This window comes from Oncorhynchus kisutch, linkage group LG13 (genome assembly GCF_002021735.2).
Source record: "Oncorhynchus kisutch isolate 150728-3 linkage group LG13, Okis_V2, whole genome shotgun sequence".
In the NCBI taxonomy this organism is placed as follows: domain Eukaryota; kingdom Metazoa; phylum Chordata; class Actinopteri; order Salmoniformes; family Salmonidae; genus Oncorhynchus; species Oncorhynchus kisutch.
In genome coordinates, this window is record NC_034186.2 from 19,237,109 (window position 1) to 19,298,056 (window position 60,948).

Sequence of the window (60,948 nt, forward strand, 5' to 3'; positions counted from 1 at the left end):
AAAGAGAAATTACAGTTCAACATTACTTTAAGACATGAAGGTCAGTCAATCTGGAAAATGTCAAGAACATTGAACGTTTCTTCAAGTGCAGTCGCAAAAACCATCAAGTGCTATGATGAAACTGGCTCTCATGAGGATCACCAAAGGAAAGGAAGACTCAGAGTTCTCTGCTGCAGAGGATAAGTTCATTAGAGTTAACTGCACCTCAGATTTCAGCCCAAATAAATGCTTCAGAGTTCAAGTAACAGACACATCTCAACATCAACTGTTCAGAGGAGACTGTGTGAATCAGGCCTTCATGGTCAAATTGCTGCAAAGAAACCACTACTTAAGGACATCAATAAGAAGAAGACACTTGCTTGGGCCAAGAAACACAAGAAATGGACATTAGACCGGTGGAAATCTGTCAAATTATGAGATTTCTGGTTCCAACCGCCGTGTCTTTGTGAGACACAGAGTTGTTGAACGGATGATCTCCGCATATGTGGTTCCCCCCATGAAGCATGGAGGAGAAGGTGTGATGGTGCTTTGCTGGTGACACAGTCTGTGATTCAAAGCACACTCAACCAGCATTCTGTAGTGATTCGCCATCCCATCTGGTTTGTGCTTAGTGGAACTATCATTTGTTTTTCAACAGGAATGACCAAAAACAAGTGCTCATCATATGTGGGAACTCCTTCAAGACTGTTGGAAAAGTATTTCTCATGAAGCTGGTTGAGAGAATGCCACGAGTGTGCAAAGCTGTCATCAAGGCTACTTTGAAGGATTTTAAATATAAAATATATTATTAACACTTTTTTGGTTACTTCATGATTCCATATGTGTTATTTCATAGTTTTTTTGTTGTTGAATTTTACCCCTTTTTCTCCCCAATTTCGTGGTTTTATTATCTTGTCTCATCGCTACAATTCCGGTACGGGCTCGGGAGAGACGAAGGTTGAAAGTCATGCGTCCTCCGATACACAACCCAACCAATCCGCACTGCTTCTTTACACAGCGCGCATCCAACCCAGAAGCCAGCCGCACCAATGTGTCGGGGGAAACACCGTGCACCTGGCAACCTTGGTTAGCACGCACTGCGCCCGGCCCGCCACAGGAGTCAAAGGTGCGCGATGAGACAAGGACATCCCTACCTGCCAAACCCTCCCTAACCCGGACGACGCTAGGCCAATTGCGCGTCGCCCCACGGACCTCCCGGTCGCGGCCGGTTACGACAGAGCCTGGGCGCAAACCCTCTCTGATGGCACAGCTGGCGCTGCAGTACAGCGCCCTTAACCACTGCGCCACCCGGGAGGCTGGTATGTCCTAACTTTTGACGTACTGTGAAACTTCATTGGCAGTTTACAAGGTCAACAATATTTCGGCATCACACAACAGAACACTTGAACTGGAACAACACTGAGTAATGGTTGTAAAAAAAATAGATGTGCAAACCACCAAAATATTTGGGGGCTCTAGCTGGGCTTGGTGTGGGCTAGTCTGTGCGGGGCTTGGTGTGGGATTTCCCCTGCTGGGCTTGGTGTGGGCTAGCCCATGTTGGGCTTGGTGTGGGCTAGCCCCTGTTGGGCTTGGTGTGGGCTAGTCCATGTTGGGCTTGGTGTGGGCTAGCCCCTGTTGGGCTTGGTGTGGGCTAGCCCCTGTTGGGCTTGGTGTGGGCTAGCCCCTGTTGGGCTTGGTGTGGGCTAGCCCCTGTTGGGCTTGCTGTGGGCTGGCCCGTGTTGGGCAGGTGTGGGTTAGCTTGTGTTGGGCCGTTGTAGGCTAACCTGTGTTGGGCTGGTGTGGGCTAGCCTGTGTTGGTCTGGTGTGGGCTAGCCTGTGTTGGTCTGGTGGGGGCTAGCCTGTGTTGGTCTGGTGTGGGCTAGCCTGTGTTGGTCTGGTGTGGGCTAGCCTGTGTTGGTCTGGTGTGGGCTAGCCTGTGTTGGTCTGGTGTGGGCTAGCCTGTGCTGGTCTGGTGTGGGCTAGCCTGTGTTGGTCTGGTGTGGGCTAGCCTGTGTTGGTCTGGTGTGGGCTAGCCTGTGTTGGTTTGGTGTGGGCTTGCTGTTGTCTAGCCAGTGCTGGGCTGGTTTGTGCTTGATGTGGGCCTACCCATGCCCACCTTTCCCACTGAATACCCACATGGGGCTGCTACACTCTGTTTATCATATATGCATAGTCACTAACTATACATTCATGTACATACTACCTCAATTGGGCTGACCAACCAGTGCTCCAGCACACTGGCTAACCTGGCTACCTGCACTGTGTCCTGCCACCCACCAACCCCTCTTTGACGCTACTGCTACTCTCTGTTCATCATATATGCATAGTCACATTAACCATATCTACATGCACTTACTACCTCAATCATCCTGACTAACCGGTGTCTGTATGTAGCCTCGCTACTTTTATAGCCTCGCTACTGTATATAGCCTGTCTTTTTACCTTTGTTTTATTTCTTTACTTACCTATTGTTCACCTAACACCTTTTTTGGGTTATTGGTTAGACACTGTAAGTAAGCATTTCACTGTAGGGCCTACCTACACCTGTTGTATTCAGCGCACGTGACAAATACACTTTGATGTGGACGAACTGGGAATCAGACATGAGATCTGGCCTTCCAAGTGGAGCAGTGGTCTAAGGCACTGCATCGCAGTTACAAGCTGTGCCACTAGAGATCCTGGTTTGAGTCCAGGCTCTGTCGCAGCCGGCCGCGACCGGCAGACCCATGGGGCGGCGCACAATTGACCCAGCATCATCCGGGTTAGGGAAGGGTTTGGCCGGCAGGGATGTCCTTGTCCCTTCGCTCTCTAGCAACTTCTGTTGTGGGCCGGGCGCATGCACACTGACATGTTCGCCAGGTGTATGGTGTTTCCTCTGACACATTGCTGTGGCTGGCTTCTGGGTTAAGTGGACATTGTGTCAAGAAGCAGTGTGGCTTGGTTGGGTTGTGTTTCAGAGGACTCATGGCTCTCGACCATCTCTTTCCGGAGTCCGTACGGGAGTTGCAGCGATGAGACAAGACTTTAACAACCAATTGGGGAGAAATATTGGTAAAGTAAAATGTAAAAAAGACATGAGATCTGATTATGTCACAGTGAAAGCTTTTTCCTCATATGTATATCATTCCAGTAAGAAAAATGAAGGAATGGCACATTGGATAAGGGTCATGCATAGATGGGATACAGCTTTTGCATTTTAGTTAACCCTAACCCTTTCCCTAAACTAATCCTCCTAACCTGCTTCCTTAAATTTTCCTAACCTGATATGTAAGTTCTCCTAACCTGCTTTTTTGTTTTTGTACTTTTACCTGTATTTCTCCCCAATCAGTCTTGTCCCATTGCCACAACTCCCGTACGGACTCAGGAGAGGCGAAGGTTGAGAGCCGAAACACAACCCTGTCAAGCCCGACTGCTTCTTGACCCAGAAGCCAGCCATACCAATATGTTGGAGAAAACACTGTCCAGCTGGTGACTGAAGTCAGCTTGTAGACACCCAGCCCACCACAAGGAGGCGCTAGAGCATGATGTTACAAGGAAATCCCAGCTGGCCAAACTCTCCCATAACCTGGACATCGCTGGGCCAATTGTGCACAGCCTAATGGGTCTCCCGGTCACAGCCAGCTGTGACAACACCTGGGATCAAACCCAGGTCTGTAGGGACACCTCAAGCACCCACAATACAGTGCCTTACACCGCTGCGCCACTCAGGAGGCCCTCAAAAAGTACATTTTTGCTGTATCCCTTCTATACAAAACTTTGCAAAAGTCCTGCACTTTTAAATTGGCTGTGATCCAATGGGAATTTGCACATATTTACAGGGTCACCATTAGGTAAAAGGTATGACTTAATTTTTTTTCTGTTATTTAAATATATATATATATATATATAGTAATTGGTGACATTCTATTTCAAACCTAGACTTTCAAATCTCATATTCTCCAACATGGAGACAATTTGAGAAACATAGAATGACCAGGTGAATCCAGGTGAAAGCTATGATCCCTTATTGATGCCACTTCAATCATTATAGATGAAGGGGGTGAAACAGGTTAAAGAAGGATTTTTAAGCCTTGAGATAATTGAGACATGGATTGTGTGTGTGTGCCATTCAGAGGGTGAATGGGCAAGACAAAAGATTAAAGTGCTTTGGAACGGGGTATGATAGTAGGTGCCAAGCACATCGGTTTGTGTCAAGAACTGCAACGCTGCTGGGTTTTTCACACTCAACAGTGTTTATCAAGAATGGTCCACCACCCAATGGACATCCAGCCAACGTGACATAATTGTGGAAGCATTGGAGACAACATGGGACAGCATCCTTGTGGGACGCTTTCTACACCTTATAGAGTCCATGCCCTGACGAATTCAGGCTGTTCTGAGGGCAAAAGTGGGGGGTGCAACTCAATATTAGGAAGGTGTTCTTAATGTTTTGTACACTCAGTGTATAATATTTAAGCTTTTCTTTGTCTGCTGTTGTTCTAGCTCTGTAATAGTCATGTAGTTGCAGTGGCGTGTATTCATAGATTCCAAGGGAATCCGGACTTCCCCAAATATTTGACCAATAAAAATGTGAAAATAATGTATCTTTCTTCTCTCTCTGTGTTTTCAATGGAGAAATCATTCTAGCGAAACAGCACCCCTTTGTCTCAGTATGTGTAGCCCATGTATCTGATGCTGTCTGGACCAAAAGAGTATTATATGTTTTGGCTTCAGACCAAATCTAAACTTGTCTGTTTCTGTTCTGCTTGTGTTGATGTTGTGCAGAAGCTAGCTTGCTAAATCATCCCTTTCCTAAGCCATGGATGGATTTTTGGTTTTGACTTAATTTTCTGTACATGCCAATGATTATGATGGTGATTCTGATCTAACCATAAATGCATGTGTTGTGCCACTGGCCTGAGACAATTGAAGTTCAATATGTAGCCTAGCAGGATCACGTTAACTAGCTACTTAGCTGGTTCATTGCCAATGACAGGTTGTTAGGCTAGCAAGCATTTTAGCTAGGTGGCCTATGGCAACAAAAACGTGTATTGTATCATATTGCCACAGAGGTTTTGCCAACATGAAAGAGAGGAGGATGGCATTGGCCTTACCCTACTTGTAGACTATAGTTGTTGGAGTCAAACATTTTTGTTTTACTCTCCCCCATGCACACACGCAGACTGAAATCCATCCCATGGACAGCCACATGATATTTAGCAATTGATTGGACTAAATATTTTTGGGAATCTTTAAGTTTGTTTTTAGTTTACTACACTAAGCATATATAGTCTTGGTGATTTCATGTTTAAATGTTTAAGTTGGAATAGTGATGGAATAGTGATGGAATAGTGGAGGCAGTGCCCCTGTTGTCTTTGTGCTGACGCCTTGTAACTCCGTGGTTCAAATCAGAAGTTGTTTAGTAAACTGTTGAAAACATTAACTTCCTTGACAATGCTGAAGGTGATATAGCTGTTTGTTACATGCAATATTTGCTTTGTGGACTGACGTGAATCTCCTCTTGAAACAGACTGAAATCTGGGTCCATGACATCTCGTACTCTCAGAAAACCTACATAATCTTGTTGCTCTCTGGTTTTGTGATGAACCAAAGGTATATGTAGTTTAATTTATTTTGCCACTGTGTGATGGTTGTCTTTTTGTTATATCATGGTGGCGTATGAATGAATGGGTTATAGAGCAGACAACACAATTATCACAACATAGGTTGTTAAATAGCTTTTTTACTGTCTTGGCTTGGCTTCCTCTGTGATTTTACCCACTCATCACTACTGTGTTGTTACTGACACCTGTATCAGAATCCCACGGTTCTTCCTTTTTTAAGTTTGTAGGACTTATAGTTTTGTGTCGCTTAGAAAATGCCACCAGAGGGCATCAGAGTTGAACAGATTTAATATAAGACAGTAACGAGGAGTGATAGCACAAACTGCCACTCAGGCTTTTAATGCGTGCCACTCCTCCGTTAGGCTCCAAGATGGCGTAGCAGTAAGTCGTCCTGTCCTGTCGTGTCCCTGTATTTATCGTTTCTTTTTCGTTTTTTTACATATTTTTACATATTTTCTCCACATATCTCTTTGAAAACATTTTGCTAAACCTAAGCTTCCAAATACTCTCCTGCAACCCGACTCACCCAATGTAGCTATTTTTCCTAAATTCCTAAAGTATTTATATTTACTTCGGGACCCCTCAACTGAAGCTAGCCAGCTAACCAGCGGGTATGCTAGCGGTCTTCAGCTAACCGGTCATCAGCTAACCTGTAGTTCGGAAAGCTCTCGCCTGTTCGTACAACGCGACTCTAACCAGAGCATAACGGACCTATTTATTTTTCATCCCCGGATTCATCCCCGGATTCCCACCGCAAACGGAACATCTTTCAGCTGGATTTTTCAGCAACTAGCTATCTAGCTAAACCGCAACCCCGGGTTACTCCTGGCTAGCGTTTCCACCCACTTAGCTTGAAGCTAGCCCGGCCGTAGCACCTGTGCTACCACCGTAGCACCTGTGCTACCACCGTAGCATACTCCTGAGCTACAATACCCGGGCCCACGACCGGTCTATCGATGTCATCGCATGAAGAGGAATAAACAGACTCACCCCATCGCGACGTCCCCCAAAGGCTAACTCTCTAGCCCTCACTATCTCCCTGCTTGCTAATTCGGCCTGCTAACTGCTAGCTTGTCCAGCTCCGGTCCGCTAACTGCTACCTTGTCTAGCCCGGGCCTACAAACTGTTAGCTTGTTAGCACAGGCCTGCTAACCGCCTGAATCGCCGCGTCCCAAACGCTTACCGGACACATATTTACTTTCTATCTCTTTTGACTTTTAATTTGTTTATACCTTCCGGAAACCTGCCTCACCCAATGTGATACGGAATCGCTATTATTTTTTTATTTTTAGAACACACTCCAGAAGCTAACCAGCTAACTAGCTACAAGCTATTTAGTCATTGTTAGTTTTTTTAAACCTGGATAACACTCGCCAGTCCAGCTTCCCTGCCCCATCCACCGCTGCCCCCTGGACACTGATCTCTTGGCTACATAGCTGATGCACGCTGGACTGTCCATTAATCACGGTACTCCATTCTGCTTGTTTGTTTTATCTGTTGGCCCCGTTGCCTAGTCTACGCCATTTTACCTGCTGTTGTTGTGCTAGCTGATTAGCTGTTGTCTCACCTACTGTTTTAGCTAGCTTTCCCAATTCAACACCTGTGATTACTGCATGCCTCGCTGTATGTTTCTCTCAAATGTCAATATGCCTTGTATACTGTTGTTCAGGTTAGTTATCATTGTTTTAGTTCACAATGGAGCCCCTAGTTCCACTCTTCATGCCCCTGATAACTCCTTTGTCCCACCTCCCACACATGCGGTGACCTCACCCATTACTACCAGCATGTCCAGAGATACAACCTCTCTCATCATCACCCAGTGCCTGGGCTTACCTCCGCTGTACCCGCACCCCACCATACCCCTGTCTGCGCATTATGCCCTGAATATATTCTACCATGCCCAGAAACCTGCTCCTCTTATTCTCTGTCCCCAACGCTCTAGGCGACCAGTTTTGATAGCCTTTAGCCGCACCCTCATACTACTCCTTCTCTGTTCCGCGGGTGATGTGGAGGTAAACCCAGGCCCTGCATGTCCCCAGGCACCCTCATTTGTTGACTTCTGTGATCGAAAAAGCCTTGGTTTCATGCATGTCAACATCAGAAGCCTCCTCCCTAAGTTTGTTTTACTCACTGCTTTAGCACACTCTGCTAACCCTGATGTCCTTGCTGTGTCTGAATCCTGGCTCAGGAAGGCCACCAAAAATTCAGAGATTTCCATACCCAACTATAACATCTTCCGTCAAGATAGAACTGCCAAAGGGGGAGGAGTTGCAGTTTACTGCAGAGATAGCCTGCAAAGTAATGTCATACTTTCCAGGTCCATACCCAAACAGTTCGAACTACTAATTTTGAAAATTACTCTCTCCAGAAATAAGTCTCTCACGGTTGCCGCCTGCTACCGACCCCCCTCAGCTCCCAGCTGTGCCCTGGACACCATTTGTGAATTGATCGCCCCCCATCTAGCTTCAGAGTTTGTTCTGTTAGGTGACCTAAACTGGGATATGCTTAACACCCCGGCAGTCCTACAATCTAAGCTAGATGCCCTCAATCTCACACAAATCATCAAGGAACCCACCAGGTACAACCCTAACTCTGTAAACAAGGGCACCCTCATAGACGTCATCCTGACCAACTGGCCCTCCAAATACACCTCCGCTGTCTTCAACCAGGATCTCAGCGATCACTGCCTCATTGCCTGTATCCGCTACGGAGCCGCAGTCAAACGACCACCCCTCATCACTGTCAAACGCTCCCTAAAACACTTCTGTGAGCAGGCCTTTCTAATCGACCTGGCCCGGGTATCCTGGAAGGACATTGACCTCATCCCGTCAGTTGAGGATGCCTGGTCATTCTTTAAAAGTAACTTCCTCACCATTTTAGATAAGCATGCTCCGTTCAAAAAATGCAGAACTAAGAACAGATACAGCCCTTGGTTCACCCCAGACCTGACTGCCCTCGACCAGCACAAAAACATCCTGTGGCGGACTGCAATAGCATCGAATAGTCCCCGTGATATGCAACTGTTCAGGGAAGTCCGGAACCAATACACGCAGTCAGTCAGGAAAGCTAAGGCCAGCTTCTTCAGGCAGAAGTTTGCATCCTGTAGCTCCAACTCCAAAAAGTTCTGGGACACCGTGAAGTCCATGGAGAACAAGAGCACCTCCTCCCAGCTGCCCACTGCACTGAGGCTAGGTAACACGGTCACCACTGATAAATCCATGATTATCGAAAACTTCAATAAGCATTTCTCAACGGCTGGCCATGCCTTCCGCCTGGCTACTTCAACCTCGGCCAACAGATCCGCCCCCCCCGCAGCTCCTCGCCCAAGCCTCTCCAGGTTCTCCTTTAACCAAATCCAGATAGCAGATGTTCTGAAAGAGCTGCAAAACCTGGACCCGTACAAATCAGCTGGGCTTGACAATCTGGACCCTCTATTTCTGAAACTATCTGCCACCATTGTCGCAACCCCTATTACCAGCCTGTTCAACCTCTCTTTCATATCGTCTGAGATCCCCAAGGATTGGAAAGCTGCCGCAATCATCCCCCTCTTCAAAGGGGGAGACACCCTGGACCCAAACTGTTACAGACCTATATCCATCCTGCCCTGCCTATCTAAGGTCTTCGAAAGCCAAGTCAACAAACAGGTCACTGACCATCTCGAATCCCACCGTACCTTCTCCGCTGTGCAATCTGGTTTCCGAGCCGGTCATGGGTGCACCTCAGCCACACTCAAGGTACTCAACGATATCATAACCGCCATCGATAAAAGACAGTACTGTGCAGCCGTCTTCATCGACCTTGCCAAGGCTTTCGACTCTGTCAATCACCATATTCTTATCGGCAGACTCAGGAGCCTCGGTTTTTCGGATGACTGCCTTGCCTGGTTCACCAATTACTTTGCAGACAGAGTTCAGTGCGTCAAATCGGAGGGCATGCTGTCTGGTCCTCTGGCAGTCTCTATGGGGGTGCCACAGGGTTCAATTCTCGGGCAGACTCTTTTCTCTGTGTATATCAATGATGTTGCTCTTGCTGCGGGCGATTCCCTGATCCACCTCTACGCAGACGACACCATTCTATATACTTTCGGCCCGTCTTTGGACACTGTGCTATCTAACCTCCAAACAAGCTTCAATGCTATACAACACTCCTTCCGTGGCCTCCAACTGCTCTTAAACGCTAGTAAAACCAAATGCATGCTTTTCAACCGGTCGCTGCCTGCACCCGCATGCCCGACTAGCATCACCACCCTGGATGGTTCCGACCTAGAATATGTGGACGTCTATAAGTACCTAGGTGTCTGGCTAGACTGCAAACTCTCCTTCCAGACTCATATCAAACATCTCCAATCGAAAATCAAATCAAGAGTCGGCTTTCTATTCCGCAACAAAGCCTCCTTCACTCACGCCGCCAAGCTTACCCTAGTAAAACTGACTATCCTACCGATCCTCGACTTCGGCGATGTCATCTACAAAATGGCTTCCAACACTCTACTCAGCAAACTGGATGCAGTTTATCACAGTGCCATCCGTTTTGTCACTAAAGCACCTTATACCACCCACCACTGCGACTTGTATGCTCTAGTCGGCTGGCCCTCGCTACATATTCGTCGCCAGACCCACTGGCTCCAGGTCATCTACAAGTCCATGCTAGGTAAAGCTCCGCCTTATCTCAGCTCACTGGTCACGATGGCAACACCCATCCGTAGCACGCGCTCCAGCAGGTGTATCTCACTGATCATCCCTAAAGCCAACACCTCATTCGGCCGCCTTTCGTTCCAGTACTCTGCTGCCAGTGACTGGAACGAATTGCAAAAATCGCTGAAGTTGGAGACTTATCTCCCTCACCAACTTCAAACATCAGCTATCTGAGCAGCTAACCGATCGCTGCAGCTGTACATAGTCTATTGGTAAATAGCCCACCCTTCTTCACCTACCTCATCCCCATACTGTTTTTATTTATTTACTTTTCTGCTCTTTTGCACACCAATATCTCTACCTGTACATGACCATCTGATCATTCATCACTCCAGTGCTAATCTGCAAAATTGTAATTATTTGCCTACCTCCTCATGCCTTTTGCACACATTGTATATAGACTCCCCCTTTGTTTTCTACTGTGTTATTGACTTGTTAATTGTTTACTCCATGTGTAACTCTTTGTTGTCTGCTCACACTGCTATGCTTTATCTTGGCCAGGTCGCAGTTGCAAATGAGAACTTGTTCTCAACTAGCCTACCTGGTTAAATAAAGGTTAAATAAAAAATAAAAAAATAAAAAAGGTTTCAATTTATTGGCGATACTGATATAATTTAGGCCTATTAAGTTAGGGTTATTATAAGCTACATATCGCACACTGCTGCTCTCTCATTTAGCTGTTTGCACATTATGTATTTAATCCAAAATAGGCAGGATAAACTTGTTCAATTCCAACATATCATTCATTTGTTTTTGCGAACATGTGTCTAGGCTATTCATTACGGAAACCGTTTACCGTTTAAGAACCAAATGGAAGCAAAACAAGAGTTTCTATTGGACAATTCATGTAGGTCCCTCCCCATTTCATTATCTTTACTTCCATTTAAGAGAGGTTTTGCAAATGAATCAGCGTAATGAATACAACCCAGTAAACAGCCAATGAAAATGAGCTCTTGCAACAGATTCATAGTGCGGATCCCAGCCTATGGAATAAAAATTTGAGTTCCTTCCTTCTAAACTTCGCCTTGGTATTATGCTTCATACTGTCAAAAACGAGTATAATTTAAGAATGCTCAATCTAATCAGAGCCCAATCAATCCTCCATGACAACAGATAAACAACATAGTAGGCTAATTAGTCCTTAGTTTTGTGGTTATGCTCAGGTAAAATCATTTGGCTAATCTAGATTTCCATATTTCCAAGTCCAACTTTTGAAGATCAATGGGTATTAAATTAATTGGAATGACAAAAAATCTGACAGACTGTTGTTTTTTAATATAGCCTGATCGTATTAGAAGAAGACTAAAATTAATATGACCAATTTTAACATCTATTGCAGGATGAACCAATGTTAAAGTTTAAATAGCTGGCCATAAATGGATGTTGCATTTTCATTTATGGGTTGGTTATGTAGGCTTCTTCTAACCCATTGCTTTCTGTAGTAGCTATGTAAATAATCTTTAACATGGGTTCCTACTGCAATATATGTTCAATTTGTAATATTAATTTTAGTCTTCTTCTAATGCCTCTTAAGCAGGTTGACGTTTATGGGGATGAGTCTTGAGTGATTTCCACTAGATGGGCCAGTTGTAAAGTCAAAATTGTATATGTTGTGAACATTTATGAAAACAAAAATAAAATTTTTGGCCTTACATTAAGGTTAGCGCGGTGGTTAAGATTATTTAAGGTTAGGGTTAGGCATTAAGGTTAGCAGTGTGGTTAAATTTAGGTTTAAAAATCAGATTTTATGACTTTGTGGCTGTGCCAGCTACTAAACTGCGCCTCTTAAGGGGAAAGTAATCTAAAAGTAACAAAGTAATTAGATTGTTACTGAGATTGGGTAATCCAAAAGTTACGTTACTGATTACAATTAGAAAGTAACCTACCCAACCCTGTGGATTTTGTAGGCCCTAGGCCTAGATGTACACTGAACAAAAATATAAACTCAACATGTAAAGTGTTGGTCCCATGTTTTCTGAGTTGAAATAAAAGATCCCAGAAATGTTCCATATGCTCAAAAAGCTTATTTCTCTTTCATTTTGTGCACAAATTTGTTTATATCCCTGTTAGTGAGCATTTCTCCCTTGCCAAGATAATCCGTTCACCTGACATGTGCGGCATACCAAGAAGCTGATTAAAAAGCATGGTCATTACACAGGTGCCCCTTGTGCTAGGGACAACAAACGGCCACTCTAAAATGTGCAGTTTTGTCACACAACACAATGACACAATTGGAAGGCGGCCTGCAGGAATGTCCACCAGAGATGTTGCCAGAGAATGTAATGTTAATTTCTCTACCATAAGCAGTACGCCCAACCGGCCTCACAGCCGCATACCACGTGTAACCACGCCAGCCCAGTACCTCCACATCCAGCTTCTTCAGCTGCAGGATCGTCTGAGACCAGCCACCCGGACAGCTGATGAAACTGTGGGTTTGCACAACCAAATAATATCTGCACAAACTGTCAGAAACCATCTCCAGGAAGCTCATGGCTCTCGACCTTTGCCTCTCCCGATTCCGTACGGGAGTTGCAGCGATAAGACAATAACTACTAATAATTAGATACCACTAAAAAATAAATAAATCAAAGTAAGAAAAGCTATTCAAGAATGTACTACTTTTTTATGCACTTAACAATACTGTATCCAGGAAAACAATACTGTACTGGTTTCTAAAATCCATGATTTTGTATAATGCTTAATTACACCAACAGAAAATACCTTTACCATTACAAATGTAGCCACCACATAATTTGGGATGCTTTTAAGGCATACTTTAGGGGAATGATAATCTCATACTCGGCAAAAGTTAAATCTGAGTTAGAAGTTCAAATTAAACAACCCATAAACAAATCTGTACAAGGTAATGAAGACACTAACATTTCTGAACTTAAATAGTAATATGATCTTGTACTTTTGAAGAGTGCCAACAACTACAGCTTAAACTAAAATAAAGCATGCTATGATGTAATGGCAAATAAACCTGGCAAACACCTCGCAGCCCTCACAAAATGAATACACGCCAAACTAGTTATCATTTTAAAAGATACGGATACAAATGCTTTAATTAGAAACAACGATGCTATTAATACATTTTTTAAAGCTTCTATGAAAATCTATAAAAACAAATAAAGAATAGTTGGACTGATACTACAGCCTTCTTAGACTCAATAACCCTGAAGAAACTATAATTAGATACAAATGTATCACAAAAAATAGAAAATGTATATTAGACACTGTTAAAACAGTCGCATGGAGAAAAGCACCAGGGATGGACAGCTTTCCCATAGAATTGTATTTTATATTCTGGGACAAAGGGGCCTTTTCCATTAAAAACGTTGGAAGCATTCAACTTTCCAGCTGAAATAATACATTTAAAAAGATATTATATAAATATCCTAAAGCAAAAATATTCAGAAATAATACTTATCTGTTAAAAAGCTTTAGAAAGGGACACGAGGCAGTGATGTCTCCTGTTTGCACTAGCAATTGAACCACTTGCAGAAAGATTTAGACCAGACCCAAACTTAAGAGGTATCAGTATTGGTAAAAATGAATATAACCAAAACGTATTTGCCGACAATCTTCTGATATACCTGACTAAAATAACAAAGTCAATGCACCCCTTGTAAAAAACATTATGAATTGAATACTCTAACATCTCAAGGGTATAAAATAAACACGGGAAAAACTGAAGAAAAAATAAATAACTTATAATCTATCAAAAAAATTGAGGATTAGCCCCTTTTTTTCAATTTTCGCCTAAAATGACATACCCAAATCTAACTGCCTGTATCTCAGGCCCTGAATCAAGGATATGCATATTCTAGTTCATGAAATTTCGACCTGAAAGCTGAATCAGAGCAATGTTGAGGGAAAAATATACTCCTTCTGGGCATGCTATGAAGTCCAAAAGTTATGGTCAGTTAGAAAGCTGGCTGTCAGAAGATTTACAATGTAAGTTTACTTTTAATCCATCTGCATATTCAAGACATGGCATATTGAGGTGTGGTGAGATACACAATGGGTTGGACAATTCTGTTTTTGTCACTTATACGGAAGAAGCCTCTTCAAAAAACAATTATATATATATATAACAAATACACAAACGTACATCTTAGCAACACCTCAGAGGAGGGTGGACAGGGCAGACCATGGAGATGGACAGACAGACAGAGGGAAGCATGTCCATTATACAGGGGGAATAAAGTGGATAGGGGTGAAAGGAGGGTCAGGGTGGCTGGCCAGAAAAAGGGTTTGTCTGTGTGTGTGTGTGTTTTGTGTGTGACACATTGCTCTCAGTAAGCAGTAGCTAGCTACTGTGACACAGGGTGGGACACTTACAGGATAGTGGTTCTGGGGTTGACCAGAGTCTCTGCTAGGTAACAGTGAATTCTTCAGCTGTAGGGTTGAGAGGGAGGGAAGGAAGGAAGGAAGGAAGGAAGGAAGGAAGGAAGGAAGGAAGGAAGGAAGGAAGGAAGGAAGGAAGGAAGGAAGGAAGGAAGGAAGGAAGGAAGGAAGGAAGGAAGGAAGGAAGGAAGGAAGGAAGGAAGGAAGGAAGGAAGAGAGCTGACTGAAGTTGAAGGTGCTGAGGGGACAGTGGTTGAAAGGAAACAGAGCTACAGGAGGAATCAGGCAGAGGTATACCCAGGACTGGTCTACAGGAGGGTTCAGGCAGAGGTATACCCAAGACTGGTCTACAGGAGGGTTCAGGCAGAGGTATACCCAGGACTGGTCTACAGGAGGGTTCAGGCAGAGGTATACCCAAGACTGGTCTACAGGAGGGTTCAGGCAGAGGTATACCCAGGACTGGTCTACAGGAGGGTTCAGGCAGAGGTATACCCAGGACTGGTCTACAGGAGGGTTCAGGCAGAGGTATACCCAGGACTGGTCTACAGGAGGGTTCAGGCAGAGGTATACCCAGGACTGGTCTACAGGAGGGTTCAGGCAGAGGTATACCCAAGACTGGTCTACAGGAGGGTTCAGGCAGAGGTATACCCAGGACTGGTCTACAGGAGGGTTCAGGCAGAGGTATACCCAGGACTGGTCTACAGGAGGGTTCAGGCAGAGGTATACCCAAGACTGGTCTACAGGAGGGCCAAGGCGGAGGTATACCCAAGACTGGTCTACAGGAGGGTTCAGGCAGAGGTATACCCAGGACTGGTCTACAGGAGGGTTCAGGCAGAGGTATACCCAGGACTGGTCTACAGGAGGGTTCAGGCAGAGGTATACCCAAGACTGGTCTACAGGAGGGTTCAGGCAGAGGTATACCCAAGACTGGTCTACAGGAGGGTTCAGGCAGAGGTATACCCAAGACTGGTCTACAGGAGGGCCAAGGCGGAGGTATACCCAGGACTGGTCTACAGGAGGGTTCAGGCAGAGGTATACCCAGGACTGGTCTACAGGAGGGTTCAGGCAGAGGTATACCCAGGACTGGTCTACAGGAGGGTTCAGGCAGAGGTATACCCAAGACTGGTCTACAGGAGGGCCAAGGCGGAGGTATACCCAAGACTGGTCTACAGGAGGGTTCAGGCAGAGGTATACACAAGACTGGTCTACAGGAGGGTTCAGGCAGAGGTATACCCAGGACTGGTCTAAAGGGGAATTGGCAGAGGAATGAAAGGGTTAGGTCAGTCACGCAAGAAATCATACAAACAGAAATCTTGCCTCAGCAGGTTATACCTGCATAAACCCACACACAACCCTGAGGCTTAAACCAGCGTTACGAGCCACAACATGCTACTGAAACATGCAGGATGGCTTTTTTTGATGGCTTTTGAAATCCCACTTTTGGATTTCATGTTAGCTAAACCAGAGCATGAAAATCAAAAACACACCTGTTTGTTCTTTAAGTGCAAGTGATGGGCCTAGGTTGTGTTCACTAGAAATAAAAAGGAAGAAAACCAATTGAAATGTGGCATGATTACCGTAACTTGTTTTCATTGCAAAACTATTTCCATTGCATGCACTAATGAATACAACCCAGGGTTTCAAGGTTCTTGTCAGCAGCTCAGGGTCAACATAAACACAACTAGCAGTCAAAACAGAATGTTGCTGTGAAACAGTCTTAGCTGGTTGGTCAGATATGGCTAGTTCAGTAAAGATATATCTCCACACACACACACTACCAGTCAAAAGTTTGAACACACCTACTCGTTCAAGGGTTTTCTTTATTTTCTACATTGTAGAATGATAGTGAAGACATCAAAACTATGAAATAACACATATGCTTCAAGGTGGGAACCACATACATGGAGATCTTCTGTTCACAAAGACAGTGGTTGGAACCAAAAATCTGAAATTTGGACTCAGACCAAAAGGACAGTTTTCCATTGCTCGTGTTTCTTGGCCCAAGCAAATCTCTTCTTCCTATTGGTGTCCTTTAGTAGTGGTTTATTTGCAGAAATTCGACCATGAAAGCCTGATTCACGCAGTCTCCTCTGAACAGTTGATGTTGAGATGTGTCTTACTTGAACTCTGTGAAGCATTAATTTGGGCTACAATCTGAGGTGCAGTTAACTCTAATGAACTTATCCTCTGCAGCAGAGATAACTCTGGGTCTTCCTTCCCCGTGGCGGTCCTCATGAGAGCCAGTTTCATCATAGCGCTTGATGGTATTTGCGACTGCACTGGAAGAAACCTTCAAAGTTCTTGACATTTTCCGTATTGACTGACCTTTGTGGTTTAAAGTAATGCTGGACTGTCATTTCTCTTTGCTATTTTGAAGTGTTCTTGCCATAATATGGACTTGGTCTTTTACCAAATAGGGCTATCTTCTGTATACCACCCCTACCTTGTCACAACAAAACTGATTGGCTCAAACGCATTAAGGAAAGAAATTCCACAAATTTACTTTTAACAAGGTACACCTGTTAATTGAAATGCATTCCAGGTGACTACCTCATGAAGCTGGTTGAGAGAATGCAGAGTGTGCAAAGCTGTAATCAAGGCAAAGGGTGGCTACTTAGAAGAATCTCAAATATATTTTGATTTGTTTAACCGTTTTTTGGTTACTACATGATTCCATGTGTGTTATTTCATAGTTTTGATGTCTTCACTAGTATTCTACAATGTAGAAAATAGTACAAATACAAACCCTTGAACGAGTAGGTGTCCAAACTTTTGACTGGTTCTGTGAGTGTAATATATATAAATATATATATACATACACACACACACAGTGGGGCAAAAAAGTATTTAGTCAGTCACCAATTGTGCAAGTTCTCCCACTTAAAAAGATGAGAGGCCTGTAATTTTCATCATAGGTACACTTCAACTATGACCAACAAAATGAGAAAAAAAATCCAGAAAATCACATTGTAGGATTATTAATGAATTTATTTGCAAATTATGGTGGAAAATAAGTATTTGGTCAATAACAAAAGTGCACAAAGCGAGATCCATACAGAAATGGCTTGTTGAGATTGGGATGTAAGAAATTGACTGGCCTGCACAGAGTCCTGACCTCAACCCCATCAAACACCTTTGGGATGAATTGGAACGTTGACTGCGAGCCAGGTCTAATCGCCCAACATCAGTGCCCGACCTCACTAATGCTCTGGTGATTGATTGGAAGCATGTCCCAGCAGAAATGTTCCAACGTCTAATGGAAAGCCTTCCCAGAAAAGTGGAGGCTGTTATAGCAGCCAGCAAAGACAGGACCAACACCATATTAATGCCCATGATTTTGGAATGAGATGTTAGACGAGCGGGTGTCCACATACATCTGGTCATGTGTGGGGGTGGGGTCTTGGACCAGGTAACACACTACAAAAGATGATCTACAGTACCATGCAAACATTTTAGGCAGGTGTGAAAAAAATGCTGTAAAGTAAGAATGCTTTCAAAAATAGACATTAATAGTTTATATTTATCAATTAACAAAATGCAAAGTGAGTGAAAGGAAGAAAAATCTACATCAAACCAATATTTGGTGTGACCACCCTTTGCCTACAAAACAGCATAATTTCTTCTAGATACACTTGCAGTTAGTTTTTGAAGGAACTCGGCAGGTAAATTGGCCCAAACATCTTGGAGAACTAACCACAGTTCTTCTGTGGATTTAGGCAGCCTCATGTGCTCCTCTCTCTTCGTGTAATCCCAGACAGACAGACTCGGTGATGTTGAGATCAGGGCTCTGTGGGGGCCGTACTATCACTTCCAGGACTCCTTTTATACTGAAGATAATTCATAATGACATTCGCTGTGTGTTTGGGGTCGTTGTCATGCTGCAGAATACATTTTGGGCCAATCAGATGCCTCCCTGATGGTATTGCATGACGGATACGTACCTACCTGTACTTCTCAGAATTGAGGAGACCATTAATTCTGACCAAATCCCCAACTCCATTTGCAGAAATGCAGCCCCAAACTTGCAAAGAACCTCCACCATGCTTCAGTTGCCTGCAGACACTCATTCATGTACCGCTATCAGCCCTTCGGCGAACAAACTACCTTCTGCTACAGCCAAATATTTCACATTTTGACATCAGTCCAGAGCACCTTCTGCCATTTTGCTGCACCCCAGTTCCTCTGTTTTCGTGCAGTTGAGTCGCTTGGCCTTGTTTCCACATCGGAGGTATGGCTTTGGGGTGCAAGACTTCTCTGGACAGTAGACGTGTATAACAGGGTCCCACTATTTTCTGCCAATTCTGAGCTGATGGTACTGCTGGACATCTTCCGATTGTGAAGGGAAGCTTGATGTGGATTTCATCTGCTGCAGTAAGTCTACGGTCCTCAATGTTGGCCGTTTCCTTGTGCTTCTTCAAAAGAGCTTGGACATCTGGAAACCCCTGTCTGTCTTGACATGTCTCCCTGGGAGAGACCTTGTTGATGTAGTATAACTACCTTGTGTCTTGTTGCTGTGCTCAGTCTTGCCATGGTATATGACTTTTGACAGTAAACGGTCTTCGGCAAACTCACCTTGTTAGCTGAGTTTGGCTGTTCCTCATCCAGTTTTATTCCTCCTACACAGCTGTTTCAGTTAATGATTGTGTTTCAACCTACATATTGAATTGATGATCATTAGCACCTGTTTGGTATAATTGTTCCATCTTACACATATGCCTACAAATCCCTGACTTTGTGCAAGTGTACCTACAAGAATTGATGCTGTTTTGAAGGCAAAGGTTGGTCACACCAAATATGGATTTGATTGAGATTTCTGTTCATTCACTTTGCATTTAGTTCATTGATAAATATATATTAACATGTCTATTTTTTAAAGCATTCTTACTTTCCAACATTTTTACACACCTGCCTAAAACTTTTGCACAGTACTGTATATTAAAAAGGTGATGATCTTACTTTCAGTGCAGCTTTAAAGCAGATTGTGTGAGAGATGGGGTGTATGAAGGCTCAGATGTGTATTATATTACACTCACTCCTGCTAGAGACTTCTGGATGTTTTCCCTGGCCCGGGCTATGTCCTGCAGGATGCTGTTGGCTCCCACCAGCTCCTATAGGGTAAAGTACAGGGACCAGGTCAAACACTGATGTACACACACACGAGAGGTGGAGACGTGTGAGGAAGAGACGATTCTCACACACAAACACACACAGAGAGAGAAACTACCTACTTGTGCTGGGTGTGAGGTGCCGTTCATTTGTTCGTAGAAATGTCTCTCTGCCTCATGGTAGCAAGGTTTATCAAACCAGATCTTCTCCTGAGCTAGGTAGTCTACTGCTGCACTCATGGTGCTACAGAGAGGAAGAGGAAGCAGATATGAGAAGAGAGAGGGACAGAAGAGGGAGGTTGAGAAAGGGATCTAATGTTTAGTAATTCAGTGAGTCCATTAGACTGTTTGTATCCCTCTGTTTTAACAATCTGTGTCCCACTACAGACAATCCTTAAAGTAAGATAAATTAGGGGCACGACTTTCACTGGGTACTGCATATTTGTCCCCCCAGTATTATCATTGGATTGTGATACAAAAAGCAGCATTGCTGTGCTTTAGGACCATGCGGATGCCTCTGTTGTTTGGTGGTTTCAGACGGCTGGATTTAGGACTGTGCAGACACCACAGAGCATGCAAACAGAGGCAGCTGTTGTCTGTGTGTGCTGTGCTTTTTCTCTGGAGTGATAAAAGCAAGCAGAGCAGAAACGTGCTACTCTTTATTTGATTGATGTAGCTGGCAAAGTAAGTGCTGTTTGACTGAACAAAAAAATATTTTTTCCCAGTGCTGAGCTAGTAGTGTAACTGACATGTAACGTTAGCTAATGTTTCATTCCATCTTGACTTAAGATCTGTCTGGAGTGAATGAACTAACGTAAGCTAGCTAGTAGCTACCACAGCCAGTTCAACTCAAGCCATCTGTCAGGTACAGTGGCTTGCGAAAGTATTCACCCCTCTGGCATTTTTCCTATTTTGTTTCCTTACAACCTGGAATTAAAATAGATTTTTTAGGGGTTTGTAACACTTGATTTACACAACATGCCTACCACTTTGAAGATGCAAAATATTTTGGGGGGTGAAACAAACAAGAAATAACAGCAGTGCATAACTACTCACCCCCCACTCAAAGTCAATACTTTGTAGAGACACCTTTTTGCAGCAATTACAGCTGCTAGTCTCTTGGAGTATGTCTATAAACTTGGCACATCTAGCCACTGGGATTTTTGCCCATTCTTCAAGGCAAAACTGCTCCAGCTCCTTCAAGTTGGGTGGGTTCCGCTGGTGTACAGCAAGCAAGACATACCACAGATTCTCAGCTGGATTGAGGTCTGGGCTTTGACTAGGCCATTCCAAAACATGTAAATGTTTCCCCTTAAACCACTCAAGTGTTGCTTTAGCAGTATGCTTAGGGTCATTGTCCTGCTGGAAGGTGAACCTCCATTCCAGTCTCAAATCTCTGGAAGACAAACAGGTTTCCCTCAAGAATTTCCCTGTATTTAGCACCATCCATCATTCCTTCAATTCTGACCAGTTTCCCAGTCCCTGCCGATGAAAAACATCCCCCCAGCATGATGCTGCCACCACCATGCTTCACTGTGGGGGTGGTGTTCTCAGCATCATAGGTGTTGGGTTTGCGCCAGACACAGCATTTTCCTTGATGGCCAAAAAGCTAAATTTTTGTCTCATCTGACCAGAGTACCTTCTTCCATATGTTTGGGGAGTCTCCCACATGCCTTTTGGCGAACACCTAATGTGTTTGCTTATTTTTTTATTTAAGCAATGGCTTTTTTCTGGCCACTCTTCTGTATGGCTTAAATTGGTCCTATGATACTCCAATTTCCACTGTGGAGCTTTGCAGCTCCTTCAAGGTTATCTTTGGTCTCTTTGTTGCCTCTCTGATGAATGCCTTCCTTGCCTGGTCCGTGAGTTTTGGTGGGCGGCCGTCTCTTGGCAGGTTTGTTGTGATGCCATACTCTTTCAATTAAAAAAAAATAGATTTATTGGCGCTTCGTGGGATGTTCAAAGTTTTGGATATTTTTTTATAACCCAACCCTGATCTGTACTTCGTCACAACTAACCCTGACCTGTTTGGTGTGGCAGATGAATCAAAATTAGTTGGGTAACATAGATAAGCATATTATGTAAATAAAACATCTTATTTATGTGAGATACTTGTCATTAGAATGTATCCGTTTGGACTATAGTGTTGGCAGTTGCACTTTCTTCTCAGCTGGGGCTCAGTAACTTGGGGCCCAGAGAGGGGAGAGGTCAGGCTTGTCTTTTACATGTCTCTGGTGCTATACAGAATATCAGAAAGGGAAGAGGACAGGATGGAACATTGTCTTCTTATGTGAATGTATCTGTTAAACCATGTGAAGGGATGGCGTGATTAAGGGGGAACCAATTACTTGTCTCCACAATGTCTGTGCTCAAGTCACTCCCCTCAGTGAGCTTGTCCAGGAGTGGGGTCAAGAGGGGGTTCACTTGAGATGGGAGTATCTGGAGTTAACAATTGAGTTATGCCTTGGATGAGGTAATGTTTTTGTACTATGAAGTACCAGGAACGAGATTAGAACCTTGTCTTAGAGACCAAACTGAACAATAATTTATAGCGAATGCTATCTGGCTATGGGATACTCCTCTCTCAAGTAAAAGTCTTTCTTTGTGGACTGTTCCTAAGATCTGTGGTTCGTCATGTAAGTTGAGAGGGGTGTATCTTGGCTATAAAAGATCTTTGTATTCTTCTGTAGTCACTCTCACAATTCATTATAGATAGTAAATTGTTGAAAGTCAAAGGTCTATTGTAAAGCTCATATTATTAGAGATGAAGTTTAAGTATAACTGACTGGTGTGTGGTTTGTAACTCTCCTCATTGGGTAATACAGGAAATTGCCACGACATTGGCGAGCTCCTTGGTCTTCATGGTGCCGCTTGCTTGGTGGTGTTGCAGACACTGGGGCCTTTCAGAACAGGTGTATATATATACACTGAGATCATGTGACACTTAAAGTCCACCTGTGTGCAATCTAACTAATTATGTGACTTCTGAAGGCAATTGGTTGCACCAGATCTTATTTAGGGGCTTCATAGCAAAGGGGGTGAATACACATGAAAGCACCCCTTTTCTGTTTTTAATGTTCTTTTCTTCCTTTCACTTCACCAATTTGGACTATTTTGTGTGTCCATTTACATGAAATCCCAAAAAATTAATTAAAATTACAGGTTGTAACGCAACAAAATAGGAAAAACGTCAAGGGGGGTGAATACTTTGCAAGGCAATGTAGAGTCTAACAGCTGTTGTGTGTATGGAAATGTTTTGTAGCCTCATTTGTGTCCTTTTTCAACAGAAGTAAATTAATTTGGCTTCTTTTCACCTGTTGATGTACCATTACAGCTAGTCAAAAGTTGTCTAACGTTAGATAATGTTTTTGCTCCAAACACAGTCAGTACGGCAAGAACATTATTCATCTGCCAGTTTCCCTAGCCAATTCCCTACTTTTCACACTGACGCTGTATAAACAGCTCTACAGGCTTTACTGTCATGATGCAGTCCGTACACAACACTATGCTCATCATGTCTTAGCAGGAGCAGATGGTGACAGGGCAGGGTCAGGCAACCAGGGAAGACCAGTCTGACAGCGCTGAGGTGAACTTTTGCAGATGCTACACTTTGTTCTCTATGTGCAGAAAACACTGGACAAGCCTGAAGCTGCAAAGACAAACTATTTTAAGGCAGTCTGACAAACCTCTAAAGTTGATTTCCAAACTGTGTTAAGGGTTGATAGAGGCTTTTCCAGATGACACAAAACATGTTAAACAAAAATGTGAGGAAGACCTGGGAGACACTACTGATGAATGGAAACAGATATGTTTAAATGCCCAGTCATGTTCATATAATCTCAGACATAAATTGCCATTTAAGACCGTCCATAAAATGTACTATATGCCAGTGTAACTGAATACCATGCACTCAGAAATTGTATTCCTCTGCTGAAGGTGTTAAACACAAAAGGGGACATATTTCAATATATTATGCTCTTGAGAAGGCTGGCAAAGAGTATGTTCTTTTATCTCAGCATGTCTACAGATTATCCCTGTTTTTTGTTTGCTTGGAAATGTTGACAAGAGACTTATCAGAAGAAACTGTGTAACCTAGCATTCATAGCGGCTAAGAAATGCATTGGAAGGTTGGGGAACTGTTTAGAAACAACAACACTTGTTGTGCATAGCTCCCCCCCCCCCCCCCCCCCCACACATTTGGTCCCACATTCATAGAGTTCAATGACGATATGAAGCTTTTGACTATACACATTTGTTGGATGCATTTGCTCTTTGTTGTGTTTCAGATTTTGTGCCCAATAGAAATGAATGGTTAATAATGTATCGTGTCATTTGAGTCACTTTAACTATAAATAAAACCAATGCTTTCAAGCACTTCTACATGAATGTGGATGCTACCAAGATTACACATAATCCTGAAAGAATTGTGAAAAAAAACGTGTCAGAAAGTTACAGATGCGCAAATATATCAGAGCCCTAAGACATGCTAACCATTACAATGACAGGGGAGGTTAGCATTTGTGTGAGGGGTATGATATGTGTTACTATAACTCTCACTCATCCTTATTCATGATTTATTCAGAATGATCCATAATCATAGTAGCATCCACATTCATTTAGAAGTGTTTAGAAACATTATATTCTTATTTATGTCCTCCCACACCCACACCTCTAAAACTAAAGTTGCACCCTTGGGATAAATCTCTGAAGACCACCAACATTGAGTAAAATAATCATGGAAGTCAAAAAATATAAAGGGTAGAGCAACAAAAAAAGAGTGAAATCGTAAAAACACAAAAACAAGTTAAAGAAATCAAAAAGCAATGAAAAGGAGATCGTCAAATGAAGCTTGTTTTGTTTGTAGAGGTCAAGACTCCTGGAATGGGTCATACTTGTCCCTCAGAGGGCCGTTACATGCGACCGGTGATGCTGGCGATGACGTTGCGGACGCCGCAGTATCTTCTTCCCCAAGAGCCTCCTCCTCTCTGTTGGTTACTGTTGACTCCACAGGTACATTCTGGTAATAATCGTAGAAACGTATCTCTGCATCCTCATAGTGTCCCCGGTCTAGCCACACCCTCTCACGTTCTGGATGAAGGAAGTAACAGACTCCTCCCACTGACATGGCCCCACCTTCCTCATCTGTGATGTCAGCAGGCTCCTCCTGAATGGTGAGCAGAGAGTGATAGACTTCGACCTTCCCCTGTGAGACCATGGCTGCTTCTTCTAACACTTCCTCCTCTTCCATAAGACTCTGTGGCTGGTCTCCAATACACCTGGAGGTTGAGTGAGCATTAGGGGTGGTACGTGAGGTGGATGCCCCACCATCCAGGTTGTTGCAGGTATGAGAGCGGTTGTTGCCGTAGAGGTTCTGGTAGAAGGCGGCCTCTGCCCGGTCGTAAAGAGGCTTCTGCAGCCACGTGCCTCAGCAGCTCCACGGGGAGACAGGGCAGTCCGTTCATCAGCTGGCCAGGGGCCTGGGCCGAGGTCAGTGGGGAGGCCGCCTGGGAGGTCTGGGCCAGGGACAGGTACCCCTCGTCTGGTGTGACGCCGCTGTTTGCGGGGAGGGCCAGGAATTCTGGGGCTGCTGGTTCAGCTACTATGGTTGGAGGGGTGATTGGGTGGTTCGGGGCAGGGGATGAGGGTTGAGGCGAGGTGGGGTGGTTGTCAGCAGCCAGGGCAGAGAGCGAGGGTGAGCTGCTTGGCCTTGTCTTCGCCCCGTTGGCAGAATGTGCCAACCAGCACTGATACAGACTCTCAGCCTGCTCATACACACCGCGGTCAAACCACACAGATTCACACTCAGACCCCATGCCGAGTAGGACCATGCTGGGGGAGTCAGGGACAGGGGCGTGGCTACTGTCCCCCTGGCCAGGTAGTGGAGGCGGATGCATCTCCACGGCAATGGATGCTGGGTGGTTGTCGGGTTGAGTGGAGCGTTTCCGACGGCAGCGGCTCTTCCCACTGCGTTTCCGGTTGCCGTCTCCATTCACGCTGCTGCTCTCTGGGGAGGACAAAGAGACACCACCCCTGTTCCTCTGACCCCCCTCTACTGCCACCTCATTGGTACTGGGAGGGAGATCAGGATCAGACTGATCCATTGCTGAACATGGGGGGTTCCACTGAGACAGCATCTTTGATCCGAAGCAGAGAAAGAGGGTGAGAGGGACAGGCTAGAGGTTTAGTTACATAGAGGAGAGAAGTATAGAGAGACAGATAAATTGATCCATTGGACTGTGCCATTTTTGCTTTGTAATGGATCAATCCCAGAATGCATTGAGGCATGCATTCTGGAAAAGAACAGACAAAGAGCCAGATCCAGCAGACCAGGGTCGGATGAATGATGCATTGAACGATGTTCACTTCACCGTTTGTGTTCGTAGAGCACAAACAGGAGAAAACATCTTCAAAGTGTTCACCAAGTAGTACAGGCTAGTGCCTCTGTTTCACAAGTTTTACTCCTTTTCATGCCTTCTGAACACAACCCCTCATTTCCAATGTTATATTCTGGAGTTCTTAGAATTCTCATACGTCAGAGTGTAGCCAATAGTAGATGTCTCTGGATAAACAGCCTTTATTCAGGTCCACTTAAATTCTTTATATGGCAACCAATACATGCCATCATGGCCAACTAAAGAACTGAATCACAAGCAAATGCATATACACATACATATATACATATATATATATCCATCCCTCTCTCTCAAAATATGCATATTCTGCATGCAAACGGAAAAAGTTGCTCCATAACCTTAAAGGGCAGAAAATAAAATATGATCACTCAGCATGTTTGCTGGGGGGCGTTGTTGAATGAATGGCGCGATAACAGGAACAGCACTGGAATGATAAATCAGATCTAATGCAGGTCGGACCAACCTCACAATGTTGAGCAGCCCAAGTGGCAACCTATTCCCTTTAGTGCATTAAGGCTCTGGTCAAAAGACTTGTGTTATTAGCAGTCCAGGATGAAGCTGTGGTTTTGATGGCGGGCAAATCATGCATAATTCATACTATAGTGAACCAGGAAACACATTTCCTTATAGCCATCTAGATGTGTGTGTGTGTCCCCCAATCGTTTTTTAGTACTACTAATAGAAACAACTTGTCTGTAGTCCTATTAACAATATATATTAGATATTATTTTGATTGTTAGATTTATTCACATCTTGATAGTTGGCCGTTAAGAAAATGTTTTCCTGCATGATAGGCATGTAAAACACCTTATAGTTGCCCTATATAAAAATAAACGAATGTAACTCACCTTCCTTGGTGAGTGTGTGAGACCAAACAACTTTCGTGATTAGAATGCGCAACACGTTATTTTCATCCATTTCGCCGCGAGCCATGAACAAAGCAAACAAACATTATAATACTGCATACCGGCCTACCAGAAAACCAACACCCTGGGAATAGGCTACAGCATAGGCGTGTACATAGGCGCCTAAATATAAAAACGTGTGACAGCCTCAAGAATGGGCTACACGTGCCTTTGGTTCCTCGTGGCACATACGGATTGAGGCCGGTGGACTATTTGAAGACTGCGTGATTGCAAAGAAAACGTTTATATCATTTCATGTCGACATAACATACGTCATATTTCGTCGCTTTCAAGACATCGAGGCAGGTGGTGCCACTTCCAAATTGAAGCGTTTGTCAACTAAAACGTTATAGCCACCCGTCTAGATTCATTAGCAATTAATTCTCCGAAAAATTACGTCTTTTCTTATGTCTGAATATTGCAACTTCTGTTGATATTCATATTTAGACGGTCGGACCCCGCTTGGACGAATAAGGAACTGTTTAATAAAACGTAATTTCTTCCGCCAGCAGGGGTCACTTGATTTCAGAGACTGGGACCGCTCAAAATCTGATTATTTTGTTTAATCTTTGTCTGGAATAAAAAAATGTTGGCATAGTTTTCAAAGTAAATACATTTTAAAAATGCAGAAAACCCAAGGAAGGTGAATTGTATGTAACATCTAACTTGATAGGCCACACTTTAGAAGAATGGAAATGTACTTTTAGTACATTAATGTACAGTACCACTCAAATACATTGTAATTTCCAATATCATACTATGTGCAGGATCTATAAGGACCATCTGAATTAACAAAGTGTGAATGTACAGCACCTGTTCATAGCCATCAGTTTGGACCAGATAGGTACAACATTCTTTTAATAACAAAAACTGAAAATAACAATAAATTCACTTTAATAATTCAAATGAACATTGATAAATTATGAAGATAACTGGATTAGCGCTGATTTGAAGCATCTTGCTGTATTCTTCACAATCACTATGTGTCCTTGAACAACTCCTCCAGTCAGATTTGTAGTTAGATTAGGCTCCAACAGTAACAAAGTTAAAGACTGAAGTGGTTTCTGTGGGCATTGGGCAGAGAGCAACCAAAATATATACATTTCCTGAATCAGTTACTGTGGGCCAAAACGACTTCACTTCCTATTTTCTGTGGCCGTAGGCGCTGACTTCCTGCCCATCTCCCTGGCCCTCTCAGTTGCAGTCTCCACAGCGGTCATGGTGGCGGCCCTCACACCCCCCTGCTCCATGGCATGAAGCCCGAAGATAGTGGTGCCTCCTGGTGTACACACCTCCGAACGCAGTTGGGCTGGATGCTTCCCTGAGTCCCTCAACAACTGGCCTGCCCCCTAGAACAGGGAAGACAATTACACATTGAACAGAGATACAGAAGTACCTGTGCTAATATAATACAAATGAGGGCTGCTTTATGAAACCAAAAACTCACCAATACAGTCTGAGCAGCGATGCTATGGGCCAGAGCACTGGGCATGCCCATCTTCACCGCTCCCTCAGCCAGTGCCTCTGCAAACAGATACACCTGCAGGGCCAAGGACTCTCTGTTATAACCAGAACAACGTTACCCCTTTCCGTTTTGTCTTCTCCATCCCATCCCTCTCCCTCCCTCCATCTCTCCTATCTTCACCTCCATCCCTCTATCCAACTACTGCTCCGATAAGAGTTCAGTGTGTCAAATCGGAGGGCCTGTTGTCTGGACCTCTGGCAGTCTCTATGGGGGTGCCACAGGGTTCAATTCTCGGGCCGACTCTTCTCTGTATACATCAATGACGTCGCTCTCGCTGCTGGTGATTCTCTGATCTACCTCTACGCAGACGACACCATTCTGTATACTTCTGCCCCTTCTTTGGACACTGTGTTAACTAAGCTCCAGACGAGCTTCAATGCCATACAACTCTCCTTCCGTGGCCTCCAACTGCTCTTAAACACAAGTAAAACTAAATGCATGCTCTTCAACCGATTGCTGCCTGCACCTGCCCGCCCATCCAGCAACACTACTCTGGACGGATCTGACTTAGAATATGTGGACAACTACAAATACCTAGGTGTCTGGCTAGACTGTAAATTCTCCTTCCAGACTCACATTAAGCATCTCCAATTCAAAATTAAATCTAGAATTGGCTTCCTATTTCGCAACAAAGCATCCTTCACTCAGGCTGCCAAACATACCCTCGTAAAACTGACCATCCTACCGATCCTCGACTTCGGCAATGTAATTTACAAAATAGCCTCCAATACTCTACTCAAAAAATTGGATGCAGTCTATCACAGTGCCATCAGTTTTGTCACCAAAGCCCACTGCGACCTGTACGCTCTCGTTGGCTGGCCCTTGCTTCATATTGTCGCCAAACCCATTGGCTCCAGGTCATCTACAAGTCTTTCCTAGGTAAGGCCACGTCTTATCTTGGTTCACTAGTCACCATAACAGCACCCACCCATAGCACGTGCTCCAGCAGGTATATCTCACTGGTCACCCCCAAAGCCAATTCCTCCTTTGGGCGCCTTTGCTTCCAGTTCTCTGCTGCCAATGACTGAAATGAACTGCAAAAATCACTGAAGCTGGAGACTCATATCTCCCTCACTAACTTTAAGCACCAGCTGTCAGAGCAGCTCACAGATCACTGCACCTGTACATGGCCCATCTGTAAATAGTCCATCCAACTACCTCATCCCCATACTGTTTTTATTTATTTTAATTGTTTTGTTGCACCCCAGTATCTCTACTTGCACATTCATCTTCTGCACATCTATCACTCCAGTGTTTAATTGGTATATTGTAATTACTTCACCACCATGGCCTATTTATTGCCTTATCTTACCTCATTTGCACACACCGTATATAGACTTTTTCTACTGTATGTTTGTTTATTCCATGTGTAACTCTGTGTTGTTGTATGTGTCGAACTGCTTTGCTTTATCTTGGCCAGGTCGCAGTTGTAAAACTAGCCTACCTGGTTAAATAAAGGTGAAATAAAATACATTTTAAAAATCCCTCCATCCTTGATTCATTTTACATTTACATTTCAGTAGACACTCTTATCCATAGCGACTTACAATGAGGGAAAATTCAATAGATTAGGCCCTTCAAACTCAACTCTGGACCTTGAAGCCAGTACCACTGCATTTTTCCCATTGTTGGCCTCCAGTCAGGGACTGACTTAGACCTAGGACACCAAGTGTGTGCAACTAATTATCAGGTAGAACAGACAACCAGCAGGCTTTGGAACTCGTAGGGTAAGAGTTGAATATCCTTGGTTAGGCCATCCCTCCTCCTCCCACTCACAAAGGCCACCCCGCTGCCACTGAGCCCAGTGTGGATGTCTATCCAGGCCTCGGGCCCCTCCTCCACCAGGCCACAGTGTTGAAGCAGTGAGCGGAGCAGATCCCCGTCCTCTTGCCGCGCCCACGTCCCCCGCGAGAACAATAGTGCCCCTTGCTGGACCAGACAGGGAAGGTTTGGCATCAGTCTCAAAACCACTGTGTCAAATGGCAGGAGCTGGAGGAGAGGGGGAGGGAGATGAGAGAAGGAGGGCGAGAGGGACAGCGGTGTTCGGATGGATGGATGGAGGAGGAAGAAGAAGAGAAGAAAGAGGGCATGTGACAGAGACCAAAACACAAAATTATACAATTATGGTCTTTTGCTTTATTGCTCAAAATGTTCTTGTCTTTTTCTTGTCTGAAAAGAAAATCGCCAGGAATGTCTATCAGATATCTGATCAACCAATAAAGCAACTCAAGTTACTCAGGTTACTAAGCAATAGTTTAAAAACCCTCATCTGGACTCACCCCCTGAAGCGTTGCCAAGGTTACACCTGCTGCCACGGAGACGATGATGTGTTTCCGGGTGACGTGGTCTGTGATCTCACTGAGAATGGTTGTGATGAGGTGTGGTTTGACTGCCACGAACACCAAGTCACAGCTACTGACCAGCTCTGCATTGGAATGGGTGACAGCCACCCCCAACTCCTGAAATAAAATGAAAACAGAGGTGAATGGTAACTCTGCGCACACACACACACACACACACACACACACACTTGTCGAGCAATAGATTAATCAATGCAAATACAGTGATTGACATGAGCTGACGGGGGTGGAGAGAAAAGAAGTGTGTGTGGGAAAAAATAGGAGGACTATGTACCTGAAAGCGACCAAAGTTCCTTGCGGAGGGTGCGCTCACTTTAACATTGCTGGAAGGGACATCTCCTGCAATTAAACATCCTGCAAGTTTTTGGGGGCATGTGAAGAGTCACACACACACCAGGGTTGGGGTCAATTCTAATTGAAGGCAGTCAATTCTAATTGAAGGCAGTTAATTCAGGTAAACTGAAATTTCCAATTCAATATTTGAAAAAAGGGCATCTACTTTCAATGACTTCTCAATTAACTGAAAAGGAGAAGCTATTTATGTAAGAAGTTTTTACAGATTGGAATTTTATATTCAAATCACTTCCTGAATTGACCGACTTCATTTCTAATATACCCCAACCCTGACACACACACTAGATTACCTTGGCTATCCAGTAGGCCATGTTACCCTGATGAAGACACACACACTATATTCTCCCTGTTGACCTACCAGACTGCAGGACTCCCTTGGCTATCCCGTAGGCCATGTTGCCTGCCCCGATGAAGCCGATTCTCAGGTTAGAGTCCATCTCAGGAGGTGTCTCTGGGTCTGACTTGATCTGCATGGGGGGCAAAGATAAATCCCTAGTCATACCAATGAACCATAACAGGGGCATCAATGATTATAATGACATGATCGCTTGCGTCTCAAATGGCACACTATAAAGTGTACTACTTTAGATATGGGCTCATAGTGGGGCAGCAGGTAGCCTAGCGGTTAAAGTGTTGGGACAGTAAGGTTGCTTGTTTGAATGCCTGAGCCGGCAAAGTGGAAAAATGTGCCATTCTGTCCTTGAGCAAGGCAGTTAACCCCCACAACAAATGCTCCCTGGGTGCTGATGACGTCGAGTAAGGTAGTCCCCGCACCTCTCTGATTCAGAGGGGTTGGGTTAAATGCGGAAGACACATTTCAGTTAAATGCATTCAGTTGTGCAGCTGACTAGGTATCCCCCTTTCCCTTAGGGTTCGGGTCAAAAGTAGTGCACTGTATAGGGGATACAGTGCCAGGGCACAGACAACATAATCATGGGCTTGACATCTGGGCAATGGTAAGAAATCAAATTAGTCCATTGCCTACAATGACATCCACAGTAGAATGATCATGCAACAACTGAGCAGCAGTTGCTTCTTCTTCAGAATCTTCTGTCTCTTCGTCATGCACTGTAGGCTTAGGCCTATTCCGAATACGAACAGGGCCGCTGTTGGTGCCATGCGAGCGGCTCCATGTTTCAGATTCATCCATGATTGATTGCATAGTTGTTGCATATTGTGGGAAACATATTGTGGGAAACGAGTAAATTTCACTGTTTGCTGGTTGTTATTACAGCTATAATACGATGTCTTGATAACTTTCCATCGGTGCCTTATCTGGTCAATTGATCTGTGATACCCGGCCTGTTTCATTCTCTTCTCTGCTACCTTGAACAACTTCAGGTTTCAAACCTTTCGACCGTCCAAGTGCTTCGCTATGTCCAGTTCCCTTAAAACTTTTAACATATATTCAGTCTCCTCCGAGTCCCAGAAGTATTTTTTCATGGCAGACATTTTTTACAATTCGTTTTTTAGGCTGTGATATGTAGTGATAAAATTATAATATTGATCTGTCCGAATGGTTCTCGATCGGATTATACACATTCCACCTACGCTTTGCTGGGGTCGTCACTAGTTACCAACGCCACAAAGTCATACATTTCCTATTTCGAAAATGTATCTTCTTAAAATCTGATTTTAAACCTAACCCTAATCTTAAACACACTGCTAACCTTATGCCTAACCCTAACCTTAAATTAAGAACACATTTTTATTTAAAATAATAAAATAATATTAAAGATATAGGCTGTTGACTTTGTGGTTGTGGTAACTACTGGAAACACTTTACTGCCGGAACAATAACAAATAAACTTCCGGTTTCAGCCTTCATAATAAAACCTCTCAAATAGGCCATAAACCATTATTTTATTAAACGTTTAAATAACACGTTAAGAAAACTGATTTGATAAATACCTATTGGTCAATATGTTACGATATTGGTATAATAAGAAAAATGTAACAAATGTTAACACAAAAAAATATGTATATATTTTAAGACATCCCTCATTCAGACCTCTTGGTGTAAGAGCTAATCTCCTGACAAATGTATGGCCACATTAGAGATACATATTTCCCACAGATCACACAGACCCACAAAGAATGTGAAAACAACTCAAGCATTGATAAAATCCCATATCTGTTAGGCGAAATACCGCAGTGTGAAATCACAGCAGAAAGATTTGTGGCCACGAAAAAGGGCAACCAGAGAAGCACAAACCAATATTTATCTTCCCCTACTATTCGTACTACAACTATTTCCACATTGTAAAAACATGTACATAGCTGATAATACAACTCTTGAAATGTCTAAAACATTTACGAGTGCAATATTTAAGCAATAAGGCACGAGGGTGTGTAAGGGCTGTTCTTAGGCAATACGCAATTCAGGGCTCGAACCACCCAGTTTATAATTACTGTTAAACTATAATAGTTTGTTGTTGTTGTTGCGGATTTGTGTCTTCTCACCTTTGTTTGTTTATTTCACTCGCGTTGGCAACATAAACACGTTTCCCATGCCAATAAAGCCCCTTTGAATTCAATTGCTAACTAGGTGTTGGACTTACAGTACGAACACAAATCGTCGGGCTCACACACGTGTGCTTTTACAACTAGAACTAGAACTACATCAAGCTGCTAGCTACTACAGCTCAACACTTTAACTAACTATGTAGCTAGCTAGCCTATGATTCAAATTGAGGTCACTTTATTTGAGATATATATGCATTATACAGTTGCCTAGTTATGGTTACCTTCAATCAAATCCAGGGATTTTGTAGAGGCTTTGAGCTCAACTGACTCACGAGTCCTCCTGTCTGAGCAACTTGCTGCACATGATCTGATCTGTATATCATCTCAACTTCAGTCATATGTACCATAAAGGACACATATGATGGAAAGATCTACGAATCTGCCAAAACTCAAAGGGACAATTGGCCAATCATCAAACAAGAAGTCAACCTGTTCCTGGTTGTGTATCTCGCGAGATCCAGAAAGACGCTGATCCGATTGGCTGTTTCATTGTACCATTTAAAACAGATGAATATGGATGAAAGAAATGAAAGGGTTCTCATTCAAATCAGCTGGGGTTGGCTCATCAGAATCAACGAACGATTGTACCAGCGGAAATCCAACGAAACAACAGAAGTACAAATACATTTTGAGGTAATTTAGCATAACTAACAACTTTTGAATTTGGTAGTCTGTCATTACCATTTTGCTTTGCTTCAATGGTGGTTTTTAAGCAAATAGTTTATTTTCATTAACTAGATTCGGACTTTTCAAAATGGAAAATAAAACGTGCACACGGTAGTATCGCCTGTTTAGTTCAATGCAATGATTCCAAATAATATTTTACCGTCTGCATGTTCGGCCACACCGCCTGTCACCTGTGCAGCGCAGGTTCAGAGAGGGCGTTGCATCTGACATTTACATTTGTTTGAGTCGAAGTCGGTCCATAATGAATTGAATAACATATGCCCCTCATAATAAAAAGCAGTGGGCTTTGATCCCCGGTTGTCTACGCTAGTTTCTCGCTGAGCTAAAGCTTAGGCATTTTAATGGAGACTTAATGCACGTCTTCAGCTGTCAGGCCAAGTCAATCAACCAAGCGTGTTTTACCCAACCACCATTGCTCAACTTGTCTGTCACTGACATTGCAAGTTTGAATGTACACATTCGAACTTCATATGTACATATCCTCCCTGTGTAGCCTACTTTCTCCAGCACTCCGATGGCTCCGCCGGTGATGGGCCTTATACTGCTGCTGGTCTGCGTGTTTGCCTCCCGGTGTGGTCCAGTAAGCGGTTTATTTGACTGGTTGAAGCAGACGCAGCCAGGGGCTCCAGTCCTCGCCCCTTCACTGGTCCCTGGACTACCAGAGGGAGATGCCCAACCGTTCGAGATGACGGTAGTCGATGAAAAGTTCCTAGCAGAGGCAAAAAATATGGAGCTCAGCCCGTTGGACAGCTGTCATTACCGGGTAATGTATTGGACAGTTATTCTCTACACAACATTAGTCCGGTCTTCTCGCTTAGATAACTATCTGTGTTTCAACCATTATGAATATGGTCTATGAACCCTTGGCTGAGCAATCATGCATGATGATGCATCCTACTGTCATTCTTTCCCAAATGAAGTTTGGGCTATATGTCTACCTAACAACTATTTATTTCACCAGGCAGTGACACTGAAGCATAATGGCTTTATAGGCATGTTCATGGGCATGTTCATGGGCATCACAGCACCTCAGAGAATTTGCAGGGCAGCTCCACTCATCAGTTTAATGCATTTATTTCAATCAAATTGACTTCATATTGATCATCAGCCAGTAGAAAAAGTGTCCCTCTCCCTCCAGGTGGTTGCCCAGCTGAAGTCGACCTGCGCTAGCCTATCAGAGGAGCAGCTGGCCAAACTGGGTGTTGTCCTGTTCAACTGCCAGGCAGAGGTGGAGGGGCGTAGGACGTACCCCTGCACTGAGGACATGGTATGCTCCGAGATGTATAATTTGTTCCGGCTAAGCGATATCTAGGAACTTTTTTTCTTTTTTTAATCAATTGTTTTGGGAGTCAAGTTGTTTGAATGTTAATACAGTTCTGTCCTAATCACTGATGCTAGAGGACTTGGTGGGTTGAAGGCAGAATTGTTAGAGTGCCATATTTTCATATTGGAAGGCTCTGTCCTCTTCCCAGTCTGAATCTGGGTCATTTGTATTAGGGCATACTGTAGCAAATAGTTTTTAAATGATTTGTAATGGAAAAACAGTATTATTGGAGAACTTCAGGTAGTGCCTCCCGCTTCACTTGGTTCTGTTTAATTTTGTGCCTGAGCTCGACCCAGTTTGCATGCACAGCACTGAAGCTGATTTCATAGTCTCTCTACAGTATGTTCACCCTCTTCTCCTGCCAGACCCTAAAGCAGTGCACAGTGGACATGGACTCTGACACGTGGAATGCTTACCACATAGTGAGCAACCGGGCACGCTCCGTGTGTTACGCCACCCGTCAGCAGCACTTCCGCCGCCGGGCCGAGCTCACCGTCAACGCGCTAATCTCTACAGCAACCAGCCAACTGGACGCCATGAAGGACCTGAAGGTCAGTTGTCTTTGTGTCAATCTCTCCCTTGTTCTGCCCCCCCTTCTCACTCTTTTTCCCCTTCTATTTCAAAGGGAGAGGTCTGTTTTTCCTTATATTTTCTGTCATAATATGTGGACTTGAATGTCTCTGCTGTGTTCCACAACAGGAGGGTCAGCTGGAGCTGAAGGATCTGACTTCGGCCTCCCTGGAGAGGCTGCTGAAGGGTCACAGTGCCCTGGTGGCCCAGCAGGGGGCACTGTGGGAGGGCCAGGAGCAGCTGGAGACCTCGCTCTCGTCTAACCTGGAGCGTCTGGGCCAGGAGAAGGCCCTCATTGCCTCCGGACAGGAACTGGTGGCCCAGCTCATCCAGGGAATCACAAACAGGATGGGTAAGAGGAGATGCATGCACACGGTTTGTTCACAGCCTTAATCCATGATAATACCAAATATTTTTTATAACTAAACCAAGATAGACCACAGACTGTCATTTCCTGTGGAAACAAATGAGTCATAGTGGGCAGAACAAGCAAGGAGGTGAGCAGAGCCAAGCACGAGCTAGCGAGATCCTATTGGCGCATTCTAGCATGCATCTGCATATTTCCGTTAGGGAATGCCTACTCTGAAGTGTGTGTGCAATAACTAAATTTGTCTTTGCCCACCTTAACAAGGTGATTTTAAAATAACTTTTGCAAAGGGTAAAGTCTACAAAACTAGTCCACTCTGTTCATAACAGATTGTAGTTTTGCGAACAGAACTGAGAATGTTTAATCTATGAGAAAATATGCAGAATGTCAGCCAAAATCCATCTTGTTCCATCTTCTCCTGCTGCTGGCAAGCACTCACTACCATATTTGGTAGTGATTAGAAAAGCCAAGCGGTTGCTTCATTTATATATCCAGTGAAATATCTGTCTCATTGTTCTCTGTGATGATAATACTCTTGTTCACTCCTAGCACTTTCTCTCTCACATGCTCTTATGTGACGTTGCTCTCTTTGTCAACACTGTTTGGTCTGTTTTTGTTCTGCGCTCCCCGACTTGTTAAAAAAATGCTTGTGAGATCATGTTCACTTCATGTCCCCTACCTCCCTTCTAGAGAATGTTAGTGAGCAGCTAAAGGATCAAAGGTCAGAGGTTCAGGAGGGTCATAAGGCCCTTCTGGATGACCTTGCTGAGGTCAGTGGGCGCGCAAAGGACATCTATAGCAAAATGGGTAAGATGCGCATGCACACACCATGCAAAGCAATGTGTATGTTCATCACACTAACTTGTAATTTGGGATAAATCTACTGATTCTGGATAAATGCAATGAATGATCTGGATTTGGTTGCAAATGCTACTTATTGATTTAATTAAATGTGTTTGACAGCTTGAGATGCATCGCAAGATACATTATCTAGGTTTTGATGTCTAGTACAATTTTATTAATTTGTTAAATACTTTAAACTGCATTCTAATGTTGACTGCTTAAAGAAACCATTATCAAGTGAAGTGCTTTATGCATGCTCAGGTTTTGGGTCTCAGGGGCTGCCTGAGTGGAAATTTAAAATGGAAGTTATGGAACTCCCTCACGTGGTTCCTTTTTATGGGGAAAAATCCTCAATGAAACGGACATTAGGCTACATGTGGAGAGTTATACGTTTGCCTCTGTTGGCCATCAAGTAGTCTATCAATGTATATGCCATTTGATACAATAACTATGTTGAAATGACTATCACTGGAGTCATTGCAAATAAATGTGTGCCACTTGTGTAGCCTATGTGGAGCTGGCAAACCAATTTAATAAATAGCCTAAAACTTCAGTTTATTGTTGTAGCCTTGTGTTGTTTTGAACATATTAGATTGACAGGAAGTCAGATTAGGCTACAGGTAAAATCTTTGAGGTCAAGATGGAGAATGTGACTCAATATTTAATGCACTTTAACCTAAATTGCCATTTTCTGTAGTCTCATAAATAATGATTCTGGCGAGTGGCAACACTAACAAACAGGAGCTGTCAAATTGTACTTTTGGTTTCAGGGTCTGCTTTCAAAATACCAAAACATGCTGTTGAAGTTATTTATGCAGGTTTAAATGACATGATACACTATTTGAAAATGTAATTGTTTTAGCTAATTTGACAGTTTTTATCAATGATTTAGTGAAATTCTGGTATCTTTAATTGTATGGATCTGATCATTTGTTTTTCTCCTTGTCTCCATGGGAATGTGATCTCAGACCACAGTATGTCTGGTTTCCTGCAGTATCAGAAACTGACAGCTCAGTACTACATGGATCTCATGGGAAAACTGGAACGCATGAATGGAACCCTGGGAACCATGCTGCGTTACCTTGACAACATGCAGCGTTGTCTAGAAGAGAGGCTTCATATTATCCAGGGTTACCTGGGCTGGGCAGGTAGTGTGTGTGTATATATATATATATATATATTAATGCTCAAAAAAATAAAGGGAACACTTAAACAACACAATGTAACTCTTAAGTCAATCACACTTCTGTGAAATCAAACTGTCCACTTAAGAAGCAACACTGATTGACAATAAATTTCACATGCTGTTGTGCAAATGGGATAGACTACTCCTAATGCAAGACCATGCTGGACCTCATGTGGCTGGAGTGTCAGCAGTTCCTGCAAGAGGAAGGCATTGATGCTATGGACTGGCCCTGAACCCAATTGAGCACATCTGGGACATCATGTCTCGCTCCATCCACCAACTCCACGTTGCACCACAGACTGTCCAGGAGTTGGCGGCTGCTTCAGTCCAGGTCTGGGAGGAGACCATCCGCCACCTCATCAGGAGCATGCCCAGGCATTGTAGGGTGGTCATACAGGCACGTGGAGGCCACACACACTACTGAGCCTCATTTTGACTTGTTTAACTTGTAGTGTGGTTTTCCACTTTAATTTTGAGTGTGACTCCAAATCCAGACCTCCATGGGTTGATACATTTGATTTCCATTGATAATTTTTGTGTGATTTTGTTGTCAGCACATTCAACTATGTAAAGAAAAAGTATTCAATAAGAATATTTCATTCAGATCTAGGATGTGTTATTTTAGTGTTCCCTTTATTTTTTTGAGCAGTGTGTGTGTATATTTCAAATCAAATGTATTTATATAGCCCTTCGTACATCAGCTGATATCTCAAAGTGCTGTACAGAAACCCACCCTAAAACCCCAAACAGCAAGCAATGCAGGTGTAGAAGCACGGGTACAGACCAGGTACACAACTTTAGACCACCAGATTCATTCAAGGTCAACAGATATCTTCTTTTGCAGTGAGAATGAACATTTTAATCTTAGGTCCTTCATCAGTTACACACATTTTTCAGTAAATTTCCCTCTGTGTTTCTGTCCAGCAGGTCTAAGTCTGGCTGCGGTATGGACGTGTGTGGTGCATGCTGGGTACTTTCTGCTGTGTGCGGTGGTACTGACGTTCCTGCGCTGTCCGTCCTTCTCCCGAGCCATGCTGCTCTTCACGGTCCCGCTCAACGCTGTGGCTGAGGTCAACCAACAGCCTGCCCTGGACCTGCCCAGTCTCAGCATGCTGCTGCTCACACTGTCACTAGGTACGGGAAGGGTTTTGTGTGTGTTGCTGCCCCTCTCACTGGAAACCACAAGGATTTTTAAAATTTCAAATTTTTTCTCTCACCCTGTCACTCATGACTGACTGGGATATTAATTATTAGAAGTCTTATTGGTGATGTGGACTATTGTGATGTCATTACCCTCTCCTCAGGCTACTGGTTGGCGATGCAGGTGTTGTGGGCGTGTTCTCAGATGAGAGGAAAGAAGATCCCCAGTCAGAAGACCCTGGAACCAGAAAGCCACCACTACCTCCACTCCTGCGGCCCATCCTCCTCCACCCCACAGAGGTGAGTGACAGTAGGGTAGCTCCAGAATTGAATTACATTTGACTAATAGATTTGCTAATAAACCCTGTATCACAAGATGTGCATTTACCAGAGGAAAACTCATGAAAGCGTAAATGAAAGTACTTATTTTCAAAGTGGCCCTCGCCGGTAATGGGTGGTTACTGCTAATTATGTGAACTGACCAAGTTTGATATAATGTAGCTGATACTTCGCTCTCTCTTCTCCATACTCTCAGAGATGAGCTGGATGGTCTCATGGAGCAAATAGACCTGCTGGATCAGGACAGCTTCATGACTGGTGTGTAACACACACTACAAATGGACCATGCTCTCTTCAGAATTCCTCTCAAAATGAATGGAAAACACTATTCTCTTGGCTGTTATTTATTTTTCTAATCATTTCCAGGTGACCCCTGCATAGCAGCATTGTCTCCCTCCCATGCCCACTACATGACTGAGGCCAGGTTTGTGCCTGTGGGCTCACTGAACCACTCTACTCCCAGGTTGAAGTGTCGGCCTAGTCTCTCTGCGGTGAGCATGAATATAGCAGACGAATGTCCTTAAGGGAGATGGAGGGTATTAGTGTCATACTCTGATGGACCTAGTTAGTTATGAACCAGTAGGTTTATGTAGATTACTTACTAAATGTAATTAGGTTACTAGTTACTTGGCCAAAGATCTAATCTAACTTTTGTATTACTCATTGATTACTTTTAGGTGACTTTCCCCATAAGAGGCACAGGTTTGTAGCTGGCACAGTCATAAAATCTGATTATGAAACTTAACCTTACCCACACTGCTAACCCTAATGGTTAGGAAATGAGGGTATATACACGTGTGGTTAGGGTTAGCTACACATCAGTGCCATTTAAGATTAGCTTTTTTTTCATGAGCATGGCCTTATTTCTATTACAGCATATTGGTTGACTTTCTTTCACCCAGTTCAATGTAACAGTGATTGGTTTAGGCTCGTACATGATACTCACATTTTCCCTATACTCATCATGTGGTTGCTACAACCTAGCCTATGAATGACCGTATACATTGTAGGTGCATACAGGTCGAGATACATTTGAGGTAACAACATACTCTGCATGGCTAATAGAACTAGCGCATTAGTAAACCCGCTACATTCATGCAGTAACGTTAGTGTACAGTCAGTAAGCAGTTACACTGGTGGGCCCCAGGTGGCAATAAATTAGTCAAACCAAAAGCTTACCTTGACATGGAAGAGTTCCAGTGTTGGAAAGTCATAGCCAGCTAGCTAACATAACATCCTTCTGTTTGAGCAGGGTGTTTCAGTAGGATAAACTAGCTATCTGCATTTACTAGCTAAGTAAGTGAAAGACACTTGCTGCTTCATTTTGGTAGAATTAATTTGTTAAACTGTTCTACTGTCTTTCTCTCTGTCAACTACTCATTACATTTGTATGTTCTGCAGTGCTAGCTAGCTGCAGCTTATGCTTTCAGTACTAGATACATTTTTGGATCCTTTGATTGGGTGGGCAACATGTCAGTTCATGATGCAAGAACTCTGATAGGTTGGAGGATGTCCTACGGAAGTTGTCATAATTACTGTGTTCTCATGGGTGAGAACCATGAGCCTCTTCGGTTTTGTATTGAAGTCAATGTACCCAGAGGAGGACTGAAGCTAGGTGTCCTCCGGCTACACCATGGTGTTACCCTAGAGGGCTGTTGAGGCTACTGTAGACCTTTTCAAAATAGTGTTTTAATCAATTATTGGGTGATGAGATTTTATATTTAGTATAGTCGTATCTAAAGAGTAACTTAATTTGTATTTTTATGAAATTCACTGAGGATGGTCCTCTGAGGAGCCTCCACTGCTACACATACAGATTATTATTGGCTCTGTCATTACTGACATACTGTTTTTAGATTGGTAGGCTATTCTTGACATTTTGTGTTCTGATTGGCAGGCTGTCCTAGGTCTGCCCCAAAAGAACCTGGGAGGAATGATGGATGCAGTGAGCAAATCACGGAGCGCCAGCCCCAACCAATCCCTGGCCAGCAACAGGTTAGCGTTCTAACCAACCCGATACGTTTAGCAGGTTCAAGCATCAACTCTGTATGCAATGTTTGACCTTTATACAGTGTGTGACTTAGTAAAACCAACTGATACACCTGTACTGTATGTATAGCTAGGTGTGTGTGCTCATAGTTTCTATAGGTGTGAGAAGTTGACTTTTTATATCAATTATACTGCCTGGCTTACCTTGCTACAACTAACGATGATTGTGTCATCAGATCTCATTATGCCACACCTATGTGATTAGCGGGACCAGGGATTACTTGTGTGCATTGTGAGAATTACGCTGCCTGATTTATTTTAGTACAACCAATGACATACAGAATTACTTTGCCACACCTCATACAATGTTTATAGAGGAAGAAACGTTTACTACTGTGGTGCTAGCCTTGTACAGCTAGTAGATTGGTTTGATCAGAGGTATTTGATACAAGTTGGACTAGTTCTGGAGGCCAATCAACTCCATTGTTCTCACCATTGTGACCAGGACAAGAGGACAGGCTGTGTTTTCAGACTACATTGCAGTTGGGCTGTGCAGAATCCTTGATCTACAAATCACCTTGGATCTGAAATAACTATTCATTATGTGTCCAAGATGAGTTCTGCACCTTGCCTTGCTCAAACTGATCCCCCTCAAAAGTGTAGATTTATTTTCCTCCCTTCCCCCTCTCTCTCCTCTTGTCCCCTGGCAGCTCTGTGTCTGGTCGTCAGCTGTGTAATGGCACTACCAGGATGGGACAGCAATGTAAGAAGAGGGCGGTGCTGGGACAGGAGTACTGCCACGTCCATGAGGGTGGCTATACCTCCTACAACTGCCTCTGAATAACACTGTCTTCCAAATGGTACCCTATTCCCAATATAGTGCACTACTTTTGACCAGGGCCATAGGGCTCTTCTCAAAAGTAGTGCATTATGTAGGGAATAGCCTGCCATTTGAATGCACACCCTGCTTCCCCTCTCCCTGCTACCCCCACCCTTCCTCCATCCACCAGGGACAAGTTCAGTAAGAGAAAACGTTTTGAAATGAGAAATTGTACCAATAAGAACAGATTTTTGTTGCAAAACGTTTTGCTAGTGTACCCAACTGAACACCCTCCCAGAATGACCAGGAAGTACTTGGGCTATTCTTTTATTTTAACGTTTGTTTAATCAGGCTGTTACCCTGACAGTAAGAGAAACCATGGTATCTCTGTCTAAAGCAATGCCCAGTTGTCATGTGTATGAACTGTATGTCTGGATGAAAGCGCGTGCCTGTGACATCCTGTAGTAGGATACTCCCTGGCTATAAATGTGAAAGTAATGTGATAAGGCTGATGTCACTGAATTCTACAAGGGTTTATGCAGGCAGGATTGTTTGCTTTTATCATGATTTATGGACCCTGTGTGTACATGATACTGACTTTTTATTTTTTAGGGTGTGTAGATTTGTCATTTGCGTCCAAGTTATGTAGAGGATAAAGGAGGAGAATTATAACTTTCTCTTAAGATTAATTTTCCTTGAGTCATGTATTGATGTCATTGAGAGACTTAGTGAAATTTCACGTAAATGGAAGTTAAGATTTGCCCATAAAGCACTAAATTGCACTCATAAATGACTCCGACTTGACTAACGGTTGGGAATATTATTTGTGTTTTTCTGATCTTAAATGTATTTTTTTAAGCTGCCTGTCAAAGGCAAGTGTTTTAGTATGAAGGGCATATCTATTGTTTAGATTTGTTTAAATTAATAATAAAATATCAGTAATGCAAAGTTTGAACATTTCTGTGTGAAATGCATATTTAATATCAAAATGAATTGGTCGCGCACACCGATATGCAGGTGCAGTGAAATGATTGTTACTAGCTCCAATAGTGAAGTAGAATGACAATGGAAACTGTCAAAGTAGTACATTTTATGTCGACATGGAAATAAAGCAAAGGGGACAATTCAATAATCAGGAGAATTAGGGGGTCATTTCCTGGACACAGATTAAGCCTAATCCTGGACTAAAAAGCACTTTCAATGAAGATTCTTTGAGTATGCCTTTGAGATTAAGCCTAGCCCTGAACTGTCTGGGAGACCAGCCCTAGAATTCATTGTTCGGTGTTCTACACCAGCAAAGGAATGCGTGGTAGCCTGTGTACCAGTCTGTGAACATTCTACTCCTTGCACTCCTATACCATGAGTGTCATATGCCAAACATTTGGCATGACATGGAGTGATTGATTGCACAAATAGATCTAGTTCCAGGCAAAATATGAGATGTTGCTCTTTATCTATCAAAAGAGTTGCTGGGCCAGGTAGACTGGCTTGTCCACTCAATTATTTCCTATGAGAACACCGTTTAGCCTAGCCTAGTGGAACAAGTCTGATCCCTGTGTTCACCTTTTCTTTTCAAGTGAAATAGTGAATGTAGCATTCAGGCTGGATCCACCAGACTACCTTAATGTGTGTGTTAGTCACAATATAGCGTGGGCTCTCAATGCATTGTTAGATAATACATATTTATCAGAAGTGTATATTGTAAATATGATGCGTCTCCATAACCTGGGGTGTTCTTCATTTGTGCACATAGTAGCAAACTGGTTTGCAACGAATGTTGGTTTTGCAAATGGACAATTCAGGGGGTATTCACTAGAAACCAAACGGAAGCAAATGAAATTCAGGGACCTACCTGAATTTGTCCATTAAACTTGTTTTCATTGCAAAAAGTCTTCAGTGAAATGTTTTGGTAGGTCCCTCTCCATTTTGGTTCTGTTTGCTTCCTAGTGTTTTATATTTTGTTTTTAACTTTGGACCGGGACAATGTACAAAAAAAACATGTCTGGCGGAGCACTGGGAAATGATTATTTGCACCAAATTTAGCTAACTGCGAAAAGAGCCCTGTGGTGGAAGTGTCATTTGTTTCGTGGGGGCTTTCCCTGGTGTTTTGATAACATGTAAATATCTGACAAGGACTTTTTATCAATATATTCTTCATTTAGGCAAATGCTAATTACCATCAAAGTAGAACAGGTTGAACTTGGTATTATATTGCAGTGGTGGTAGTGCCGTGTTTTTGTTGTACAAGATTATCAATACTTCTTTATAGAGTAATTTGAGAGGTTTCAGGGATGTCTCACATGCTTGAGACCAGTTGGTGATACAGTAAGAAATGGGAGAAACCCATAGCATGTAAGAACATTCTGGAAGCCTCGGTGGAGAAAGCTTTTAATTGAGGGTGGGATCAAGGTTTATGCCGAGGTGTTTGAATTCTGAGGCCGTTTTGATCTTTTGGCCATGTATGAGGATATGGGAGTAGACCTGCTTTTTAATAGATGAAGAAATACATGGCTACTGTTTTTCCCACATTTAGGGTGAGCCAGGATTTGTTGAGCCATTGTGAAACATTCTCAACTGCCACTTGCTCAGCTCTCTTTCCATGGATGTAGATAACCACCTGTCTGCAAACATCTGGATCTCCACTCGATGGCACACGGAAGAAGGAAGGTCATAAAACATATATAGGCTGAACAACAGGGGCCCAAAGATTGGAAATTGAATCTCAACAAGGAAACAGTCATGTATTAGTCATATGTCAACCTGCCAATATGTAAAACCTGTACACCGGTTCACCTTTGCTGAGTGCTGAGAACTCGATTGTCTCGGGGGTGAATTTCCCCTATGAAGGGCATTTACAGATCTAGGATCAGCTTCCTTTCCCAGTCATCCTTTACCATTGGTGGAGAAAATGCAACTGACCCCAAATCAGCCTCCACTTGCGTAACGTCGCCACTCCTTGCTGGGTCGCTTTTCCCCCCTGTTCAGCTGGAGGCGGGACTCGCCAAAATAGTTTCGTCATCTTAAAACCAGCTCATTTGGACTGGAATCGGGTCATGGAAGCTTCTGACTTCATAGCTAGCTAGAAGAAGAATCAAGCTCTGGAGTAACCGGTAAGCAGAACATTTTTTTAATGTAACTGTAGCTAACTAAAAATCGTAGTTTTTATCCCATAAAGGGTGCTATCTAAAAGAGACATTTGATTGAAGTTGTACTGTTACAAGTCTTGCTATGCGAAAAGTATCCTCTTTTGGTAACTACTTTTTATAGATTTTTTTACCTTTTATTTAACTAGGCAAGTCAGTTAAAAACCAATTCATATTTTGAATGACGGCCTAGGAACAGTGTGTTAACTGTCTTGTTCAGAGGGAGAACGACAGATTTGAACCTCGTCAGCTCGGGATTTCGATCTTGCAAAAGTTCTGTTATCAGTCCAACGCTTTAACCACTAGGCTACCTGCCGCCCGAGCGGGGCATAGCGCATGCAACGTCAGGATAGTGGTTTCATTAAAATCCCAGGACAGTGGGTTAAAATCCCGGGACCAGTGGGTTAAAATCGCGGGACCAGTGGGTTAAAATCCTGGGACCAGTGGGTTAAAATCCTGGGACCAGTGGGTTAAAATCCTGGGACCAGTGGGTTAAAATCCTGGGACCAGTGGGTTAAAATCCTGGGACCAGTGGGTTAAAATCCTGGGACCAGTGGGTTAAAATCCTGGGACCAGTGGGTTAAAATCCTGGGACCAGTGGGTTAAAATCCTGGGACCAGTGGGTTAAAATCCTGGGACCAGTGGGTTAAAATCCTGGGACCAGTGGGTTAAAATCCTGGGACAGTGGGTTATTTACTACATTTCTACACGATTTAGAAACCAGCTATTTGGAGAACAGCAAAAACAAACAAATGACCCCAGTCATTAATTAGGCCTATAACCGCAAGATTAGGTTTAAAGGTCTGTGGAACGGCATATACAGTAACCACTACTCAAACTCGTCATAAATTGACTCATTTACTTATGGAACGGCGCATACAGTGAAAAATGACGTACATGTATAAAAACACGCGATGAAGTCCCAACAAGGCCGGCTTCAAATACCAACAGGTTATTTTTTTTCACCATAAAATTGCACCTGTAGGATTGCAAACATCAACCCATCGCCTTTGCAGACTAATGAGAGATGGTGGGCTACTATTCCTAATGTGATGAGTAGATTTCAGTGCATTATATTATTAGCTTCAATTATGATAATCACCATTTGCAAAACAAACCGATTTGGGCCCGGTTTCACAAAACATTTTATGGCTAAATTCATCGTAACCGCCGATAACTTCCGAACAAAGTTGCCAATAAATAAAAAGTTGCCGATGTCTTCGCAATTGATACAAACAAGCGATGTATATAACATGATTCAAATGAAAACCGAGGTGACTGCATTAAATATAAATACCATATGCTCCAGCTAGCCTACTGCCTTTCTAAACTGCCTATCATCTAAAGCTGTTGAAGACCATCGCCCAATAATTGCCAGCCGTAGTAGGAAAGATGCATCTTTAAAACACTCGTAGTTTAAGCCTAAATTCCATCACTATCGGGTAATGCAGGTGTCAGCACGTAATGACATATAGACATAATTAGACGTTTCTTCTCCGTTCGTTGCACGGAAAAATGTCGCCTTTTATAAACGCATTAAATGCAATTCTACTACACTCTACTATGACTGGAGAGGAAAAGCAACATGTTTTTTTCCTTCCTATGACACAAATTAGAGCCTACTTTGCTGACACTGACAAACAGATCAGTAAAAACGACCTTGTTGCAACCATTTGAATTGGTTGAATTTTGAGATCTTGTGATAGGCCTCGGCAGACCTATTAACTGCCTTTCACTGTGCGCTGCAACCAACCTGGACTTGTGTAGACATAACATAGTACATGTAAATACATCACACTCCAATTAGTGTGATATGTTACGTTTCGTATGGTATGTATTCATTTGTGGATGTTCATCATCCATTTAGTATGATATCTTACGAATTACAATTAATTTAATCAGGATTTATACTGAACAAAAACATAAACGCAACATGTAAAGTGTTGGTCCCATGTTTCATGAGCTGAAATAAAATATCCCAGAGATGTTCCATATGCACAAAAAGCTTATCTCACATTTTATGCACAAATTTGTTTACATCCCAGTTAGTGAGCATTTCTCCTTTGCCAAGATAATCCACCCGCCTGAAAGACGTGACATATCAAGAAACTGTTTAAACAGCATGATCATTACTCAGGTGCACCTTATGCTGGGGACAAAAGGCCACTCTAAAATGTGCAGTTTTATCACACAACACAATGACACAAATGTTCTAGTTTTGAGGGAGAGTGCAATTGGCATGCTGACTGCAGGAATGTCCACCAGAGCTGTTGCCAAATAATTTAATGTTACTTTCTCTACCATAAGCAGCCTCCAACATTGTTTTTTGATAATTTGTCAGTACATCCAACCAGCCTCACAACCGCAGACCTTGTGTAACCACACCAGCCCAGGACGTCCACATCCAGCTTCTTCACCTGCAGGATCGTCTGAGACCAGCCACACGGGCGGCTGATGAAACTGTGGGTTTGCACAACCTAAATAATTTCTGTCAGAAACTGTCTCAGGGAAGCTCATCTGCATGCTCGTCGTCCTCACCCGGATCTTGACCTGACTGCAGTTCAGCATCGTAACCGACTTCAGTTGGCAAATGCTCACCTTCAATGGCTACTGGCACGCTGGAGAAGTGTGCTCTTCAAGGGTAAATCCCAGTTTCAACTGTACTGGGCAGATGGCAGACAGTGTGTGTAGTGTGTGTAGTGTGGGTGAGCGGTTTGCTGATGTCAACGTTGTGAACAGAGTGCCAAATGGTGGCGGTGGGGTTATGGAATGTGCAGGCATAAGCTACGGACAACTAACACAATTTCATTTTATCGATGGCAATTTGAATGCACAGAGATACCGTGACGAGATCCTGAGGTCCATTGTCGTGCCATTCCTATGCCGCCATCACCTCAGATTTCAGCATGATAATGCACATTCCTGTGTCGCAAGGATCTGTACACAACTCCTGGAAGCTTAACATTTTCCAGTTCTTCCATGGCCTGCATAGTCACCAGACATGTGACCCATTGAGCATGTTTGGGATGCTCTGGACCGACATGTACGACAGTGTGTTTCAGTTCCCGCCAATATCCAGCAACTTCGCACAGCCATTGAAGAGGAGTGGGACAACATTCCACATGCCACAATCAACAGCCTGATCAACTCAATGCAAAGGGGATGTGTCACGCTGCATGTGGCAAATGGCGGTCACACCAGATACTGACTGGTTTTCTGATCCACACCTCTACCTTTTTTAAAAGAATCTTGTCATGAAGGTAGTTTACCCGCACTGTATCTGCGAGCAATTGGCTAGTGCGCACGTGCCAAGAACAAAAACCACAAAAGGCTTCACAGGCATTTAGGGTTTGCTTTGCATTACCGTTTTTCAGACTATGTAGCATTTGCAAATAAAATTCAAGTTAAAAGAATTTATATTTTATTTTGCCCACTTGCATTTATGTACAGTGCCTTGCGAAAGTATTCGGCCCCCTTGAACTTTGCGACCTTTTGCCACATTTCAGACTTCAAACATAAAGATATAAAACTGTATTTTTTTGTGAAGAATCAACAACAAGTGGGACACAATCATGAAGTGGAACGACATTTATTGGATATTTCAAACTTTTTTAACAAATCAAAAACTGAAAAATTGGGCGGGCAAAATTATTCAGCCCCCTTAAGTTAATACTTTGTAGCGCCACCTTTAGCTGCGATTACAGCTGTAAGTTGCTTGGGGTATGTCTCTATCAGTTTTGCACATCGAGAGACTGAATTTTTTTCCCATTCCTCCTTGCAAAACAGCTCGAGCTCAGTGAGGTTGGATGGAGAGCAATTTGTGAACAGCAGTTTTCAGTTCTTTCCACAGATTCTCGATTGGATTCAGGTCTGGACTTTGATTTGGCCATTCTAACACCTGGATATGTTTATTTTTTAACCATTCCATTGTAGATTTTGCTTTATGTTTTGGATCATTGTCTTGTTGGAAGACAAATCTCCGTCCCAGTCTCAGGTCTTTTGCAGACTCCATCAGGTTTTCTTCCAGAATGGTCCTGTATTTGGCTCCATCCATGTTCCCATCAATTTGAACCATCTTCCCTGTCCCTGCTGAAGAAAAGCAGGCCCAAACCATGATGCTGCCACCATCATGTTTGACAGTGGGGATGGTGTGTTCAGGGTGATGAGTTGTGTTGCTTTTACGCCAAACATAACGTTTTGCATTGTTGCCAAAAAGTTCAATTTTGGTTTCATCTGACCAGAGCACCTTCTTCCACATGTTTGGTGTGTCTCCCAGGTGGCTTGTGGCAAACTTTAAACAACACTTTTTATGGATATCTTTAAGAAATTGCTTTCTTCTTGCCACTCTTCCATAAAGGCCAGATTTGTGCAATATACGACTGATTGTTGTCCTATGGACAGAGTCTACCACCTCAGCTGTAGATCTCTGCAGTTCATCCAGAGTGATCATGGGCCTCTTGGCTGCTTCTCTGATCAGTCTTCTCCTTGTATGAGCTGAAAGTTTAGAGGGACGGCCAGGTCTTGGTAGATTTGCAGTGGTCTGATACTCCTTCCATTTCAATATTATCGCTTGCACAGTGCTCCTTGGGATGTTTAAAGCTTGGGAAATCTTTTTGTATCCAAATCCGGCTTTAAACTTCTTCACAACAGTATCTCGGACCTGCCTGGTGTGTTCCTTGTTCTTCATGATGCTCTCTGCGCTTTTAACAGACCTCTGAGACTATCACAGTGCAGGTGCATTTATACGGAGACTTGATTACACACAGGTGGATTGTATTTATCATCATTAGTCATTTAGGTCAACATTGGATCATTCAGAGATCCTCACTGAACTTCTGGAGAGAGTTTGCTGCACTGAAAGTAAAGGGGCTGAATAATTTTGCACGCTCAATTTTTCAGTTTTTGATTTGTTAAAAAAGTTTGAAATATCCAATAAATGTCGTTCCACTTCATGATTGTGTCCCACTTGTTGTTGATTCTTCCCAAAAAAATACAGTTTTATATCTTTATGTTTGAAGCCTGAAATGTGGCAAAAGGTCGCAAAGTTCAAGGGGGCCGAATACTTTCGCAAGGCACTGTATATAATATTTACCAGACATAATGAAGAGATTCCTTATATACACACTTTGTTTTGATCTACACTGAACAAAAATAAACGCAACATGCATAATTCTCTCTTTTTTTGTAATTTAGCAGACATGCTTACACTTGTATAAATATTTAGTACTGGTCCTTCATAGGAATCGAACCCAAACCCCTGGTTTTGCAAGCGCCATGCACTACCAACTGAGCCACATGGGACCGTACTGAATAACATTTCATATAAATCAATAAAAAGAAGTAACTAGGCCTTAATCTATGGATTTCACATGACTGGGAATACAGATATGCATCTGTTGGTCACAGATACCTTTTTATTGATAGGAGCAATATTATTTTTTATTTGTCAAATGACAGCCAAGCATCAATTGTGTAAACGTGTTTCTATGCAATTTCTCACATAATTATTTTTACCGACGCAAAAAAACACCAAACAAATTGTCTATCAATATTTATACACTTGTACTCTCGTTTCCTGTTTCCATGAACCCAGACGTGATTTTTTTTCATGCATCAGGTAATTCACCTGCATGAAATGGTTGGATGGAAACCTTGTTCGTGACAACCTAAACATTTGTCATGACAGTTAGTAACAGGGATGTTTGCATGGCTGGCACAGGCAAGTAAAAAGCAACATCAGGAAATGTATGTTTCTTCAGTCCACAACCTCTTGAGTTGGATTCCTTGATTACTGGAATTAAATATGTAATTAAAAAGCTCTGGGATAGTCATTGTTCTTCCCTACTTGTCCTGGTTAGTGTACAGTATGTGACGCACCCCAATCCTTTGAGAAACTGTAGAATAGGTTTATATTACCTAGGCCTACTTTCTGTGTACAGATGTTGTCATCAGCTCTGTTAGTAACTCTTGTTTAATTGATCATTGAATACATCAGTCATTTCAGGGGAAATCCTTTGTAAAACTTTAGCCTACTTTCAGAGCACATGACCTGCAGATTGTAAGCCTTTCACTCTTTGTTTCTGTGTTTCTCTCTCCTACTCTTTCTTTCTTTACCCTCACTACCCCTCTGTGCAGATGGGAGATAGCATGGTGGATCAGAACAGTCCTATGCGGGTGTTGGTGACTGGGGGGACTGGTCTGGTGGGTAGGGCCATAGAACATGTTGTCAAAGAAGAGGGAGGAGCACGGGAGGGAGAGGAGTGGATCTTCCTCTCCTCTAAGGATGCAGATCTCATGTGAGCGCTACACGTGCACACACATACGCACTCACACATAGACAAACACACATGATGACTCCTTGCTGTCCCCAGTCCACCTGGCCGTGCTGCTGCTCCAGTTTCAACTGTTCTGCCTTCTTATTATTCGAACATGCTGATCATTTATGAACATTTGAACATCTTGGCCATGTTCTGTTATAATCTCCACCCGGCACAGCCAGAAGAGGACTGGCCACCCCACATAGCCTGGTTCCTCTCTAGGTTTCTTCCTAGGTTTAGGCCTTTCTAGGGAGTTTTTCCTAGCCACCATGCTTCTACACCTGCATTGCTTGCTGTTTGGGGTTTTAGGCTGGGTGTCTGTACAGCACTTTTGAGAGATCAGCTGATGTACGAAGGGCTATATAAATAAATTTGATTTGTTTTGAAACAACACACACACACACACCTGACCCTCTCCTGCCTCAGTGTTAACTGTGGGTGCCTTTGTAGCCCAGCCTCTGAGTCTTTGAAAAGTCAAGCTGACGTGTGGGTTTGTGTATGCTCACTCAGGGACATGGGTGAGACGCAGGCAGTGTTTTTGAAGCACCAGCCCACCCACGTCATCCACCTGGCAGCCATGGTGGGAGGGCTCTTCAAGAACATGAGGGCCAACCTAGACTTCTGGGTAAGAGGAGGGGATTCAGGGGTTGTAATAACAGAGGCTGCATCTCCAGAAGTGTGCACTTGCTCAATTTCTCACCTTATTTTGAAAATGCTGGAAACTGCCATGAAAAGGACTCCATGTTTATTTACTGATTTTTAAGCTTCATCCCAATTGGTACTCTATTCACTATGGGCCCTGGTCAAAGGTAGTACATTACTAACTCGTTCATAGGGTGCTAATTGGGAACCTGGTTCAACTGGTTCCATGAGTGTGATTGTGTTCATGTTTATTTACCAACGTATTCATCCATGTGTGTTCTCCAGAGGAACAACATCTACATCAATGACAACGTCCTGCAGGCAGCCCACGAGGTGGATGCTGTCAGGGTGGTCTCCTGTCTCTCCACCTGCATTTTCCCTGATAAGACTACCTATCCCATCAATGAGACCATGGTAACGGGTGTGTGTGTGTGTGTGTGTGTGTGTGTGTGTGTGTGTGTGTGTGTGTGTGTGTGTGTGTGTGTTGTAGACATGATGGTAGTTGACTATCTCTTATCTTGCAGATCCACAACGGCCCTCCTCACGAGTCTAACTTTGGCTACTCCTATGCTAAGAGAATGATCGATGTCCACAATAGGTGTGTTGGTATTTTATTGAACCTTCATTTAACCAGGAAATCTTCTTTTACAAGGGAAGTGTGTGTGCACAGCTTCCCTATTTTGCTATAGATGTCCTCTGCGAGCCCATCCAGAACGATCTTGTGGGCCTCCTGTACCCTTGACCCTTTAGCTGCTCAGTGACCTCTAGAAGGGAGTCGATATAATCTGTGTATATTCAATAATAGTGTGTGTGTGTGTGTGTGTGTGTGTGTGTGTGTGTTCAATGTTTGTGGATTATGTTGAGGTGTGTGTTTGTCTTGCAGGGCGTATCACCAGCAGCGTGGGCGATGCTACACAGCAGTGATACCGACCAATGTGTTTGGCCCCCATGATAACTTCAACATCGAGGATGGACATGTACTTCCAGGCCTCATACACAAAGCCTACATTGCTCAGAGTAAGATGACTACACAACACTTACTGTTAACTATCACTCTCTAGTTATTTATTCTTCAGCTAACTGTTTTAATCTATACAGTATACCTCCCTACAAGGATCAACATGAAATAAACATGAACACAATCACACACATGGAACCAGTTGAACCAGGTTCCCAATTAGCACCCTATGAACTAGTTAGTAATGTACTACCATTGACCAGGGCCCATAGTGAATAGAGTACCAATTGGGATGAAGCTTAAAATCGGTAAATAAACATTGAGTCCTTTTCATGGCAGTTTCCACCATTTTCAAAATAAGGTGAGAAATTGAGCAAGTGCACACTTCTGGAGATGCAGCCTCTCTCATATACCATTCCTTCGTGTGTGTGTGTGTGTGTGTGTGTGTTAGAGGAGGGTAGTCCATTGGTGGTGTGGGGCTCAGGAACTCCCAGAAGGCAGTTCATCTACTCATTGGATCTGGCTCGTCTCTTCCTCTGGGTGCTGAGAGATTACCCTGAGGTGGACCCCATCATACTGTCTGGTGAGCATACACACACTCTGACTTTCTCTCTCTCCATCTCTCACACACATTTAACAACAGTATTTTCAGGGTTCAGTGTTCATTCTCCCTCTCTGTATTTTAGTTGGTGAGGAGGAGGAGGTGTCCATTAAGGAGGCAGCAGAGGGTGTTGTCGAGGCACTGGGGTTCAAAGGTCAAGTGACTGTATCCTTTCACCTAGGTGCATGTCCAGATATACAGCTCAAACACAGTCCCTCTCTCTCTTTCATACTCACTTGCTCTCACACACTGTCAGTCATTCAGTGTTTGATTCCTTAACCCCTGACCTTCAGTATGACAGAACTAAAGCAGACGGTCAGTTCAAGAAGACAGCCAGCAACGCCAAGCTGCTGCGGTACCGCCCCAACTTCACCTTTACCCCCTTCAAACAAGGTACCTACCTCCCCAACACCAGCAATTTGAAAAGCCACAAAAGTAGATTGTTTTGGTTAAATGCACAAATAAATCTGCACAATATCATATATGTATTCTGCCATCTTTATGCATGTTCACCACTGACATATCAAATAAAGATGTCTGCTGTTTGGTTTCTGACGCTGAGTCTCCTATTTCCCCCCCCCCCCCAATTCACACACACACACACAGCCTTGAAGGAGACATGTGATTGGTTCGTGGCCAATTACGACACCGCCCGCAAGTGAAGATTCCTCAAATCAGATTGGCTGTTAGGAAACCAGTCCTAGGAAGGAAGGAGCAGGAAGAGGGGACTGTGATGGAGGGGTCAGGAGGAGTGGAGCTGAAGGTTCTAGAACTGACAAAGAACTTAGGACTTAGAGTGTACATGAAGAACATTATCTGCCATTAAATGAAGTCCTGTTAGACTGATGTAATGTGGTCCTGATCATGTTGCTGAGATTCCATGAAGAATGTGTAGAGTGTAGGCTGGGCTAATCGCTCTGTTTTAACACTCAAACAGCATCCTGTTCATATGTCAGTTGTACTCAAACTATTTGAGAAGGTGGCAAAGGTCTGGATGGCTATTGTAATTTATCGGCGTAGTAATGAATCCTCAACCCATTCGACCCCAAACTGTTCACACCCCTTTTGTTGGCAGAGAAAAATTAATGTTTTTAAAGCTAATTTCCTGCAATTCTACACATTTTCCACATCTTATTTGTTGATATACCAGGAGTTGAATCCAGACTGTATTGACCCCATTCTGAGTCTAGATCCAGCCTACGGTCCAACTGTTGAGTATGGCTGCCCTATATAGTACACTACTTTTGACTAGAGATCTATGGCACTATGTAGGACAGGGATGGGCAACTCCAGTCCTTGAGGGCCTGATTGGTGAAACACTTTTCCCCCATCCCTAGCCAACACAGCTGATTTAAACTAATTACATTCTCAACTGAAGATCATGATTAGTTGATTATTGGAGTCAGGTGTGTTAGCTGGGGCTGGGGCAAAACTGTGACACCAATCAGGTGTCTGGGACTGGAATTACCCACCTCTGATGTAAGATGTGTCCCAAATAGTACCCTATTTCCTATCTTGTCTGGAGTGACCAGCAGGACTCATATCTTCTCTATAACCATGTCTATACCATATGACTAGAGTGGGTATAATGGACTTAAACTAGTTCTTTGTCCATAGGATTTATTCTAAGTCCACCCAATATGGCAACAGAATAAGATTTTCCACAAATAAATCGTTGTGCTGCCATTTTGAGTGGGTTGTTCACTACTCAATTTGTCTGCTGTATCATATAGAATACCAGGTGGTTTTGGATATGTTCTTTTATATCTTTCTTTACTAAATACAACTGTGCAATATGTACATGAGTGGTGGGCTGAGATAATAAATCAATGTTTATTTTAACTGCCGAGTCTGGGTGTCATTTTAGCACTACTTTGAGTCTTGTTTTACTGCAGAACAGTGTTTTGTGGCTCTGGGATGACGTTTTCCCTAGGTTCAGAACCTGGATCAGCTTACCCTAACCACTAGTGGGTAAAATCTACCAGATCTGCGTCAAGGGGTAACTTCATTCAGTCAGACCTGCCAACATGCACGCATTTTGCGTACCAGCTACGCAATTCTCTGTCCATGTACGCAGGTGCGAAATCCGAGTTAAAAGTACGCAGAAATTAATAGGGCCTGATTTTTTTTTTGTTTAACATTTTCATAAAAACATTTATCCAACTGAGAATCTAACATCCCGATTCTCGAGCTGCAGCACACAGATGTACGGAGTTTGTGTCAACGGACAAGATGAATAATTATTTGCCGTAGCTACCCCAACGGACAAGATACATAATTATTTGCCGTATCTACCCCGTGTCTGCGCCTTCTGTTTGCTGTGATGCTGTGTTGGCCGACTGTCAGCAGTACGTAAACACATGGACAAAACCCCTTTCGACTCCGTTTGTGGCATTTGCCAGTGAAAGAATTTAACTACAAATACGAAAAATAACTGGTCGCATTTGTGATATACATTTAATTCTGCATCTCAGTAGTTGTATTTTCCACGTAACATTACGAGGATCACGCGATCTGATATAAATACAGTTAGCCTGTTCCACGTCACAAAAAGCATTACACAAGTCTAACAAATTAAAATTAACATATTGGCATTAAATGGAGTCGGGAGTTTAGAAGACTGCGCGATAAAGAATGAATAAGTGTCCGGTATTAGCTATAGAGGCAATACTTCTGAAATTCCTTCACTAAATGAGATTTGATCGATTTCGAAAATCTGAAATGTATGCGCTGCAAAGAAATTCAATAGGCACCTTTACATAGGCTGAAACAGCGGATTCTTCTAGCGAACAGCGTTCAGATTCCCTTTGTGGTGGTCTACTTAAGCTTTGTGTAGCCCGTTTGTGGTCTGTGTCGATGCCATCATTTTGTTTTTGTGTTTTCAAAATGATTTAGCTTTTAGTGTTGATTAGGAAACTGTGTCTAAAAAAGGCAATCAGATTTACAAACAGCGTGCGCACGAGGGAGGGGTGTTTAACATGTTATCAAAACACCAGGGAAAGCCCACGCGAAACAAATGAATGGTGGAAAACTAATGGAACAATTTCCGTTTGACCTCTAGGTATGACTCTTACTGTGGTACACTATTTACATCTATACAACCCTGATCAACCAGACAGGTGTTCCATATACCTTACCCTCCCACACGGTGTAGAATGCAGACCTGCCAACCCTGTCCAACTTTTTAAGAGTACCACAGTGAGTCTTAATACAAACTTCATTCTGTTCTCAGAAATCTGCCTGGTTTACAAAATAACTCACAATCTAGCACCTCCACCCCCGAGTGTCTGTAAACCTCTGCTCCGAGCAAAATAGCAGTGTTCCAAGAACCTCCACCAGGGGGGACTGTAAGCATCTCCAGACGGTCCACACCTTTGCACAATCGGCATTCTCATTCAATGCAGCTAAGAAATGGAATGACCTCCCCTCTGCTCTGCTCTGAAAACATGTAGCAGCTTCCAAGCCTTCTCCACTGAGACAAAAAACATCCAATCAGCCATGTGTAACAGTATAACTTTAGACCATCCCCTCGCGCGAACCAGGGACCCTCTGCACACATCAACAACAGTCACCCACGAAGCATCGTTACCCATCGCTCCACAAAAGCCGCGTGCAATAACTGGGCTATGCACAATATTTCTTATTTTTATAGGTATATCACATTGAATCAAATAGCAATGTGTTTCTATGGACAATGTTTTGACTTCTGTGGTGAAACATGTCTCTATGTCCTGATCTCTGTTCTATTATATATGTTTTACTGTATGTGCATAATGTTTTGTGTTTTTGTATAATGTTTCCATTGCTAGAAGTTCACCTACAGTGCATTCGGAAATTATTCAGACACCTTGACTTTTTTCACACTTTGTGGATGATCAATATAAACAATAGGCACCTGAGCTCAATTTCGAGTCTCACAGCAAATGGTCTGAAAACTTATGTACATAAGGTATTTCAGTTTTTATTTTTAATACATTTGCACACACACACAGAAAAAAACCTGTTTTTGCGTTGTCATTATGGGGTATTATGTGTAGATTGATGAGGATTTTTTTGTTGTTGCAATTTTAGAATGAGGCTGTAAAGTAAGAAAGAAAAGTAAAGGGGTCTGAATACTTTCCGAATGCACTGTATGTCTAGATGCTTTAGGGACTAGATGAAAATGAGCTATTAACTAAATCTGGTGCAACACATGTTTTCTCAGTGCTCTGAGATTTGTTTTTGATGTACATTGTCCCAGCCAAATAAACGTAACAAATAAATAAAAATGACAAAATAACTGTCCAGATTACCAAATTACAAGTGGATATTTACCACAATTACCACCTTGGCCACCAGTCTCATAATCTTCTATGATCCAGGCCAGTCTGCACTAGAGGACTTTACTCAGAATTAGGGTGGCAACATTCGGTTAAAGCCCCCATGCAGTCTTTATTTTAAAAAAAACATTACTGTATGTCTAATAAATCAGTATGCGTTTATTTAATGAAAATAACTCCAACATATATTTGTTATCATTAATTTCCATGAGCTTCCTTTGGCCCTTGAAATGCTCAGTCTGATTGTGTGGGAGTTAGGGAACAAATTAGATTTCTAAAGCTGCACTGTCCCTTTAACTTTCCCCGAAATTCTCTGATTTTCCAGAAATGCGGGTAGCAACATTCCCTGAATCAGATGGGAACTAGCAGAACATCCAGAATCCCCCAACCAGGATTTCAGAAAAACCTAAGAAAGTTCCCAGAATTTTGCAACCCTAGACAAAATTATACATGGTGCATTGGTATATTGACATGGGAGACAACAATGAAAATCATGGACTGTCACTGTGTTAGTTAATAAAAGTGTCACACAAACCAGGGATATTTCACATTTGAATAGTTTATTAAACAATGTCCATTTTACTTCCCAAGTCTTCTCTCCAACAGAGTGATTGACATACAGTTGACGTTAAAATAGGAAATCAAACGTTGAGGAGGAGGAAGAGGAAGAAGAGGAGGTGAGGAGTACAGAGTACATAGCAGCTGACTCCCACCTTACTTATGTTCAATATCAGTCATTTTAATGACATTAATAATTATAACAGTATGGACACTGACTATAAGAAGAACATGTGTAGCAACAAATAAAAATGAGAACCAACAGTAATCATTAAAAACAAAGATATTTAAGATATTTCAAATCATATCTCTTATTAGCGGATTTTTTTTTAAAGCTAAATATTGTAAATCCTTTCTGTAAGTATTTGATGTAGATTTTTTCATGTTTTGTTTTTTTAGTAACTTAATGTTTTTAAAAGAGTAGTGACCCAAAGTTCTGCATGCTGATTCGATCAATTTGCTGGGTCAATGCATTGACATCACTGCATTCTATTCTATCTACTGTTCACACACACACACACACACACACACACACACACACACACACACACACACACACACACACACACACACACACACACACACACACACACACACACACACACACACACACACACACACACCACACACACACACACACACACACACACACACACACACACACACACACACACACACACACACACACACACACACACACACACACACACACACACACACACACACACACTATCATCCTGTCTATGGTATCTTATATTTCTATAGCATCTTTGCTTGGGAAACAACTCCCCAGAGCTAAATGTATCAGCGGCCAGAAGTGTTGCAGTTGTCTTGGTAAAGAAACATTTAGTGTACCTCCCAAATGGCACCCTGCTCCCTATATAATGTGCTACTTTTGACCAGAGCCCACCAGGTTTATGTCAAAAGTAGTGCAATATATAAGGAATATGGTGCCATTTGGGACGCTTAATTGATCATAGGAAGAGCTGAAGATGGCACAAATTTCTGTTGTTTAAATGTTCTTTAGAGAAACACTAAGAAGGCCAACTCACAGATGAAGAAAGAGACCTCTATCAAAAAACTTGACCATCATTGTCTGGCTCACACCCAGAACATAATACAAACAAAAACCAACAACACCCTGTTGATACAATTATTTCCACAGCTGTTTCCATAGTTACGTACTGTACGTGTGATGCTTTATTTACTTGTGTTGTTATGGCAATCTTGTTGTATTTTCCACGTTGGTCTGTACAGTGGTCCAATGTACACGTTGGTCATGTTCTGTGTAGTGTGTGTGTGTGTGTGTGTGTGTGTGTGTGTGTGTGTGT

General features: G+C 43.1%; 3 protein-coding genes across 9 annotated transcripts; 2 read left to right on the forward strand and 1 right to left on the reverse strand.

Annotated features, from left to right (window-relative positions):
• Window positions 1-27,865: 27,865 nt before the first annotated feature.
• Window positions 27,866-34,179, reverse strand: pycr3 (pyrroline-5-carboxylate reductase 3). Of its 6 annotated transcripts, none has more exons than XM_031785751.1 (7): window positions 32,274-32,635; window positions 31,647-31,755; window positions 31,209-31,288; window positions 30,854-31,033; window positions 30,351-30,563; window positions 28,497-28,589; window positions 27,866-28,398 (listed from the first exon to the last, which is right to left on the reverse strand). In XM_031785751.1, the coding sequence occupies exons 1-7, from the start codon at window positions 32,448-32,450 to the stop codon at window positions 28,186-28,188; spliced, it is 1,065 nt and encodes a 354-aa protein (XP_031641611.1). In that variant the 5' UTR covers window positions 32,451-32,635; the 3' UTR covers window positions 27,866-28,185. The 6 variants fall into 6 exon arrangements, with proteins under 6 accessions (XP_031641611.1, XP_031641612.1, XP_031641613.1 ...); XM_031785752.1 differs by having other exon boundaries at window positions 31,209-31,273; window positions 32,274-32,609; XM_031785753.1 differs by lacking the exon at window positions 32,274-32,635 and adding an exon at window positions 34,036-34,179 and having other exon boundaries at window positions 27,891-28,398.
• A 132-nt stretch (window positions 34,180-34,311) lies between these two features.
• Window positions 34,312-44,031, forward strand: bmb (brambleberry). Of its 2 annotated transcripts, none has more exons than XM_020473477.2 (13): window positions 34,312-34,447; window positions 34,995-35,264; window positions 35,640-35,768; window positions 36,191-36,376; window positions 36,525-36,747; window positions 37,453-37,569; window positions 38,574-38,753; window positions 39,719-39,925; window positions 40,096-40,231; window positions 40,467-40,528; window positions 40,637-40,761; window positions 42,168-42,265; window positions 42,970-44,030. In XM_020473477.2, the coding sequence occupies exons 1-13, from the start codon at window positions 34,322-34,324 to the stop codon at window positions 43,097-43,099; spliced, it is 1,989 nt and encodes a 662-aa protein (XP_020329066.1). In that variant the 5' UTR covers window positions 34,312-34,321; the 3' UTR covers window positions 43,100-44,030. The 2 variants fall into 2 exon arrangements, with proteins under 2 accessions (XP_020329066.1, XP_020329065.1); XM_020473476.2 differs by having other exon boundaries at window positions 34,313-34,447; window positions 39,716-39,925; window positions 42,970-44,031.
• Window positions 44,032-46,057: 2,026 nt separating this feature from the next.
• On the forward strand, window positions 46,058-56,582 carry LOC109881320 (GDP-L-fucose synthase). The gene is made up of 10 exons (XM_020473482.2): window positions 46,058-46,189; window positions 52,358-52,518; window positions 53,050-53,164; window positions 53,467-53,595; window positions 53,706-53,779; window positions 54,065-54,198; window positions 54,591-54,722; window positions 54,826-54,905; window positions 55,034-55,133; window positions 55,347-56,582. The coding sequence occupies exons 2-10, from the start codon at window positions 52,358-52,360 to the stop codon at window positions 55,400-55,402; spliced, it is 981 nt and encodes a 326-aa protein (XP_020329071.1). The 5' UTR covers window positions 46,058-46,189; the 3' UTR covers window positions 55,403-56,582.
• Window positions 56,583-60,948: the final 4,366 nt, after the last annotated feature.

Coding starts and splice junctions, on each gene's coding strand:
- bmb (XM_020473476.2), top strand. CDS start 34,322: ATGAATATGGATGAAAGAAATGAAAGGGTTCTCATTCAAATCAGCTGG. Junction 38,754..39,715: donor GGGTTACCTGGGCTGGGCAG/GTAGTGTGTGTG, acceptor GTTTCTGTCCAG/CAGGTCTAAGTCTGGCTGCG. Junction 40,762..42,167: donor GTCGGCCTAGTCTCTCTGCG/GTGAGCATGAAT, acceptor TCTGATTGGCAG/GCTGTCCTAGGTCTGCCCCA.
- LOC109881320 (XM_020473482.2), top strand. CDS start 52,358: ATGGGAGATAGCATGGTGGATCAGAACAGTCCTATGCGGGTGTTGGTG. Junction 53,165..53,466: donor GGGCCAACCTAGACTTCTGG/GTAAGAGGAGGG, acceptor TGTGTTCTCCAG/AGGAACAACATCTACATCAA. Junction 54,723..54,825: donor GGACCCCATCATACTGTCTG/GTGAGCATACAC, acceptor TCTGTATTTTAG/TTGGTGAGGAGGAGGAGGTG.
- pycr3 (XM_031785751.1), bottom strand. CDS start 32,450: ATGCAATCAATCATGGATGAATCTGAAACATGGAGCCGCTCGCATGGC. Junction 31,756..32,273: donor ATTCTACTGTGGATGTCATT/GTAGGCAATGGA, acceptor CCCCCCATGCAG/ATCAAGTCAGACCCAGAGAC. Junction 31,289..31,646: donor CAAGGGAGTCCTGCAGTCTG/GTAGGTCAACAG, acceptor AAAAACTTGCAG/GATGTTTAATTGCAGGAGAT.